This window comes from Tachypleus tridentatus, chromosome 7, assembly GCF_004210375.1.
Source record: "Tachypleus tridentatus isolate NWPU-2018 chromosome 7, ASM421037v1, whole genome shotgun sequence".
Lineage (NCBI taxonomy): Eukaryota > Metazoa > Arthropoda > Merostomata > Xiphosura > Limulidae > Tachypleus > Tachypleus tridentatus.
In genome coordinates, this window is record NC_134831.1 from 173,085,249 (window position 1) to 173,157,337 (window position 72,089).

Genomic DNA, 72,089 nt, shown 5'->3' on the forward strand with positions numbered 1-72,089 from the left:
ATACAAATGTTCTCGTACTAAACTGTCAGATATTAGTCAACAATATAAAAATGTTTCTTTCTGATACAAATGTTCTCGTACTAAACTGTCTGATATTAGTCAACAATATAAAAATGTTTCTTTCTGATACGAATGTTCTGGTATTAAACTGTCAGATATTAAATTTTATTAATCTAGTTGCACGTGTAAATTATTAGTTTTCTTTTATTTCTTACCAATAATTCATTTCAGGACACATGGAAATATATACTGGGCAAACTGAAGAGAAAATCCTCCCACCTATCAGAATTTTTTTGTTTTTGAGATTTCCAAAGCTTGCAAATTAAGTGTTTGATGTACGTTTAGAAAAAAGAAATATTGTTTCTAGCATATTAATTAATTAATTGATATTTTAACTTCCGTTTTATCTATCTGGTCAATCTTCGAGATGCAAGAACAAATATTATGAAAAATATTTTAGATCCTTGTACTTTGGTTAAAATAACAATTTAAAGTGTTTATCTCTATGTTTTTTTTACTCTCTACCAGGCGCCCCAGTGGCATATCTTCGGATATACGTGGTGGACAAAGGACAGATAACCCATTGTGTAGTTTTTTTGTGCTTAATTTCAAACAAGCGATCTATGTACCCTGGTGGTTTGAGGGCTCATAATGCTAAAACTTAGCTTCGTTACCCATGGTAGACAGGTCACAGGTAGCCCATTGTGTAACTTTGAGCTGAATAAGAAACAAACCTTTGGAAAAGCCATTACATAAATGAATGAACCTTAGATATCGTAAGGTTGGGTGTGGCTTAATGGTTAGCGTACCGAAAGTCATTGATTCGTGTTCTATTGTCACACATTTGTTTTCCGCGCTTTCGGACTTTTGGTGAGTTATAAAAGTGAAAGTTAGATTCCACTATTCGATTCGAGTAGCCTATTAGTTAATGATATATGTTCGTCAGCTCGACATTATGGACGGTTAACTCAGATAACCCGTTTGTTGGTTGGTGGAACTATCCAAAAGAAGCAATTTGATTATCATTTGGTTTTAGTTTTATTGAATAAAATACGACTGAAATAAAATGTGTCACGTTCTCAGTAAATATGTCTTTGGTAAAGAACGTAAGTAAACTGATTTCTAACACATATAGCTTAGCTTTCCTCTTCGAAAAATAAGTCTTCTTTGTGGCAATAATCTATATTTTCATGCAAATAGATAGATAGGTCTATATAGAACATACAACTTAGATGCATTTATGACCCGGCATGGCCAGGTCGTGAGGGCCATCAACTCATAATCTTATGGTTCAGGTTCGATTTCCCGTCACACAAACCATGCCGTCCTTTCAGCCGTGGAAGCGTTATTACGTGGATTGATCCCACTCTTCCATGGTAAAAGAGTAGCCCGAGAGTTGGCGATGGGTGATGATGAATAGCTGCCTTCCCTCTAGTCTTATACTGCTAAACAGGCTAGAAAATGAAAAGAAAATTTATAGTAACCAATTCCCTGGTACGCAAGTATGAGTACTGCTAAAGATTTGCGATACGAAACATCACAATTTAGGCTTCAACTGCATCATACATCAAATATAGTTATTTAAATTTTACAAAAATTAATAAACGTGAATCCCATTTTCTACAAAGTCAGAAAATAATTACACTAAGCATATTCATAATGGTCACCTACTTTAAAATTTTGCATATTTTAATGGTTCAGGGGTGGCCAAACTTGCTTAATGTAAGAGCCACATGCGATAAACTTCAGCTGTTTCAGAGCCACAAGACATGAACAAATATTACACACACGTTTTTATTGCTATATAAATAGTAATAAATACATGTACGTAATAATATTTATTAATGTATGTAGTTTTGAAACTGTTAATTTGAATAAGGTTCAATAATCATAAAGTACACATATATATACCAAATGTTTTCAAAATCCTGGCTGGTTATTGTTTTAACTATATTGAGTGTATTTAATATAGTAATAAACTAAGGAAACATGCAAGAAAATTGTGCAAATTTGCATTTCATTAACACTAAATGAGACTGCCAAAAATAAAAATAAAAGGAGTAAAAACAGATATTTTTAATGATATTTGTTTGTTTCAGACATATATGTACTATAGATTATTTGAGTTATAACAAGGTTGGAGAATAGAGCCTCGCCCACACACTTAGGAACAAAGTTTAAGTCAAAACCTCTACTACGCATCAGTAACATTGTTATGTTGAATAACAATACTCTATATTTTATAACAACTATAAAACATCTTACAATATTTCTAAACTTCTATTCAACATTAGTAACAGTGCTAAGTTGAATAATCTATATATTATAACTACAATACGCATATCTTACAATACTTCAACTATTTCATAAACCCCCAGATTTATAGAAATAATATAATTTAATGGTCTCTAAAATATCCTGACTCACAGGTAGAGGTTCTTTCCAGGTTGCTATGACGATGGAAGGACGCACTATGGCAACAGGAAGATCGACGGATTCCTCTTCAAACAGGTTATCAGTCACTGCTTTGGTGAACGTATACGTGTTCGGCCAGCCTTGAAGTAGTTTCGGTGTTAACGTTTCTAGCAGTTGGAATTCTTCTAAGAAACTTAACCAAGATACAAGAAAATAGTTCTATTTCAAATTTATATTTTTGTAGTATTTAAATTGTGTTTAAAAACAAAACAAAAACACGAACCTAATAAAAACAAATTTCTCTCTCTTGTAATTCTTTACTTCTAATGGAGCACGACTAACTTCTCTCACTGATACTTGTACTGTGAAGAAAAATACTTTTTCTCTCAGTAGTAATTTTTCACATGACGAAATTTTTCCTTTATCGTAAAACACTTGAACTTCTAAAAATAAATTATTATTCGGTTTAAAATCATATAACACACATCTTTAACATCAATTAATTAATCAAATCTAATCACGTGCAACACGTGATACAGATAGAGTAATGATTTGTTGAAAAACTCAGTTTATTCCACAAATTTCCAGAGTAATTATATCAGTATTCCAAGCACACCTGCTTCCCCTGAATTTAAAATATTCAACTAGCCAATTCTGAAGACACGTGATTCTCACAATTTTAAAGAAAACCTTTACTTTTATTTAATCTATATAAATAACACGCTTGTGTCTGTCGTTTGTCCAAGGAGTCCAGATTACATATTGGCTTTTTTATTTATAATCGTCTTTTCTGTTTAGTTCAACATTCTTATGCAACATTATGTTACAGGATGAAACAATGCCGTTGGCAACATGTGACGACTAGCTTCGATTTCAACTTTCATTTTTTATTTACAAAGTATTTCACACAAACAATATTTAAACCACGTGTAATCTCCTAAAATATTAACTTTTCAGGAAATAAAACTCCTATGACCTATTTAAATCACATGTTTATCACTTTGTTAACATATGAGCTATGTTAGTATAGCTTTACTTTAGAATAACTTATTCTGCTATAAATATATTGTAGTTACTTTTTACTTTTCTAAGGGTTTTATTATTTGTTTTAACAAGTTTCTTCATTCAACTCGTAAAACCGTGTTACACACAGAACTCTCACAGCCGTTTTATACTCTGTATACTATTATATATACCAGTACTTTACTGTTTACGTGAATTTTCATTAAATAGTTATTTCTAAGTGACTTTGTCTGTCTGATCATGTAAATATTTTTCAGATAGACCAGAATTTAACTGTACATCACATTATGGCGCCGTGAAATTTATAGAGTAAAGATATTTCAAGCGATGGACATGAAATTACCACTGTTGTTTTCTGATCATGACTAGTTTAAAATATTTACTAGCCAATTCAAAAGACATAGTTTACATCAATATTAAAGCAAGTTCTAAGGACACATGATTCCATGAAACTTGTGAGAAAGAATTATCCATATCTAATGATAGATAATTGTTCTTCTGTAAAAGACGTTTAATATTTTTGAAGTAATTTACTGACTCTAATTACTACAAACTCATCTTGTTATATTTATTAGTTTCTGAACATCCAGCGGAGAAGAATATGTTTTTTGTTCGATGACCGTATCTCTGTTGCAATTGCAATATGCCGTAGAGACGTGTACTAAAGCCTGAATGAATTGTAAGTAAAACGGATGTCAGTCCATAAAAACATTTTACTGTTTAGTATGATACTGATTAGAAATGTTTTTAACTGAGTGCTAAAGAGCAAAACGATGAAGATACGTACGTTTGTGATAAAAGATAAAAAGGTTTTCACCGATACACTGAACGCTTCTGATGATTTTACACTAAATAGAATTATAAAAGTGCATCTTCTTACAGTTAAAAAACGACATACCTTCAGATGTTCTAGTCAACCGGAAGAAAAAAGTGATCAGTATGTGGAGATCGTGGTCAACCGGAAGAATAAAAGTGATCAGTCAGTGGAGATCGTGGTCAACCGGAAGAATAAAAGGGAATTGTCAACAGAGATTCTAGTTAAGCAAGATTGACACGCACAAACGGACCAGCTTTTCAAAGAAAGAGTGACCAAAGTCTAAACAACAATATCGTTATTAACAATATATTGGCTTCTACTGTTATCTGTTGTCTGGTTAATTGTCTTCAGCCCCATTTTTAACGACTTCTACATCTAATGTATTGTTACATGTGCGCCCGCAGAAACTGTTATGGGAGGGACGACAGAATAAACATTATAGCAGGAATGGTCTAACTTGCTTAACGTAAGACCCACTTGCGATAAACTTCAGATGTTTGAGGGTCGCGAGACATGAACAAATATTACACACACGTTTTTATTGTTACATAAATTTTATATGAATATTAATAAATACATGTACGTAATAATATCTATTTATGTATGTAGTTTTGAAACTGTTAATTTGTATTAATTTCAGTAATTACAAAGTACGCACATATATATACCAAATGTTTTCAAAATCCTGTCTGATTATTGTTTTAACTATATTGAGTGTATTTAATATAGTAATGAACTACGGAAACATCTAAGAAAAATATGCAAATTTGCATTTCATTAACAATAAATGAGACTGTTCAAAATAAAAATAAAAGAGGTAAAAACAGATATTTTAATGATATTTATTTGTCTGAATAAATATTTGGTCAAAACATGGAGGAACATATGTAAAACAATAAAATTAGAGTTAATTTAATCGGATACTGCCTTACAAAATTATAGTCTTGTCATAATATTTTTCCTGACACAAACAGACAGTGATACAATTATCAGGCTATTTACTGCTAGTAAAGGTCTTGTGAGTTTCCATCTTGGTTGTGAGTCGTTGAAATTCGGCTGACATGTTGTCAAGGCTGTACGAATTAGCTCCGCTAGGTGTTGATTTGTAGGGATTACGCGATGCTCCGACTTCACAAACTTCATTACAGAGTACAGTGATTCAGAGCTGTATGTTGTGCTGAAAATTGAGATGAGTCGCACACTGGTTTCCTTCAGTTCAGGATATTTTATTTCTAGAACTTTTTTCCAGAACTCAGTTGTAGAATAGGATTTATGGATCATCTTTAGACCCAGGTCCTCCTGTGGTTCTATTAGTTCCATTTACATAGCAGATAATTCTTTAATCAGAGGTTCGAGAATTGGACAACCATCACTGATCACATCAACCATGAATGGATTTACAAGAAAGACGAAGCAGGGATTCAGCTTCTGCAAATCCTCAAGCCTGTCTCGGAAATTATCAAGCAGCCCTTGTAATTTATCTTTGTATTCTTCCAGTTTGTGGTCTTTCATTTCAATATTAGGGAATGTATTTATTGTCCTTTTGAGATTGGGAAAGTAACTGAAATTTCTTGACAATATGTCTTTGAAAAATTCTTATTTTATTCTGAAAACTGAAAATTGTCTGAGTAAGATCAGAAACAATCTTATCCTTTCCCTGGAGTGACAAGTTGAGAGTTTGTAGATGATTCATTAAATCAGTAAGGAACATTAGATCTTACATCCGTTCATCATTTCCCAGTTGAGGATATAATCTTTTCTTTTCTTGAAGAAAAGTAATAATAGGCTTTAACCGATCCACAAACCTATTTAAGACATTGCTGGTTGACAGCCACCTCATAATGCAGAAGAAAAAGACATCACTGGGTTTATCTTTAAGCTCCAGTTTTCAATAAAATTTGTGAACTGTCGGTGGGTCTTCCCATTTAAGTGTATAAAACTGACAGTTTGAAAAATAGATTTCATAACATCCTTATACTTGAAGTATCTGGCTGCTAGGTGTTCACGATGAATAATGCAGTGAACAGATAGAAACTCTGGAAAGCTGGGATCACTTTTCATAAGTGCGATTAATCCTACATTTTTCCCCACCATTGCAGGTGCTCCATCTGTTGCAACACTGACGAGTTTATCCAGTGGAATATCGGCATTTGTTAAGGATCTGTAGAGCGCATTTTTAATGTCAACACCACGAGTTGTTTCTTTTAGCGCCACTAAGTCCAACACATCTTCTTTCACAGTTACATCAGAGAAAACATAACGAATAAATACCGCCAGTTGTGGGTTATCTTATATGTCTGTATATTTGTCAAGGGCTAAATTGAAAACAAGTGAATTATTTAAATCATTTTGCATTTTGCCTGCAACATCAGAACCGATCTGGGAAATAAGTTTCTCTGTAATGTGGTGTGAAGCTGGTGTTTGTGTTATTAGTCGCTGAAGTTTTGTGTTATTTGAATCTAACACTATAACAACTTCAGCTATATTCTTCTCAACAAATTCACCATCAGAATATGGGCGTTTACCACGAGCAATATTTTATGATCTAACAAAACTAGCGTCAGTCGTTGTACCAACTTCCTTACTGAACGTTGTCAACAGTGTTTGCTGACTATTTAGTGAGGGTTTTAACACAGTTAACTTGTTTTTCCTTAATTCTGACTTAGGTGGATAATCAGATGAAATATTTCTGTGATTTGTTTCATAGTGGCGTTTCTAGTTACTGACTTTGTAATGACTGAGTAACTCACTGCAGATAAGACACAAAGGTTCACCTCCTCTAACAGTGAATGAAAAATCTTCCTCCCACTCTAGCTTAAATTTTCTGTTTTCATCTTCATACTTTCGCTTCTTATAATTTGATGATGCCATCTTCCTTCACAAAATTTTCACAGACACTTTAGAAAATTAAAGTGAAAAGAAACAATAAGCTCCAACACGCGCAACGCAACCAAACTCTACAGCGCCCAGTATCACACTAACACTCCGTTAATTTCACTGCCCGCGACACAGCCACACACGCCACAATCACGCGATCGCAAGCCACGCCATTGTCAGCACCAGCATCTATGATTACTGATTCTTCAGGACAATTCCTCTGTAATCCTTGCTGATCCAAAATTTCTTTAATTCCCGACTCAAATATAACATTAAAATTAGGATTTAAATTATTAACTATATTTACTCACCATGGATATTAAACTTATGTTTTAATCCAGTGGATTCTCAGTTTATACCCGGCAAACAATTATAAAGCTTAAAATTTTTTATTTATATTTTATATTAATTGTGATGTAAAAAGGAGCTCATCCAACATATTTCAGAGAGCCGCGGTTTGCTTACTCCTGTAATAATGTAATAGTGGTTTCCACAATACTTATTGCGTACGAGACTCCCCCGAGCGTTTCTTTATAATATAACAAATGTACAAATTTAATTCATTTTGAATATAAAAACATGTAAAAGTGTGGCAGTATTAGTAACCACATCTGAAATGTCAAAATAGCTTCAAATTCCCTTATGTTATTTTCTTAGTAAACAGCAATACCGTCATCGATCTAGGCTCTGTTCACCGCATGTCCTCTGGTGACACAACGGCATGTCTGCGTACTATCAACATTATAAACCGAGTTTCAATACCCATAATGAGCAGAGTATAGTTAGCTAATTATGCTGTTTTGTGCTTAACTTCAAACAAACAAACATTGTTTGTTTGTTTGTTTTTTGAATTTCGCACAAACCTACTCGAGGACTATCTGTGCTAGCCGTCCCTAATTTAGCAGTGTAAGACTAGAGGAAAGGCAGCTAGTCATCACCACCCACCGCCAACTCTTGGGCTACTCTTTTACCAACGAATAGTGGGATTGGCCATAACATTATAACGCCCCCACGGCTGAAAGGGCGAGCATGTTTGGCGCGACGGGGATGCGAACCCGCGACCCTCAGATTACGAATCGCATGCCTTAACACGCTTGACCATGCCGGGCCCAAACAAACATTGTGAACGAAAGTTTCTAGACATGAACATGAAGAGGTTTTGGACACGTGTATATTAGCATCACCTCACTCTCTTTGAAGTCAAAACACAACCATTCTTAGCGAGTTAAATTCCTATCCTAAATCTTCCTGACAGTAAACCCATTGTTGAATATAATTGACGAGTTGACTCAATTTATTGAAAAAACTTCCAAGCTTCTGAAAGTAAATTTTATACCAAGATGTTTCCACTTCTTTAACAATGATTACTCTTTTACCAAGTCCAGAAGGTTCGCTCAATACGTGAGAAGTTTCAGTTAGCACGTTAATCACATTCAAGCCCAGTATAGCCTGGCGATTAGGGCACTCAACTCGTCATATGAGGGGCGCGGGTTCGAACCATCATCACCAACCAAAACAAACCAAACATTGAGCTTCGCCACTTTATGACTGGAAACAGTTTTGATCTAAGAGATTATAGTCGAATTGAATTCCAAAAGGTTGATAGCACGTGGATCTATTTTTTCGTTTGCTTAAAAATTATATTTTGTTATTAATATTTCTACTCAGATCAAAATTTAAATTTAACATGATGTTGATAATTAAATATTATTTTCTAACGTTATTATTGATGGAGATTATAATGAATTGTTTGATCAGTTAATGCTACTGATATATTTTCGGTCATAATCCTAATAACATCTCACGATGTTCGGCCAGTTTAGAAGATTTAGGTTAAGGTTAAATACGTATATTAAATCAACAAATCAACACAGTCTTTATAACAAAAGTATAAGGACAAAATATAATCTCATTGTTGAAAGAAGATATTTAAGGTCTAATTTGTTAAAAAATATATTTATGTTCTTCACTAAACAGCCAAACAGTAATCAAACGGAATATAATATCAAAATTATTTTTAAAAACAATATTTTGTGGAGAACAACCTGTAGGCGGAAAGATAATTTTTATAATTACAATGTGTAACAGATTTCATCATATATATTCGAATTAATTCTCAGAATTAGTGTTTCTGCTTCCTTGTTTGTAAAGAATTCGAACACAGGCTAAGTTTTATACAGCACTATTTCTTTTATAGAAAATTCTTCAACCATCTTACTGTTTATCTGTAGTTAAGCAGGAAGAGCCCACTGTGGTATGGCGAAATGTCTGTGAACTAACAAAGCTAAAAACCGGGTTTCGATACTCGTGGTGGGCGGAACACAGATAGTCCATTATGTAGCTTCGTGCTTAGTTGTTAGTTTGAAGCATATAAATCGTATTAACTGTATATGATAAGAACTTAAAACAACCGGATTAAAACTAGTATCAGTCAATGTACTAAAATAATTCGATCTCAGTCTATAGTTCTATGAATTCTCAAATTGTGGTACGTGGGGCTAATGTCATTGTTACACGACGCAATTAACATTTAAAAATTTCTAATAAGTCATATACGAGTTTTTTACGTACAAATACATATTATCTTTCTCACTTATAGACTCACCCTCTACCTCGGCCGCCGTTAGTACAGCAGTAAATCTATGGATTTACAATGCTAAAATCAGGGGTTCGATTCTCCTCGGTGGGCTCAGCAGATAGTCCGATGTAGTTTTGCTATAGGAAAAACATACACGCCTACCCTCTACCTGCACAGACCAGTACTTTTTTCCTTACACACTGACAAAAATGTTTCCACATATTTTTCAATAGTGTCAGAAAATATAAATGCGTTCTTGGCATTAATGGGTAAGCGTTAAAATATGAATTTTTATTACTAGTTTTTTATCCTTTTTAAAATTAGGCCTAGGTTTGTAATTAAAAAACAAAAAGTGTTACGTGAACCTGAAACGTTTGAAATCCACTGTTCGAAACAACATACAAACATTATTTTGGACACGAAGCGCGAGGTTTGAGTATTATATTTTATGACGCCACGTTACTTCTGATATGCTCTTTTATTTATCACAAATTATTTTCCTCACAACAACAAACGACATCTTTCCTGAATTCAGTTGCAATGATGTAACTTGAGAATATCTTATCGTTTTTTTTTCCTTTAATTTTTATTAGCGACATTTACAACCTCAACGATAAAAATCTGTCTGATTTTCAGCCGAAAAATGAGATTGACTCTCAATCTTATAACACACCTATAGTTGAATGTGTTCAGCTTGTTTAACAGCCACATGGCACTAATCTTAGACATACAAACTATAACCCGGCATGTTAGCGACTAGGAATAAAAGCAATAGTTCTGTACCTTCTTGTCAGCAATTCAAAACAAATAAACCCCGAATAATAAAATCATTCTAGCTTGCTTGAGTTTGCATAAAGCTACACTAGGGCTAGCTGCGCTGACGATCTTTAATTTAGCAGTGTAACACTAGAGGGAAGGCAGCTAGTCATCACCATCCACCACCAACTCTTGGGCTACTCTTTTACCAACAAATAGTGGGAATGAATAGCTGGATTGACCATAACATTATAACGCCCTCACGGCTGAAAGAGCAAGTATGTGTGGTGTGACGGGGATTTGAACCTGTGACCCTCAGATTACGAGTCGAGTGCTTTAACCACCATGCAAGTTCAATGTATTGCATTATGGAAGGTTTTATGTCCATGAAATCTGACTGAGAATTGTCGCATCATACGCATGTATCACCATAGAGGACATTTTATGTTTTGTAAAACACTGAATATGATAAAATTTAAACATTGTTTTATCAGTTTATTGTTGTGTTTGTTTGTTATTATTAAGCAACACAATGAGTTAGCTGTGCTCTCTTTATCACATATATCGAAACTCGATTTTTAATGATAAAATTTATGCTTAGAACACAGATTTAGAATCAAGTTGGGTCATTCATAGCCTAATACTAGTAAACTGGACTACAAATCCAAAGGTCAGTGATTAGGGTCTTCTTGCTGCAAAATTCTGCGTCGTACTATGGAGCCTTGGATGTGTTATAGTTGTGACAGTAAAATCTCACTCTTCGATTAGAGTAGCTTAGGAGTCCACGGTGGATGCTGTTAATTAGTTGCCATCTATTTTCTATGAGCTAAAAATCAGAATAAAAACTCAGCGCAGATAGTATTGCTAGGCTTCGTATGAAAACCTGGGAAAAAGAAATAGAGCTAAGTTAATTTATTTCAGTTTTCTTAGAAACACCTGTTTCCACATGTTACATCAATGAATGTTAATGTTTATAATTCATGCAATATCTTTTTTCTTGTTTTGTATTAATGTTGTAAAAAATAGCTTGTTTTTGTAATTAGTAGTCAAATTAGATCATTAAATAAGATTTTTTTAAAATATGGATGTCTGTAACTATGTCCACTGGGACAGCGGTAAGTTTTCGAATTTACAACGCAAAAATCAGAGGTTTGATTCCCTTCGGTAGACACAACAAATAGCCTGGTGTAGCTTTGCAGTAAGAAAAACACACTCATATACGTCTGTAATTACCATTAATAACATTTCTTATATCATTGATGTAAATGAAAAAAAGAGCAAAGGTCCTGATATTGGGGTACCCAACTTGTGATATTAATCCAGTTCGACTAAATTCCATTTATAACAACCCTCTGTTTTTTCCATTCAACCAATCTTTTATCCAGTTTCCTAACTTATTCTCCACACCTTTAAACATATTTTTATAAGTTATTTATGTGGCACCTTGTCAAATGATTTCTGAAAATCCAGTTACACCAAATCTACACTCTTTTCCTCATCTACATAATCAGTAACCATTTCAAATAATGTCAAAAGATTTGTAAGACAAAATGTTCCCTTAGTTAACACATGTTGACTATTCGGTAAAATTATTAGCTTTTTCGAATTACTTTGCAAAGCATCTTTTGTCAGACTTTCGAAAAATTTTCCCACAATTGATGTGAGACTGATGAGTTCATAATTACTGGTACAATTGTTATCTCACTTCGAACTACGCCCCAATATTTCTTTTGAAATTATAGAAATATCATATAAATATAATAACTTTCTCGGAAGAGTTGCTAAAACTCTATAATAAAATATCATTAATAAATAGTCTTAATTATGAGAAAGAGGCAAACTACAATAACATTTTATGACTATCCTGCCTTAGGTCACCAGTTAGATAACCCTCGCTCTTAATGATGTTTTCAACAATTAACCCAAGAAATGTAGTATTATGGATCAAATACTATAAATAATTAAGTTAATTAATTAATTCAGTTAGTACTGTAAGATATTATAAATTACAGAAATACATATAACTTAGCCTTCCAATGATATAGCTATAAGTGTGAAGGCTTAAAACGCTAAAAACCAGTTTTCATCGTGTAATGGGCACAGGACATATAGCTCTTTGTGCAGCTTTGTGCTTAAGTACAATTGCGAAAGCAGTGCATATTACTTAGTTACAATAGTAAGGAATAGATATTCGAACGAACTTCTCATAATAACAAATGTTGACCGGATGACAATGAACTGTTTTTGTTTTGTTTTTATTCAGGAAACATCAGTAACATATACCTTTCGATCTTGCCATTTGTTTATATCTTATAAAAATACTTTTTATTGCATAACATTCTTGAAGTCCACCTGTTAAAACCCTTAAGGTTTCGTTAGAAGTTTAAATATTAATGTAAACTCTTTTATCCCTCATGTTTTTTTATTATAATATATTTGTATACGCGAAAAATGGCAATATGGACCTCTAGTGGGATAAAACTGCTTTAATGTAAGTTGGTATCTGAGTGACATCAATTGAGGTCTTAACACGTTTATTTTATGTTTACGAATTATACTGTTTGATAGTTTATTCGAGATTTAAAATATATGTAAACGTGAGTTATCCAATATTATTCTACGTTTTTGTGGCTTTGGTGTTGTTTCGGAACATGGAATATCGTGGAAGGAAGCAAATGTAGTGTCAAAATTCAGTTACGCTTGAGACAAAAATATTAGAAGTTTGTCGTTTTGCAAAATTTTGCTGAAATTTGAAAGTGAATATCAAAATAGAATTTCTGTTTGATTTTCAGTAAACTTAATACTATTAGGAACGTAATTGAACTAATTATTACAATTATTAAATTAGTAGTAACATTATAATACTCTATTGGCGGTGTTGGTCCACGTTTTGTTTAAGTATAATCTGTTAGTATTATAAATGATGAATATATGGTCGTGGACAAGAAAGAGTATAATGTATAGATCTCTATTAAACAAAGGAAATAATTTTCCAAGAACAGGTTTTAGGTTCATAGAACCTATTTTATATGAAACTAGTGAACGAAAATTTCATTTTTTACAAGTATCAGATAACCATAAAAAACCAAGACAAAATTATAAAAAAATTTTGAGAACCATTGTTAAATTCTTAAATGCGGATGTGAGAGCATCCTATAATTCCTATGTTAGAACTTCAGTTGAAAACCTCTCAGAACCACAGACAAAGAAAAATAAGAAGTTGTTCGAGGGACCAAATTTAGAATATTTTATTGCAAATTCAGCAGCTACTATAAATAACCAACCTGAAAAATTACTGAATTTGAAGAATGAAGTTGAATCACATCCATACATCAGTAGTTTGGAAGTTTCAGGCCATGGAAGAAAAGGTAAGTTTTGGAAAATTATGAAAATAGTCACATAAATAAATCATCAGAGAAATGGCTGACCAACTACTTTTGAAAAATTCACCAAAAACTAGAATTGAAATAATTGCATTTAAATTATAATTATGTATGAACTATGTAATGCAGTTAAGCTATTAATGTACCATTTTTAAAAAATTCTGGAAAAAAAAAATATTTATTTGCCAGTCACTTTTAAGTTTTCATCTAGCAGATTATCTTATAACACTGTATCATGTTTAGTAAAACAAAATGTCCATTATCAGTGTAATATATTCCTACTACTGCTACTAAATACAATGGATCTGGCTCTGGTGCTTAATCTTATATTAAAACTCAAAGCATATTTGCTAACATAATCACACATTATAAAACTTCAACATGTTCATTTTCCCAAACATGAAATTTATTGAAAAATGAGTAGAGTGTGAGAACTGTTTTCACCAGTTGTCAAGTGTTGTTTGTTTATCTATTTTATATATATACAGTTCTTATGGTAAACGTTACATTTGTAAAGACAGATTAAGTAAAAGTACTTGTGTATTGTATGTCATGATTTTATTTGTTCTTGTTAATGTAATATAACCTTTGGATCAACAGGGATCATTTGTTCTGTCAACGTTGTCCTTGTATACCTAACCCATCCTTGAAAAATGTAAAAATTCAAACCCATTACTTATTTTCTGCTGTTAAGCACCTTTAATGTGCTATCTTTATAGCTGGCTGCAAGTCATTCTGTCAGTCAGTCACCCTGTTATGAATATAAAACTTTAACTAAATCCCAGTCTCTTTTCCAAATCTTAACTCTTTATGGTTTCCTGCTACTATCTTTAGAGTATGTGGCAAAGAAATTGGAGGTCTTTGTCATCAATCCCACAAATACTGACATAAACTTCAATAAGATCTTCCATCTTACAATGACTGAAATTCTAACTTCATCTCATGTGCACCACTGGTTGTTCAACCAATGTTTAAATTCCCAGTTCCTCTCATAACAAAGCATATGTAAGCATTTGTAACCATATATTGTGGCAGAAAACATGTGACACTTTTCTTTAAAATGATACATTCTTCTAGAGTCACTTGTAAGATATGTTAAATATATACAATAATATTCTAGTAAAGGTAAAAGAGTTTAATATGTTCATAATCTACAGACCATAGTCATAAGATCTATTATTTTATGTAACAGAGATTATATAAGGACTACTTTCTACCTTAATCAAATAATTTAATTAAACACTGTAGGCAAATATGCTTGTTTTAGTTTTTATAAAACAGTAAAATATATGCTGTTGGTATGGTGATAATTGTACAACTCAACTAGTTATTTACTTGTTTAATGGATAATGGATTTGATTTTTGTTTCAGTATTCTTTGAAACCTATGGCTGTCAGATGAATGTAAATGATACTGAAATAGCATGGTCTATTCTGAACAGTGCTGGTTTCCAAAGGACAGAAGAAATAAAACTGGTAATCATATTGAAATGGGTCTATGCAGTAAGCTGTTGTTGCCCTGCATATATTTAAGTTGATGGTTTGTTTGTTTTTAATTTCATGCAAGCATTCATGAAGGCCATCTGCACTAGCCATCCCTAATTTATCAGTTTAAGACTAGAAGGAAGGCAGCTAGTCATCACCAGCAACACTTGGGTTACTTTTTTTAACAATTAATAGTGGAATTGATCATCACATTATAATACTCCCATGGCTGAAACAGATAGCATGTGTGGTGTGAAGGGGATTCAAACTCAGTACCCTCAGATTGCGAGTCGAGTTCCTCAACTACCTGGTCAAGCTGGGCTTAAGTTGAGGGACATAATATCTTCTTATGTTACATATATTTATTCTTATCATCTGTTGGCTTCTCTATCAGGTTTGGTTTGCTTAAAAGTCTTTAAAAAAAACAAAAGGTATTGGTGATTCTTTACCTAAACAAAAGGACTAAATAATGTTTTCATTCACACACTTATTCCAATTTGGATGACTAGCAGTTGATAACTAAAAAGAAGTAGAAATCATGTAAGACAAATGTATCTGTCAGACATTTAAAAATTTGAGAATGCCTCTTTCATAGTGATAAAAGATAGCATAAAACTAAAAAGATATTGTAATAAATTAAATCCAGCCTTATTGTTTATAATATAAATTACTGTTCAAGTAAAGTGGAACTTTCCTTCTACAACAAGAATAAAAATAATAATACAGTGCTTACTTGTAAATGTATTGCACTACAAATAACATAAAATCAGAGGAAAGAGTCCTCTCAAAAAATAATAAGTAGGAAGTGTTAATATTCCCAAATAATAATGATAAAACAATTACCTTGGATGAAAAATGGTTTGTTCATGATAACATGTCAAAAGTTCACATGTAATGTCCAGGTGTGGCCAGAGAAGGTTTACAATTTTCATTAAATTGACTTATTGACAAATTAATATTAATTTTATTAAATACAATAAATTACTTTAAGATAATCATGTTTTGGAATGTTTTTCCTCTCTAAGAGGGAATGGCTATAAATACATATGGAAGTGAACCTTAGAAGAGCCACTACAATGTTCAGAGTAAGAATCATCATAACAATGATAGGGGATATGCATTATCATTGAGTTTCTTCTTTTAATTTAATCAGTTGTTATTGTTGTAATTTCTCTTAAGTCCATTTTCTCAGTAGGTGATACAATTTGGTGTTATAAGATCTACGTTTTATTTTTTTGGAAGTCGCATCTTTTAGCACTTAAATCTGGGCATACATTTTATACAAACTAATAGGTGAGCTTATGGTTATTCCAGATTTAATGTGCTCTTGTTGATTTACGTGTTAAATTATATGTAGAAGCTTTGCTTTGAACTGCATTACAATGTGAAAGTAATATTATGCTTACTTTGTATCAGTTGTTTATTTTCTAAAATCATTTTATCATTAATTTCCTTACATAAATTATAACTAAACATTTGTCCAATAATTAATGTAGTTAAATTAATATACCAGTTTAACTAGAAGATGGAATACAACAAAAGCTTGTATTACAGTTAGAAATCACTAATCTGTCAGTTGGGTAATCTCATTGTTAGTGATATTCTTGGCCATAATCATAATAATATCTTACGAGGTGCTGTCAACTTAGGAGGTTTAAGTTAGTCCTTAAAGCAAATACTAAATTAACAAGTCAAAATTGTCCTCATGAAAATGAAAAAAAAATACATATACACACACACATTTGAACCAAAACTTAAACTGTAGTAACTAAAAAGTAGAATATATTTTATTCAACATGAAAACTAATTGTTTTTGTCATGAACAGTTTGTAGTTAGGCCAAGATTTTAGCATAATTAGGAATTAGTAACACTTCTCTTTCACAGAATACTCATGTAAGAGAAATAACTTATTATTATTATTATACTAAAAACCATATAGTGGACAAATAATCTTGGTGACAAATTTTTGTTTAACTGACTGGGTTGTTTGTAGAAGTTTAAGAATGGTAGATTCTACACAAGGAATATAATTCTTCACTCTTCATTTCTTCAGGCAGATGTCATCCTGTTGATAACTTGTGCTATCCGTGAAGGAGCCGAACAAAAAATATGGAATAGATTGCAACATTTGAAGTCCTTAAAAAGACGTAGACAGAATGAAAGAAAAGGATCTACATTAAAAATTGGAATTCTGGGTAGCTAGAATATTTGTGGTTCTTCCAGCACTTGTTAAGATGTTGTATTTTAGAGAGTTATATTGTTGTTTTTTTGTGTTTAACATTTCTGATAATAGAAAATATACAAAAGGTTCATGTAAATTGTACATTAGAAACAATTTAATAAGAGAAAGAGCACCAGTTGTTTCATTGTGAATTCTTCATTGTAAGTTGTGGGGAAAAAGAAATAGGACACTGCATGGAAAGATTTAACTTCTATTGAACTGTTATTACTTATAGTTACTAAGGCTGTCGTACTTTCTTGGGACTCTAAGCAACATTTGTCTAGGAAACAGAAAATATTATTGTAGACTTGTCAATGTTTTTTTCTCCCACAAAGAAAAGTAGAAGCAGACAAGCAAATATTAAACTTTGAATTTGTTTTTGCTGTCATGATGCACTGTGGATTACAGAATATTTATTATGATTCTAATGTGAATAAAATAAGAAAGATAAACAATTGGACAAATTACTAACAAAGTTACTTATGTAAGACTCTGTTTTAATTTTAATGTCGAGCAGCAATTACTTAAATAATTTTCATTGTGTCTGTTTTTCTACCCTGTAAGAGAAATTGTATTTGTGGTTTATGTGTGTGGTTTGAACACACAGATAGACAAGATGTTTCTTATATTGTAGGTTGTATGGCTGAAAGGCTGAAGGAAAAACTTATTGAAAAGGAAAGAATGGTCGATATTGTTGCTGGTCCTGATAGCTATCGCGACTTACCTCGTCTTCTCGCGGAGGCAGCCGATGGAAAAACAGCAGGTACTGTTGTAGTTTTTAGTGATATAAAAAACCTTAAGTAAAATGATGTATATTTGAGATTATAGTTTCTTAATAAATGAAACAGTTTGGTGAGATTTAGAAACAAACAAATGAGATTAAAAAAGTAAATTCACCTCTACTTGATTGCAAAATTATGTATCTTTAAACAAAACCCAAGAAATGAGTGTCAGGCATTATGATTTATTTTGGATTCAACATTGTGATATCTATTATAATTATCTTTGTTTAAAAATATAAACTGTATATGTTCAAAAACATGATTGTTTTGATACAAGTTATCTTGAAAATCTCAAACCTTTGAAGGTTGATTTTTACTAAACTTTTTAAGCATTGATTACTCAGTCATTTATCTAACTTACTTGAAGTTTCAATCAGAGAATGATAGATTAAAACCAATTTTTCTTTTCATCTTTAGTTAATGTATTGCTGTCTTTAGAGGAAACATATGGAGACGTTGTACCAGTTAGGTTTAATCCTAGCTCATCTTCAGCATATGTGTAAGTTTTTCAGTTATATATTTTTCTCGTTCATTAAATTGCATCTTCTCATATTTTTCCTTAATATCAATGTTCTTTGGATGTTCCTAGTTAACTTTTTTGATTTAGAATAAAATCAATGACAATATCTGTAAGTCTGAGATGATGGATTGACTCATTGGATATACAACTGGCTAGATGAAAGAAAGCAGAAGGTTTTATAAATGAAATTCAGTCAAACTGGGTTAATGTCACAAGTGGGGCATGTTAGGGCTCAGTTTTAAAACCATTGCTGTTTTTGATTTAGATGAATGACATAGATGAAGGAATGGTCAATAAATGTATCAATAGTTACTGATACTATAGTTACCTTAATACCTAAGGTATTTGGGTGTTGCTAGCTGTATAGAGGATGCAGATGATTTACAAAAGTATTTAGATCATTTAATGAGTTGGGTAAATAAATGGCTGATGGGGTTTAATTATAATAAATGCAAGGTAATTCATGTGGTATATAAAATTTGAAATATAAGTATAATTTTGATAAAAATAGCCTTAATAGTGCTATATTCTGGTTGATCAGTTTCTTAAACCATCCCAGTAGATTGATGTTACTAGGTAGGCAAGTGGAGTTATAGATTTTGTTTACAAAAATATCCATAAGTGGAATTTTCTCTCTTTTGACCTGTTTTTTGTTTGTGGTCACATCCTTAAAGCTACAAACTCTAAACTCAAGGTGCAGATACAACTTTGTGTGGGAAGAAACATGAGCTTTGTGGGTTTGGTCTCAGAACTCATAAGTTGAGGCTAAAGTGACTAATAAAAGTTTTTTTTCCTGCTAAGCATTCCACTTGTTCCGAAATTTCTTATTCAATACCATTCTGTGTAATTTCATTACATGACCATCAACAAAACACAAGGTCAAACCCTCAAGGTGGTAGGACTTGATCTAGTATCATCCTGTTTTTTCCATGTTGACTGCTCTGAATCTGAAAAAATATCTCTTTGTCTTTACTCATGACAGCAACACAAAACACATTGTATGCAAAGAGTACTTACAGTAGATAAATAAATTAGGGTGTTAATAAAGAACTAAATCAGTTAAAAGCATTTTTATCCAAGCAACACCGAGTACTCTGCTAGCTGGATATAAGTTTCAAGAATGTTCAATACAAGTCCTGAGATTTTTTTGTACAAGTCACTGATTAGGTCACATTTGAAGTGTTCAATTCACTCTTAAGAACATTGAATTGTTGGAAAGAGTTCAGTGGAGGGTTTCTGATAATAATTAGGACCTGAAGGTTTTCATCCAAGGGCAATTAAAGTATGAAGTTGTTTCTTTTGAAAAAATAAATAAAATAAATTGCTGATTGTAGGACTGGGACACCAAATATAAGTGTTGGCAAGAGAAGTTATCTTCACCTGAGATAAACATGGTCTTTGGATTAGTTTACCTTCAGATGTGGTGGATGCAGTAAATTTAAGGGAAGGATTGAAAAATCTTCTAAGGGTTAATCAAACAAGTTTTAAAGTACTGTAAAACATCTTTATAACTTAGTATCCATAATTGAAAAACTTATGAATGTTAATCGAACAAGTTTTAAATTGCAATAAAACACATTTATGGACATAGTTTCCTTAATTGAAAATCTTATAAGGGTTAATTAAACAAGTTTTAAATCACAATGAAACACTTTTATAACTTTGTATCCATAATTGAAAAACTTTTAAGGGTTAATCAAACAAGTTTTAAATTATTGTAAAACACCTTCATAGCTTAGTTTCCTGGTGAATTATATTAATTTCTCATCACAAATATGAAAAGTACTTCCTGGAGATCTTGTACATTGAAATTTATCACTAATTAGTTATGTGATGTTAACTTTCACTGTAAAATAATCATTTAAATTTTCATTCATATTTAAAAATTAATCAAATGTTACTGTACTACACTTTGAAGCTAGTTGTTGTTTTTAATAATGTTTTTGTTATCTTATTTTTTATGTTTTGTGCATGTAGTTCAATAATGAGGGGGTGCAACAACATGTGTAGCTACTGTATAGTTCCCTTTACCCGAGGCAGGGAACGCAGCAGGTCAGTTAGTACCATACTGGAAGAAATAAAGATACTTTCAGACCAGGTGAGCCACTTGTTTCCAGATTAGTTTGTTTAATTTTAATTTTATTATAGTTTTTTTTTTCCATATGAAACTTTGCATGCATAGGCTATTTAATTTTTATGAAAAAGCATTATGTATATTTTTGTACCCACCCTTTTACTGAATTTTCCCACAGGGCCTAATATGACATGGAAGTTGTTTGTGTGTGTTGTGCTGTAGAATCAATGATACATAATAACTCTCATACTTTATACACTTACAGAGATGTATCCCAGGGAAATTCTTTATTATATATATTGTGTTGATCATATGACAAAGTTGTGTGACTACTTCACATCTTCAGCTACATAATTTGTGTTCATAGGATCATAATGTAGGTATACGAAGATGAATGAATCACATACAGTCATGAGAAAAAATTAGGACACCCTATGAAAATCTGTGTATTTTTGTAACATTTTTGGATATATAGATATTTAATCTCAATTTCAACAATACTGAGAGATTATAGGAATATAACTAAACAATTAAAACTGAAGAAAAGACTTTTCAAGATCTTCTGTAAATGTAATTCTACAAAACTGCATATTCTAACTGAGGAAAAAGTTAGGACACCCTACCCCCTAATAGCTAGTGTTACCCCCTTTGGCTGAAATAACTGCAGTGAGATGCTTCTTGTAGCTATCTACCAGTCTCTCACATCAGTTTAAAGAAAGTTTGCCCCACTCCTCAATGCAGAATTCTGTCAGCTGTGAGAAGTTTGAGGGGTTTTTTGTATGTACAGCCCGTTTCAAGTCACCCCACAGCATCTCAATGAGATTAAGATCTGGGCTTTGACTCGGCCATTCCAGGACTCTCCATTTCTTAGTTTTCAGCCAGTCCTTGGTGAATTTACTGGTATGTTTTGGGTCATTATCATGTTGCAGGGTCCAGTTCTGTTTCAGCTTTAATTTTCATACAGATGTTCTCACATGATCCTCAAGCACCCGCTGATACACAGTACAATTCATGGTGGATTCTATGATTGTGAGCTGTCCAGGTCCTGCTGCAGCAAAGGAGCCCCAAACCATGACACTTCTACCTCATGCTTCACAGTTGGTATGAGGTTCTTTTCCTTGAATGCTGTATTTGGTTTACGCCAAACATATCCTCTGTTCTGGTGTCCAAATAATTTAATTTTGGACTCATCTGTCCAAAGCACATTATTCCAGAAGTCCTGGTCTTTGTCTACATTCTTTCTGACAAACTTCATTCTGGCCTTGATGTTTCTCTTAGAGAGCAAAGGTTTCCTCCTTGCACACCTCCCATGCAAGTTAAACCTATGCAGTCTTTTTCTGATTGTAGAGGTATGCACTTTGACATCAACAGTAACCAGAGCCTGCTGTATGTCCCATGATGACATGTTAGGATTTTTCGAGACCTCTTTTAGCATCTTGTGGTCTGCTCTCGGGGTGAACTTGCTTGGACGACCAGACCTGGGCATGTTGACAGTTGTTTTGAAAGCCCTCCACTTGTTGACTATTTTCCAGACTGTGGAATGGCTGATTTCAAATTCTTTTGGGATCTTTTTAAATCCCTTTCCAGACTCATAAACTGCTACAATCTTCTTTCTGAAGGCCTCAGACAGCTCTTTTGCTCTCACCATGGTGCTCACTCTCACTTCAACAGTCAGGAGCACACCAAACTAAATGCCTGAGGTTTAAATAGGGCAGGCCTCATTCAAAATGCTAAGTAACGATCTTTTAATCATGTGCACCTGGTGTGATACACTTGTATGTGAGTTGAGCCATTTTCAGTGGGAATAAATGTAGGGGTGTCCTAACTTTTTCCTCAGGTAGAATATGCATTTTTGAAAAGTCTTTTCTTCAGTTTTAATTGTTTAGTTATATTACTATAATCTCTCAGTTTTGTTAAAATTGAGATTAAATATCCATTTTTCCAACATTGTTACAAAATTACACAGGCTTTCATAGGGTGTCATAATTTTGTCACATGACTGTAACTGTTAGCAGTTCAATTATAAATGTTGTACAAGCAACTTTTGGGTACTGTTAAAGGATTAATTAATATAAAATCACAAAACAAAGGATTCTAACATGAAATCACACCACCTCCAGTTCAGTAAGCCTGAACTAAAAAACAGGCAATAAATGATAACAGAAAGCAAATTGACCTGTTTAAATGGAATCATTTTCTAGTTTATTTTGTGTGTAATCTTTGTTAAACCAATAGCAGTGGAGGTTAAATTTGAAAAATTGTGTTATATAAGACACACGACATGTATTTATATTTCATTCACTTAAGTTCACATATGTTCCCAACGTTTAATTTTGTTTCTTGTTGCAATCTTTCAGCTCTTGTATTGGACCCTCACTTGACAACAGTAGGTTACTGTAAGATGACCAAAAACTTGCAACAAAATGTAACGCAGTTTATTTTCATATTTTCATGTCAGTTATTTAATTAAATCAGAGTGTTAAGAAATCTATCTTAGATGGGACTTGAACCTGGCACCTGTGGCCCAGATTTGTGCTCCATGTTCAACTAAGGTACAACTAGCAAGAAGTACACCAATAACTATTCTAACTGTTATAATTAATTATTTAATTACAGTAAAATCAATTAACCTGAGTTATTTTTCAGTTATTACTGTTTTTTTTATTTATCCAAGTATTTGAAATATTGTCATAACTTCTCATCGTTATTTTCAGTTAATTCAAGTTTTTTAACTTAATCAGTTGTTTTCCCATTATTAGTATTTTAGATCATTCCAATTATTCAAGTCTCATATGAGAATAATCAATTAGTTGAGTGTAATTCATTAATGAGCCCGATGATTAATCTATGAACAAATTTCACTAATTGCTCTAGTATATAGTTCGTCTTGATGATGTACATAAATTTATTTTGAAGCAACTTGGTGCTGAGAGCAAAAAAATATTTCTGTAAATTATGGTAGAATAAGAATTTTACTGCAGGGTGATCCACAATTATTTATCCTATTTTAAAATTTAATAATTAAGTAACCAAAGAAATACAACCATGCAGTATTCAACATCTTGTAGCCCAACTCAAACAGTTTTTATTGAATTAAACTTTTCACGTGCATCATTAGTAGCCTTCAGTACATCCAACTAGTATTCCATTCAGTCTGCATTTGCTGCAACATACCCACAGTTACAGTGTCGATGACATCTTTATCCCGGTCCTAGATCTGTAATGTTTGCTATAGGTGCTCAATTTATGATATCCTTAACATTCCCCAAAAGAAATTTAGTAGAGTGACTTGTGGCAAACAAGAAAGCAATGGAATTGGCCCATCCTGCAAGTCAAATGACTCATTGAAGCTTTTCTCATATGGTTGCCATTTTATGGGGTAACACTACTCACTGGAATGACAAAAACAAAACATGACAACAAGAACTGTTTGAGTTTGGCTACCAGATTTTCAAAACCATATGGTTATATTTCTTTACTTATTTAATTATTAAATTTTAAAATAGGATGGATGATTGTGGATCACCCTGTACTAAGAAATGACTTTACAATTATCATTTAACATTTTTTATTTAGAAAATTGAAATCATATGTCAAATTTTATTTTTTTCTTGATAGCCTACAATAATAGATAAAAGGGGGTTGTTTTCTCTTAATAATTTCTAGGGCATCAAGGAAGTGACTCTTCTTGGCCAGAATGTTAACAGTTACAGAGACACTTCTGAAATAAAATATTCCATAATAGCTCCATCTTCTAGATCAGGCATGTCAGAAATGAGTCGAGGTTTTCAAACTGTGTATAAACCCAAAGTTGGAGGCATCAGGTTTGCTGATCTTTTACATAAAGTTTCTTGTGTAGACCCTGAAATGAGAATTCGCTTCACGTCTCCACACCCAAAAGATTTCCCAGATGAAGTAGGTGTGATAGCTAATTTTTTGTTGTTCTTTCAAACAAATTGCAAAATATTTTTGGAGATACAGTTTTGTATGTAAAAAAAGCTAATTTATTTTACACTGAGATATATACCAAGTTTTATTCTCTTTTAAGGGTATTTTAGTTTGTGTATATATAAAGATGATGGGAAACCCACTCTGAGATGATAGTTTAAAGACAGCTTGAATGGGTAATGAAGAATATATGTTATATGTTTAACACAGTATCAAATTTACAGTGCCTCCTGATGATGAGAAAACTTTGTAGAAATGTTGTATGTTTATTATCATGTTGATTACCCCTTCAAGCCATCTTTAATTTTTTAGTATTGGATTTAATAGACTACATATGTCTGTTCCCAGAGTAGGGCAATGTTTCAATTTTTAGAAGGCTTCAATGAAGAAGATGAAAAGACATCCACCTCTAGTAACAGGCAGGGACAGTTCATTGAAACCAAATCTCTACAACAAAATTCAGTGACACATTACAGTGTTTTACGTGTAGTTTTTGCTTCTTTCATTGTTTTACTTTGTTTAATTTTTTTCCATATCATTACTGTTTTTATTGATTTTAGTTCTCTGTTCTTTTATCTTGTTTTTGTATTTTTACAATAGTTGTTGCACGTTATAAAAGAACAGTCAAACATATGTAAAGTCCTTCATCTTCCAGCACAGAGTGGAAGCTCTGAAGTGTTGCAACGGATGAGACGAGGATACGCTCGGGAGGCCTATCTGGACCTGGTGTCACGCATTAGGTCCATTATTCCTGGTAAGACAAAACGGTCTGGCAAATATCCAAATACTCAGGGAAGAAGAAATTAATGTTTTGTATTGATTTACAGTATTGAGTCACGTACTTAATATCAGCTTTATCTTATGCTTATTGCTTTCACATTAGAATTTAGTCTTAGAATGATGTGGTGTAATATTAAAACATAAGTTTCTTAATATTTTTATGCTTTCTTAATTAACACTGTGTTGTTGAAAATGCATATCATTGTGATGAAATAGTTTGAAATTATGAACAGAATTTTAAAAGAATGAAAATTATAGTTTACATTTCTAGCATTGTAGACTGATAAACTTTAAATCTGTGGATCCAAAAGCTGTCACTGGCATGGTGTTATCTCACACCAATTTCAATATGGTTTGTAAGAATTGTTGTACACAGAATGGTGATTGACAACTCCTAAATGTGTTGCTGGTATCATTTAAAGTACACAAGAAAAACATTTCAAAGGGCTTATGTATAAGCTTTGTGTTTATTTACTAGTTGTTATTGCTTTCTATGTTATACATTGGGACCCCTCTAAAACATGGTCTACTACAGGAAGAAACTCTGACTTGGACCCTAAAATTTTCATTTAAATATATATATTTTTATGAGAACATCTATTTATTTGAGTTCTGCTTGTTGCTTGTGAAGGGACTTCGTTACAGTTGAGTCTCAGTGTATTTTTTTTTTTAACTTGCTTGTAATTCACTCATTGTTAGCAGCTCAAACTTTGGAATTTGTCTCTTCACAAGCAAGGCCTGTCCTTTGACCATATTTTCACGGCCATGGGATAAACACTAGTAGGGCAGCAGCTTCTGGTATTGTAGTTTGTTTTTTAATATAATACCACATATCAAAGTTTAGCTCAAGGTTTTTCAAATGACAGGTGAATACTCTACAAGCCAAGTTAAAGATTAGTGCTTGCTAGTGAGTCACTTATTTGTAATATAATCAACTTATACTACTGTAGTATCCTCAGTGAATAACAACTTGTTTTTTGAAATCGTTTTTATCACAAGATGGGAATTTTGGATTAGTTACAGATGTTGGACGTGCGTCAACTAGTGCTATGTACCTCTTGGTTTTAAAAGTTTGAGTGTTATGTTCAGTCTTGGGCTCACTGCCTTAAGAAAGGCATTGGATCAAAATTGGAATTGAGAGCTGGTCATAAGAGGATGGTTTAAGATCACTGAAATTATCTTGAAGAATGAACAGTTAGAGTTTGATTGAGGTGTTAAGAGAATTAAAAATGGGTGCATCATAATATTTTTTATACTTAACAAATGTAGGAAGAATAGATGCACAAAAATAGATTTTGGCAGATAAGATACTGCTGTTTTTTTTAGAGGATACTTGACAGTTGGAATAGGTGGCCTTCAGACATGGTGGTGAAGCATTATTTAAGCTTTACTGTAACAAAAATTTACAGTAAAATTTCTCATAAGTTATGAGAACCCTTAATACGTATTTGTGTGACAGGGTTTGGATTTGAGTTTGTTTTTGTTTTCTATATTTTAGATTAGTGGACGGGACAGCCCAGATGAATCAGTAGATCCCTTATTGCTTTAAAGTGCTATGTTAAGTCTACATAATATTGAACTTAAATTTTATGAATTCCGTCTCATCAGAAAGAAAGTTCTCACATCCTAGTTGTAATCACATTAATTAAATTTATCAGTATAGAAATCCCAAAGAAACCGCTATAAGATTTGAGAATCCTGATTCTGTCACGAAGGTTGTCTTGAAGAAAAACGTACATAGGTAAATATTTGTAGGTAAAATTACTCTTTAAAGGATTTCTAAAATGAAATAGAAATGCTACAGTGTAGAATCTTTGCTATTGTTTCACAGTATTAAATCTTTGCTATTGTTCCACAGAATAAAACCTTTGCATTGTTTCACAGAGCCAATTCTTTTCCACTGTTCCACAGTCTTAAATCTATGCCATTGTTTCCTGTCACATAATGCTCCCACATCTGAAATGGTGAGTATGTTTGGTGAAATGAAGAAATGAACATGCAAGAATCAGATTGAGAGTTGAGTGTCCTACCTTCAAAGTGTACACAGAAATCATACATAGCTGAGAGTTACATGTACTGTTTGCCACATGTGGTTTTCAGTGAATTACTTCTGACACCTCTGTAATTTTATCTCTGGTTAACTTAGCAATAGTCATTGTCTCCTAGTGGCTCAAAGTCCACAGACTTATTAATTATCTCACAAGGAGATCATGTTTTAGTGGGGGTAAAATATTACTTCTGACACCTCTGTAATTTTATCTCTGGTTAACTTAGCAATAGTCATTGTCTCCTAGTGGCTCAAAGTCCACAGACTTATTAATTATCTCACAAGGAAATCATGTTTTAGTGGGGGTAAGATATTACTTGTGACACCTCTATAATTTTATCTCTGGTTAACTTAGCAATAGTCAGTGTCTCCTAGTGGCTCAAAGTCCACAGACTTATTAATTATCTCACAAGGAGATCATGTTTTAGTGGGGGTAAGATATTACTTCTGACACCTCTGTAATTTTATCTCTGGTTAACTTAGCAATAGTCAGCTGCTGAATTTATTGGAGTAATAAAAACAACAGTAATACTTTAACATTTTTAGTTTTTGTATTTTTGGAAAAGTTAAATTACTTTCTATGTGATTAAATAAAATGCTTAAGAAGAGTTACAGTGTAAGTTTGAAAATAAACCATAATTATAACTTGCTTTAACAGGTGTTGCTTTGACAAGTGACTTTATATGTGGCTTCTGTGGTGAAACTGAAACCGATCACAGGGAGACATTGTCACTTCTAGATCTGGTCAAGTACAACTTTGTGTATGTCTTCCCTTATAGTATGAGACAGGTATTACTCTTAACTATATCTCCAAGAATCTTGCTAGGTTTTCATGGAAATTTACAGAAAAAGTGGATAACTTGTTTGTTAAAACTGTAATTTGAGTTCAATAACTGTACAGGGAAGTTTAAAATGATTTTATGTTGTAATCTTCAAATTTTAAAACCTCTCTTTAGTAATGATCTTTGTGAAAAAAGAACTGATTTACCCTGTGTTTCTTCTTTTTGTCTGTCTATCAGTTTCCAGATTGTTTCTAGCTGTTTATAAAATATCACATGGGAAAAGTAAGAAGAATATGAACTGATAGAAATTAAATAAAAACACAAATCCATTTAATAAATGCTCATACTGATATTTACGTTGTTATCAAGTAAATATCAAGAGTTATCAGCAATAACAATAAAATAGTAAGCTTTATATCGAAGGTATTACTGGGTCAACAGAAGCTGTCCACTCCAAAAATCAGGAGGGAGCCCAAAAAAGCATTTTTTGTGAAACATTTTCCGTGAGACTAGATTCAAAAACACATATACATAAATTATAGTGCATGGGGCTGAAATGTTCCAGTGAAAATATTACTATACATTCAATCAGCTTTATTAAGAACAGTCTTGTTTGATATCACCTTTATTATGAACAGTCTTGTTTGATATCAGCTTTATTATGAACAGTTTTGTTTGGTATTAGCTTTAGTAAAAACAGTTTTGTTTGGTATCAGATTTATTAAAAACAGTTTTTTTTGTATCAGCATCATTAAGAATACAGATGTTGTTGTATCTGAAGTAAAACATTTGGACTATTTCATTCAGATTCCTTTAGTTTAAAGCCAGTGTTTCTGAGACTGTTAGTCATATAATCATAAACATTTCAAATGTTATTATTTAGAACAATGGGTTTGTTGTGTCTTTGTGCAGAACCGATCAGAGAAACAACTTTTTTAAAATACATGTTACCAAACAAATTGACAGTGTCAAGTAATTATTTCCATTTTGGTCTGCCATTTAGAAAACCCTGTCTTTCCATCGTTTCAAAGATGATGTTGCAACAGACGTGAAAGCAAGACGGGTTAATGAGGTTGTTGACCTTTTTCGTAACATTCTGTTGGACTTGAATAAAAGCCAGATTGGACAACAACAGTTGGTATTAGTTGAGGGTGTAAGTATAGAACTTACATGAACTTACACAACATAAGATATGCCATCTTATCATCATACTTATTAAAGTATCTTTCTTCAGCACATATTTCTTGAATTTTTGACATTTTTTGTGTATGTAAAGTTTTAATTTTTACATTTTAGGCCTTTTTTTAACTTAAGAATCTAAAATTTAGACATACTTGATGCTTTGGTGTCTGTTAAAAATGTGAAATGAAGAAGAAAGAGTTCTTTTTTTTTCTCCAGAAAAGTAAGAGATCCAATCATTACTTGGCTGGACGAAACGATAGAAACACAAAGGTTATCTTTCCATCAGTACCTATCCTAAGTGGCTCAAAGTCCACAGACTTATTACCTATCTCACCAGGAGATTATGTTGTAGTGGAGGTAAGATATTTTTCTTCATTGGTTGACAACTACTTCACCAGGAGGCTTTGTTGTAGTGGAGGTAAGGTATTATTTCTCTACAGTAGTTGACAATTGTCTCACCAGGAGGCTTTGTTTGCTGAAGGTACGTCATTATCTTCTTACATTACATAAAGTGTAAATTACATATTTCAGTATTTTTCTTGAAATTTTTGGTTGGCCACATTTTCTAAGTGTTTGAAAGTATAATTTAAAAATATAAATTTGTTTACAATATATGCACTTAAGAAGTGTATCTAAGATTCTTTTTGTATATAGAAAACTACAAGCTGTAATATTTTACTTTGCCTAAACTGGTAAAGTTAAACCGTTGATGCATAAGAATTGAGATTAATTGTTAAGTTAATATCAGTTGATTATCTTTAGTACTGAAGACAGTTTTACTGGACACGTAGCAGGAATTGAAAAAAGCAGATGTGAACTTCTTCTGATATGAGTTAACATGGAATGTTTTTAAGAGTTTCAAAAAAACATTTGCAGTCTGACGCACTGTTTAATCACTTTCCTCAAGCATTATGGAAATTTAGTCAACTTAGTGCATGGCTTTAGGGCTAACCTCAGAATCCTCAGCAGATTGGAGTATTATGGGGATTGTCTCCCAAAGTATCACTAACAACAAAGGTATCCACCTAATAAAGCCATGAGTGCCTACTTTAAACTTTTTTCAGAAGTAGTTGGGAACAAAAATCAAGTTTATAATGGCATTTGTGCTTGATGTGTTAGGTGCCTGTGTACAAAACAATGCATTGTAGTAATCTTAAGTATGAATGTGAAGATACTTAATTAGCTGTTTTTATTAGTTGTGTAGATAGCCACAGAAGACGTTATTGTGTTTTAATTTTTTTCATAATCTAAACATTCTTTTTAAACTGAAACATAAATTTCTAATAAAAGAAAAAGGTAAAAAATATTTTTTTTGTAGAACAAATTAAAGTTATTTTAAAATAAAGAGGATATATTAACTATCTGTACTCTGTTTTTGTTCCAGATTCAAGAATGTAGTTCTCAAGTTTTAAAGGGAAACCCTCTGTACCATACAAAACTACAGAAGTTTGCATTTTTAGAGGATAGTGACAAGGTTGAATCGTATCATGATTTTAATTAAAAGCTTATGAAGTAGTGGTTAGAGAAGTCTTAAATTTGTCAGATGTAAAGAGTTATTTACAGTATTTGTTATAATAAAAAAAATAGATGTTTTATTTATTGTGATTAAAGAGTATAAAAGTAAATATCAGCATATCTTTGGAAATCAATGTGTATCTTCAGTGTGAACTACCTTTGAAGAAGATATGAAACTAAATCATCTGTTTCAGCCTCTCAATAGACAAACGTTAGAAGTAAAACAAATTTTATGGTTTTCATTGTATTTTTTAAATAAAATAACACAGTCAAAATGAGGGTATTTTTGAAAACAGAACAATTTCGACAAATCCAAGTGTAATGTTTCACTGCTACTTTTTTAAGACAGTTACAAAAGTAGTAATATCTCACCAATAATTTTCTGTAGGAAAAAAAAATGTTGCCAAAACTAACACACCTTTATATGTAATATGGCTGACATGGCTAGGTAGATAGGGTGCTTAACTTGCAATCTGAGGGTTGCAGGTTTGAATCCATGTCCACCAAACATGCTTGCTATTTCAGCATTGTAATTTGATGGTCATTCCCACTATTCATTGGTAAAAGAGTAGTGCAAGAGTTGGCAGTAGTCTTACCCTGTTACGTTAAGGATGGCTAGTATTGAGAGCCCTCTTGTAGCTGTGTGCAAGGCTCAAAACAAACAGTTTTTATTCCTAGTTTCTTTTTATTTCTATTTTTAAAGACATCTTTAAAATAGTTTTCATTTAGATAGACATCTTCAGGTACAACAATTTATAATTGAGATGCATGTTCATTTTAAACTGTTATATATAAAAATGCACCTTCAGCATAGAAAAGTAGGTAATACCACATAAAGACTTTTTGTGGATCTATCTTAACTTTTCACCAGACCCTTAAAAGGAAATAGACGAATTCTTTGTACAACTGGTAGAGATTCTTGTCACTCTGTGTTAAGTAATATAAACTTGAATCAAAACAAATTAAAATCAAAAAGACTTTATGGTGTTTAATTTTTGTCAAGAAATCTTGGGATGGTCCTAAATGACCTCTTTGTAGAGATAAGAAAGGTTCATAAGGTGGTAAATGATATTGGAACTGCATTAATATCAAACAATCTTTACTTAAAGGTATATCTGAATTTGCTTTTTCTAGTTCCATAATTGGTATTAAAAACTTAAGAATAATTTATTTTTTTAAGTATAAACTTTTAAGTGTTCGTACATACTGATATTAGAACACATTTATAATGATTAACACATTTACAAGTACAGTTTGGAAGAAAAACCTATAGATGCTGAAATATCAGTAAACCAAGCAACCTAAGTTTACTGTATTAGGCAGTGTTTAAACAGCATGTTCAAACAACCTAAAGTTTACTGTATTAGGAAGTGTTTAAACAGCATGTTCAAACAACCTAAAGTTTACTGTATTAGGCAGTGTTTAAACAGCATGTTCAAACAACCTAAAGTTTACTGTATTAGGCAGTGTTTAAACAGCATGTGATTATAGACAAATTTATTTTCTTCCTTCAGTGCTTCCTATCTAGCTAGAGTTACTGATAACTAAACAAAGTTCTAATAAAACATTAATAACTTGTTATTGAAGTTTTATTAGTTTATTACATGTAGTTTCTGACACTTAAGTGAGAAAGTGATTCAGTAATTAACATTTGATTTGGGTGAATAAAAGTTAATAAATATCAACTTACCAACTTTTGTTTTTTATTTTAAAGCAGTCTTACTCTTTGCAACACTAGTAATATTTGTAGTTAATATTAAGTAAGCAGTATATTAAGTTAAAGGTTAAAGCTACACTTGTTTGGTCCACAAACAAAAGACAGCTGTAGTTAGGTTATATAATTAGCAATGCTAGGTCACACCCTAGTTCTGTATAGGCTCATGTGTACCAGCTCACACCTTCATACCAACTAAATTATTAATAGTTGTTGCGATCAATCCCATAATTCATTCCTACAAAGAGTAGTCGAAGAGTTGAATTTAACATGCACCTCACCTTAAGAGAGGTAGCAGGATTGATAGTAAAAAGGAATCAAACCCTCAAATCTCAAGGTAACCATCCTGATCACTGGACCATGTCAGCCGAAAACTGAACAGTCTTGAATAAATGAAAAATTATAATACATTGAACACACTAATAGCATGAAATGAACGTGACAGAAGAGCAACCTTTGAACTTTTATGAAGTGGAAGCTGGGTATTGAACTTGCAGTAAATTATTAAATATACTTTGATCATCAACCCTAGATTGTTTCAAAGCCATGGGTTAATACATATGTTACATGCAATGTAAACTAGATTTCAGATTAGTATATTTCAAATAAGACAGAAATATACAATAAAATGAAATAACTGCTTGCAATATGCAGATATGTTTTAACGTGTTTAGACAATCTTCAAGTATAAACCAGAGTTTTAGGGGTGAGACGGTGGTCTATGTGGTGATTGCCATTCAAAACAAAAACAAGAAATTGAAAGTCCTTTTAACTTTAAAATGATTTTGTGCTATTATTACGTGTGTTTTTGTCATCACAGAAGATAAAAGAAATACAATAATATTTTTAGCCAGAAATATTGTATCATATACACTTAAAAGATAAAAAAAAACCAAAAAAAACTGAAAAACTTAGAACTTTGTTAGTGGATATCTCTGTCAACAGCTTTAGAAGATGTATTTGCATGTTAAAACGTTATCCATAAATATTTCTGTCTTCTTTGTTGTGAAGCACAAAGCTACTCAATGGGCTATTGTCTATAATGTGACCATTACGGGTATCAAAACCCAGATTTTAATGTTCTAATTAACGGACCGTACCGCTAAGCCTCATAAAGGCAACTTAAAATGTGTTCGAACTACTCATTTTTGGTCAAAGCCCGAGGGTTTATGCTAAAAATCAGTATTCGATACCCACTGTGAATAAAGTACCTGTAGCCAATTATGTAGCTTTGTGATTAACGGTAACACATTTTCCTTGATTGCCAGACCACACATGAATTATTGTTAATAATGACTTTGCATTTACGTTAGACTCATCGTATTAGATGGCCCAAGAGTTATGAAAACACTGAAGTAATGAAGAATGGAGAAAATACAATAATTCAACGTTTAAACTTTTAAGAGGAATAGTACTCGTACATCATCAATTTGACTCATCAGTTAAGACTTATCGTTAAGAGGTTATCTTTGTTTAAGACGTGTTGTTGAAAGGTTCCCATTGGCTGAGGCTTATCGTTAAGAGATTTTCATTAGCTGATACTTATTTTTAAAAGGATTTCATTGGCTAAGACTTATTGTTAATAGCTTCTCATTGGTTAAAACTTATCGTGATATCCAACTAGTAGAAGAATCTGCACATTTTCGAATACCAATTTACTTCTTATTTATTACATCTTTGAAATGTAAAATTGGAAATATTGTGAACGCATATTAGGAAACGGTGCTGTAAACGTTTGAATTTTGTTTGTATCTGGAATCGCAAAAGAGAGTGCAGGAAATAAAACCTCAGGTTCTCGAAGAGTTGTAGGAAAGCAAGCGTTGGGATTAGTTGGATAGTAAGAAGTGGTATGATTTCTGGTCGACTTTGAGGTTAATGTTGAAAGAAATCTCTACTGAACAGGTACCTCTTTGAGAAATGAGGGACAGTATGTCGTCTTTTGAAATAATTTTTATTATACTTTCCTGGTGGGATTAGTACCAAGTGATGGAACCCTGTCGTCTAAAGTAGAATAAACTTTTCCAATTTCCTTTGGTGATGACGTTAAATAGTTTTATCGAACTTCTATACAATTCTTGTCTTTGCACTCTCGAAGCCACGACTCTGGGGTGATTATTTTTTCAGCAGCATTGCTGTTTATCTTGTGCAATGTTTCCTGGAAATGAGGGTGCATCGGAAGATGCTTTGGGTTTCTTTACAAAAACGTTCATTTTGTATTGGTTGAGACATTTGTTGCCACAGAAACGTAAAGCGGTTTCACCGTTTTCTAGGGTGACGTAATTCATCACGTGCCTGATATGCTTATACCAATCACACGTCTTCTTTTTCTTGAACGATGCTCTGCGACATTGAATAAAGCACACTTCGCTACTTTCCGTACTGCTTCTAAGCGTTAACACTCCTACGAAAAGTGGGGCCTAATTTAAATGAAATTGCCAAAATACAAAATTATTAGCCTAATATTAATAACCTTTCAAGTTGCTCTGGGGCCTATTAGGCCCCACTTTTCGTAGGAGTGTTAATAGCTTTGTTACACCAATCACAGGAGGCGTAGCTCGAAGACGACGTTGACCGATCTAAAACCAAAACATAAATATCTTATTTGTCTGTTTTGTTTCCAACCTAAACTTTCTAGCCATCTATTGATCACAATGGTATTTATAGCTTCAATATTGTTCTTCAGGATTAATAATTATTTCAGAAGAAGCTAAATATTTATTTGGCGTTCACTCAATTAAGCCAAAATAAATCATAATAATTAAATAGAAAATTATGCAAAATAATTTAAAAACTTATTTTTTTCATAAATTTTTTGATGTAATTAAAATCTTAAGGTGGTTTCGGTAGGAAATTAATGTCATTGGAACGTTAAAACGGTTTTGGAAGATGTTTTATCGTTTTTTTTAAAATTAAAACGGGTTTAATAGGATATTTATGGTTTTGAATTAATTTTAAAATATTTTAGTAGGAGGTTTATGGTTGGTTGAATATTAAAGCAGTTTTAGAAGAAATTTTATGAGTTTGGGTGTTTTAATGCGGTTTCAATAGGAGAGTTATGGCTATTACGATGTTAAAACGTTATTGGAAAGAGTTTTATGGTTTAGGATGATACGTAATTTAATACAAACCTTTATTTAGTTAGATAATTACTGAGAATCATGAAATAATTTAATAAATAACTGGCATAGAAATAAATTGAGAATAAGTTTTATTAACATATCTTAATGAAATATTTTAATACGATATATATACATATATGTGTGTGCACGTGTGCATGTTTTAAGGTTAATATATATAATAAATGATTCGACAGAAAGTTCCTAAAGTGGCGAAATTATAGAAGACCGCAGCATCTACAGGGTGTTCGAAAAGTCACTGTGCAGTTTTGTAATCATATGTTATTATATTTCAGATTTTGATCCCAATATGGTTTTAACATCTGAAGAACGTGTATGGCTCGTCGAACACGTATTTCGAGAAGGTGGTAGATACACAGATGTGGTGCGACAGCGATTTGCTGAAAAATTCTCAGATACACCTGTTCCATATCACAATAAATATATTAGTGCACAGTGACTTTCCGAACACCCTGTATTATAAACTGTGCAAGAAACGTGGATGTGCGTTGGGGAAACCTAATTATCCATTTTGGGGAGAATATTGTTAAACGGAATGTCTTAAAAAGAACTTACATGATACCAGGTTCAAGACTTTGGGCATGGCCAGGTGGTTAAGGCACTCGACTTGTAATATGAGGGTCGCGGGTTCGAATTCCCGTCACACCGAACGTGCTCACCCTTTCAGCCATATGGGTGTTATAATGTGAAGGCTATTTCCACTATTCGTTAGTAAAAGAGTAGCCCAAAAGTTGATGGTGGGTGATGATGGCTAGCTGCCTTTCCTCCAGTCTTACACCCCTAAATTATGGATGGTTAGCACAGATAGCCCTCGTGTAGCTTTATGCAAAACTCAAAAACAAACAAACAAACAAACAGCCGTCACGTGGCATTGCCATTTTAATTATGAAATATACATTTCTGTTTATATGTTTAAAATATTCCTTACGAGCCTAAACAACTTTCCACTATTGACTCACTATGTAATATTTATGACACTGGGCAGTAGGTTTATTTGCACGAAATAAGACCTTCATGGCGAGCGGTATCTTTATATGTTTTTAAAGCTGCTCAACGAGCTGTATATATATTATGCTAATTACAGGAATCGTGTCCTCAATGTTATTTATGTAAGTGTGTGATGGTTGCAGCAGTTGGAAGAATACAAGTAGAATGAAGGTAAATAGATGACAAACTTAACAGTGGCTGGGAGGAAATAAATAGAAACTGGAATTACAATGAACATGCAGGGAAAAAGACGGACAAAGTAACAATTTTCAAAAGCAAGTTTCAAAAGTGACAAAGTTTCAAAGAGACACAAGAAAAATAAAAGCTGCAAATAGAAGGTAAAGGCTTGTTCGTTTGTTTGCACAGTGAGCTCTCTGCGCTGTTTTCACAACGAGCGTCGAATCCAGATTTTTAGCGTTGTAAGAAAAGAAAAAAGAGCATTAGGAACATTACTTTTAATGAAGTTATAAATATTGTATAATTATGATTATTCTATTTTATGTTTACAATGTTTGTGTTGCTGTTCTTATGAAGCTTACAGTAAAGTATATCAGCTCTAATCAAGCACTTTATTACTATAAATAACGTCTCAGACGATGCTGTATTGGTCGCTTCTACAATAAGCTTGAAAAGTCCTGGTAATGGAAGAAAGGCCTCTAGAACACAGGACATTCATTTTCGCTTGGATCGTATTCGTAATAATGAAGTTAATATGATGTTTGGTAGAAAGCGAAATAACAAATTACTTCCTGTTTGCAGCTAATACACAACACGTGTTCTCGGATAAAATTCAAACTACTGTCCTTATACAGTGGTGTTGTCATCACTGGGCGAAATATGCAGTTACTTATTCATTATGAAGCTAAACTATGTTTTAGAAGTACGTTGCGGAGAAGACCCTGTTTTTGTTCTTGGGTACTGTCTTCAGGAGCTAATTATTTTAATTAATGGAGGACTCTATCTGATCACAATTTAAGTTGTGAAATTAAACTTCATCGAAGTTGTTTTAGTTTTAATAACGGATTGTCCATAATTCAGCTACGCAAGTTTCAAAAATAATATTCATTTTGTATATCATGTAAGAATTTTTTTTATAAATTTGAAGGAAAAACAACTGTTACTTAAATCAAATTATTATTTCATTTAGTACAAAGAACATTTTTTATTAATATGTTTGGTAACAAATATACAAACAAACTGAAGAAAATGGAAGAACACTGATGTCTAACTGATATGTATCCTTATTCATCCTGATATTTGTTTGTAAAATCTATGTATTTTAGTCTCAAAACTACGTGTTGCGGTCTTTCTTTTAAGTTTAGTGTCTGGAGTATCTCGTTTCAATGACCATCAGTAATTAGTCATCATGATGATGTTCTAACTTCCCTGATACAGCCCTTCGATTTCCCTGATGTCTTGATGAAAACTTTCCCCTTTGTTCTTCTCACCAAGATTTTCAGGGAAATATACAATGTGTGAACGTAAGAAACGAACTTTCAAGTTCATATTTCAACTCGTTGAATTTACCGAGCATGTTATTGATAATATTTTTATAATTTAAATCCTTATTGTTACCTAAAAATTTAATAACATCTTTAAAAGCAATCCACGCTTCTTGTTCAACTTAACTCATTGACTGTTTGTTTGCTCCATTATTAAGCACGAAGCTATACAAACAGTTATCTGTGCTTTGCCCACCACGGGTATTGAAACCCGGTTTCTAGCAATATACTTCCACAGACACATAACTGTGCCACTGGGGAACTCCTCACTGTCCTTTCTAACTGTTCATCCGAAGTCACTTTCCAAACTTGAGACCTAACAAAAACCCTTTCTTTGAAAATAATAATTCTGATGGAAGAATAAGCTGCCTTCATTTGAGTTACCTCAATCTTACTATAACGGATGTAGCTAGTATGTATATTATCCATGTATGACCTAAAGCATAAATACACTGTGCCGCCATCTATTAAATAACACCACAAACACAAATCCATGAAAGATTTTACAGTTTGAGTATTCTAAATTCGAACACTTAGAAAAATAACTGTGGTATGTGAAACAAGCATTTCTTTATAACAAAAAGGTACTCTCCTTAAAACAACAACGCAACCGCCACTAAAACTGTACTTTATAAAAAAATTGTATATAATTTACTAAATAAATGGAGTTTTTTAAAAAAACAACTGTTTTTCAACAAAGAGTACCACTTTTAATACATATAAACACCGCAATTTATTACAGCACAATCTGTATACTTTTATAATGCAGTACTTCCCAGAAAAAAAATGACCATTTTAGAAAATGTTCTTTTTTTCTAATTTTTTTATACGATGTAAGAATATTACAATTTATAACAACTAGCATAAACAGCCACCTGTAACTACAATTTGTAACTACTAGCATAAACAGCTACCTGTAACTACAATTTGTAACTACTAGCATAAACAGCTACCTGTAACTACAATTTGTAACTACTAGCATAAACAGCTACCTGTAAGGTGATATTTCTGTTATTAATACAATATTAACACAAATTTTTTTTTTCTGTATGGCTTATATGTCTTGTACTTTTATAACTTATGTTTCTGACTATTACAACATGGCCAAGCGCGTAAGGCGTGCTACTCGTAATCTGAGGGTCGCGGGTTCGCGCCCGCGTCGCGCTAAACATGCTCGCCCTCCCAGCCGTGGGGGGTGTATAATGTTACGGTCAATCCCACTATTCGCTGGTAAAAGAGTAGCCCAAGAGTTGGCGGTGTGTGGTGATGACTAGCTGCCTTCCCTCTAGTCTTACACTGCTAAATTAGGGACGGCTAGCACAGATAGCCCTCGAGTAGCTTTGTGCGAAATTCCAAAATTCAAATCAGACTATTACAAAACCTAGAATATATAATTTTCACTTGTTTTTGACCCATACAAACATAAAATGTGTAATTCAAATTTATTTTTAATTAGTTCAAACATAAAATAAGGCAGCATGGTCTAATGGTTGGTGCTTTGGATTAGTAGCTGAAAAGCTACTGATTCAAGACTAAGTCATGACGCAATGGCTTATCATCCTAAATAAATGTGTCAACAGTCTCATCCATTTGTGTCGCATTAAACTGGAGTTAGCCACTAAATGGCTTTCAAGCGAAAAGGATGAACGTACGACCCTCAAATACTTAATTTTTATAACTTATATTTTAATTATTATAAACCTAAATCGTGTAAGTCTATAACTTACACCGTAACTATTAAGTATTCAACACAGTGTTTTTGCGGAATATAGACGGTATTGGAATTGAAATTTTCAATTTGAATGTCACCCATACCTAATGTGCACGTGGGCAAAACGGCTGCATCAGACACTCCTAGATTCAGGTATGGCCATTCTTAATTATTAACTACTGATAGAAGAAGAGAAATCAGCCAGTAGCGTCCTCGTCGCAAGGGTTTTGTCTGGTTCTTTGAAGAGAATAAGGGATTGGTTGTCACTTTTATAACTCGCATACATCTTGACTAGAGAAGCATGTTACACAGTTTAGGGTAACACCGAATCTTTTGATTTACAGTCCGATTAACTAACCATAAGCCACGCTTAGCCTGTGCTCTGTTCCTAATTAAAAATTCGCCTCCCAGTAACTCAGCGGTATGTCTGCGGACTTACAATGCTAAAAACCGGGTTTCGATACCCGTGGCGGGCAGAGCACAGATAGCCTATTGTGTAGCTTTGTGTTTAATTAAAAAAACAAACAACATCATTAAAAATTCCTGTAGATGATTGTAACAGAATATAATAACCACTATTCCCTGGCGTAGGGAATCTATTAACCACTCTCTCTCTCTCTCTAGGTGCTTGGGTATATATATTTGTATACCAGGAGAGTCAGGTACACTAGACCTCTTCCTCCTTCCATTACTTAGTTGGAATGAACTGATTAATACATTTAGAGTAAATACAAAATGGCTGAAGTAATATCATAACTTTAAATCTGGTCCTTTTCAGGACAATGTCCATTTATATTGTTCTTTCATTTTTTAAATAAGTCTAGAACGTAGGTGGCCTGTTTTATTTTAGCACTATTTTATTATTATTATTTTAAATTTGATTTTATCTTAAAGATCTGATGTACAAGTTTAACGGGGAGAGGTGTTTTGGTCTCTCTTCATCATATATGCAATATCTGTCTAGTTCACATAACAACTCATTTTTTTGCCAATTTTTATCAAAATATTTTATTGTACTATGTAGAATTCTATCTGGTATTGTTTTCGTATTTGAGTAATTGTGCATGAATTTTGAGGAAGTGGTTTTTAGGTACTCTGTATGCTGATGTAATTAGTGTATTTTGTAATCTTTGGAGTTTGGTTTGTAATTGTTTTTCACTTACGTTAATCCATGCAGGAGCTGCATAGTCTATTACAGGTCTAATGTATGTCTTGTATATTTTAAGGATGTTTTCAGGTGTTGTTCCACAATTTTTACCAGCTAGACTCCTAACATAGTTTATTCTTCGCCAAATTTTAGTTTTTATGTTATTTACATGTTTTATCCAGGTAAGTTTAGAATCATTTGTTAGCTCTAAAAATTTTGCAGATGTAACAGTCTGGAGAAGCTCTCCGTTCATGTAGATCTTGGGGGTTGTACTTTTTGATGTTTCACTGATTCTGAAAATATCACTAATTGTGTCTTTGCTGTGTTTATTTTAATTCTATATTTTTGGCAGTATTCACACAATCTGTTTAGTTGTGGTTGTAAGTTAGTGGCTGCTACTCCTGGTGTTGGGGCACTTTTCCAAATTGCTACATTATCAGCAAACTGTGACGAGTATCCATGATTTGGGTCTTTAAGTGGCATATTAATTAGATACATGATCAAGATAATAGGACTAACCACCCCTCTATTAACCACCAGATCGCTCAATTCGCTATTTGTAAGTCGCGGGATATCGAAACACGTTCTGGAACACTCTCTCCCCTTTGAGGCATTGGGCGTTGTAATTTATGGCCAGTTCCACTTTCCATTGGTAGAGAGCAGCTTAACAGTTGACGGTAGTTAATGTAGACTAGCTATCCTCCCTCTAGTTTTCACTGCTAAACCAGGAATGACTAGCACAGGTAGCCGTCACTTTATGCAACAATCGAGAAACAAGCAAATTCTTGGGGCTGTATATGTCAACTTGAAAATATTTATCATTCTATTTAATCCAACACGCATTTCGATTTAGACTTTCAGGCAAGACTTTTTATAAATTTGAAATTGTTTTTATTCTTTCTATGCCTAAAGGTAGTCTTCAGATGAACAAACAGGCACCAACTTGGATCAAGAAACAAGAAATAATTCCACACATGGAATGCAATTACAGCATAGTAAGCAAACCTAGATAAAACAAGGCTTAAAGATCTGGAGATATTCTGGTCATCTTCAGAATATTGTATTTCTTTTTAGTTGCCTTACACCACCATCGCGGTTTGCTATTTGCTAAAGACTCCTTTGTAATAACGGGAGTCTAAAATTGTCAACTGTGCACGGATGAGTGTGTTCGAAAGGAAATACAAAAATTTGAATATTCAACAAGACCAGATCTCATGAGGAGGTAACTAATGCTTCCGGGTCAGGCCAGTTTTGGCTACTTGAACACCTGCTTGTATGAACACCCATATTTTGATTTTCGCGTAGAAACATTTATTATTGAACAATTTACGGTCCAGAAAAAAATAACAAAAAAATAAGAGTTTATGTTTTTGTTCCATCTTAGAACTGCAAGATAGTTTGTTTGTTTTGAATTTCGCACAAAGGTACTCGAGGGCTATCTGTGCTAACCGTCTCTAATTTAGCAGTGTAAGACTAGAGGGAAGGCAGCTAGTCATCACCGCCCACCGCCAACTCTTGGGCTACTCTTTTACCAACGAATAGTGGGATTGACCGTCCCATTATAACGCCCCCACTGCTGAAAGTGAAAGCGATAATAATGTCATTGTGCATCAGGTGTAGATACACGTAACACAGAAGAGTTAACTTAAAAAGCCTTAGAACGAAACTCACGGTCAGAGCAGGCGATAGTAATGTTATCTTCACATTGACAATACTATCGCTTGCTTTGGCTGTCAGTGTCGTTCTAAGACTTTTTAACGATTTTATGGTATAGCAGAAAAATCAAAACTTATGTTTACATATGTTTTCAATGTGACGCTTTTGCCTGCTTCCGAGAGCAAATCAAATTGAAGCGAGGCTCTAACATAGACAAGCTCGCATTTCATCATCGACTTCGCAAAACCACGAAGATGCAAATGAAAGCAGAAATTCAACTGCTTTTGAACTGATTGCAGGATATGAATTTTTAATGGAGATCCAAAACTCATCCAAGCTCTTTTCGTGAAACAATGACTGATAAAATTTGTCATTTTGTAAATCAATGATCTGTTCTTCCTCCTCAGTTGTAAGATTTGTTGTCTCATTGATTCCGAATGGATAGGTCACCCAGTTATATTCGTCGACAGTAAGTGACGGGAAGTAATGTTTTAGTGCGGACTGTAGGTCGCTTAATGTGTTCAAAATTTGAGACAATTTTCTTCTTTGACGGACATTCGTTAACAGAAGGAAAACAATCAAGGACTCCTTTCGAGATGTTATTCCTCCACAGTGTCACCTTTTTATCGAAGACCTTCAGTTTGGATGTTACAGTCATAATGTTTTCAGATGGTCCTTGGACACTTAAGTTCAGAGAATTCAATTTGTCAAACAAGTCGGAGAGAAATTGAACCTTCAGCCACCAGATCTCATCATGAAAAGAAAATTCAAAACCTGCTTCCTCAACCTCCAAGAAAGAAATTACTTCAGTTTTCAGTTGGAAAAGACGCTTTAACACCTGTCCTTTCGAAAGCCATCGAACTTCAGTGTGATACAGTAGCTTTTTGTAGTCTGAATCCATCGCCTCACAGATAAGAGAGGAAAGTCGAGATTGAAGTGGCCGAGACTTGATGAAATTCACCACTTGAATAACTTGATTCATAACAGACTGCTAATCTTTCGACAAAGATTTGAAGGCGAGCGCCTCTCTGTGAACCATGCAGTGAACAATCATCCTAATGTTTGAATTTTATTGGCGTACCAGAGTGACGAATCCCTTCTTTTTTCCTTATATTTAAGGACAGCCACCGGTGCAAACGCTGACACAGTTATTTCAATGTAATTTGAAGAGCAAAATGTTTTCATTCACCAACTCGAAAATGACTTGGCTTTTCGCTGTACTTTTAAAATCTTTGCAAAATAAGTATTCGTTTACGATTTTTCCATCTTTTATGAATCGAACAAAAGCCAGAACTTGAGCTTTTCCACTAACGTCAGTAGATTCATCAACTTGAAGAGACCACAACAGAGACAATTCATCTTCAGGCGCTTCGAAGTGTTCGCAAACTTGATCCTTCAAATCCGACAAGTTTACAAGTGTCTCTTTAGTTTGTTAGGAACAAGCGCCTCGTTCGATAAAGCTGCATTGCAGAGTAGGCAGAATGGTAATTGAGAATGTTCCGATTCCAAAGCAATAAAACCGTATTCGAAGTATTTGTTTTTGTACATTCATTTGATTCCTTGCTTTTGATTCAACACATTTTCCTTTGCAGCACCAGACTTACTTAAACGTTTTTCCATGGATAAATGATAAAGCTAATTCATACAAGATGAGCACGAAGTTCTGCAGTTGGTATAAAATTCCTATCTGCAGCGTAGTAGCTGTAGCTTACTGCAGAATGAGAACGTGTTCCAAAAACAGTTTGATTGTTTGATGTATCATTTATGATGTACGAAGCGCTTGCTGCGCCACAAAATTTAACTAACAGTCGAGTATGAAATTTAAATATCAACTTCTCAGTGCTCGAGTTCAATGAAAACCATCGAATTTTTTGGAAGGTTTCAGAGTGTCTCTATAGTAGCTTTTATTAACTGATGTGTTCGACTTGCTTGTAAAATCCCAAGAAAATTTAATGTGTTTCAAAAACACCGCGGCACTCAGGTTGAAAATCACTGGACTAGAGGGAAGACAGTCAATCAGCAGCATTAGTCGCTACAAGGATTTTTTTTTTAATTTCGCCCAAAGCTACACGAGAGCTATCTGCTCTAGCCGTCCCTAATTTAGCAGTATAAGACTAGAGGGAAGGCAGCTAGTCATCACCACCCACCGCCAACGCTTGGTCTACTCTTTTACCAACAAATAGTTGGATTGACCGTCGAATTATAACGCCACCACGGCTGAAAGGGCGAGCATGTTTGGTGCGACGAAGATTCGAACTTGTGATCCTCGGATTAAATGGAACGCCTTAACCCATCTGGCCAGGCCGGGCCTCCATTAAGAGAACTGGAAGAAAATCAAAACGTTGATATGGCCGTTTAGAAATATTTCCAATTGTAATTTGGATGAGATAAGTGGTTGATTTATGTAACGAAGTAACGAATCCTAAAAATGGTCAATTTATCATTCAAGAATATTAGATTTAATCCACTTTCTTCAAAAGGTAAATTATTTCTATTAACCCAGTGAACTTTCCTTCGAACAATTATCAATTAATTATCCAATTTTCAGGTGGTTCTAATACCTGAAATCTGCGCCACATAATACTACTAATAATTTGATTAAGAAGTAATATTTTTCCTTTTAATGATAAAAAAGGTTGAAAACGCTTCTAAGTTGTAATAGATTTATAGCATTTACCTTTCAGTTCGTCCCGGTTTCTCTAAATCCACACCAAGAAATCTTCTCTGGGTTTCCACTAGAAAAATAACTCTCTTAGCCACTGTGACATCTGTTTAGCCACAATTTTAGGCTGCCCAAAACTGTGTGGTGCATAACCTTTGATATGCATCTGTTCCATGCAGTAAAAAATAGTTGTAATTATGTGAAAATCTACAAGACATTAAGTTTTGTACTATTTTTTTATTCCCCAGTTATCTTCCCCGCCAAAAAAAACAACAAAATAAACATGATAAAGAGGAAAATAAAGAGAAACATTTCTCAAAATAACACAGAAACAAAAAAATGACTTCAAACTAGAATACGGTAGCATGACTAGTAAGTAGATAAATCCAATGACAGCTCTTCAGCCAAATCATTCTCAACAGAAGATGTGGTAGAAGTTGACACTTGAGGTTCAGAAACACAATTCTTCAACAGGGAATGGTACCCACGTCCGTTTTTGTGAGTGATCCAGTATCTGAATGCAAACTCGAAGTTAAAATGATCTAAAGGTTTGGACTTCATGGATAAGTTCAGTAACATTTCTGTCTTGGCCACAGATAGACTGCTCCTGGCATCTGTTTTGATGCTGTTGGACCTGCTAATTCTCCGCTCACAGTAACTAGATGTAACTGGAATTATTAATCCAATTGCTGCAAGCTGAGACAGATTTGGAAAAGGTTGACGGGTTTGGTGGATGTATTCCTTGTAGAAATTTTTCATGTTTCTGTTTTCGTGAGCATCCTGTTCCATTATGTTCCTTAGTAGCAGCCATTCAGTTAGTCCCTCATCCTCATTGACGAAAGATGAGTAGTGCTGGATGAGTTTTTTCAGATCATTCTCATCAGATTCTGCTCTGCTGTGAAATGGGCTAAATATTGAAAAAAAATGGTATGATGCTAATGTCTGGGAATGCTACTTGTAGTCTTGTGACCACCACTTCAACAAATGACTCAGCAGTTGATCTGTACTTTCACGTTATTTATCAATATCGTTGATGTCATGGCCTCTGTAAGAAGTGTAACTACTGGCATCAGGAGCTTGTGGGAGTTCCTTCAGTGCAGTCTGTGTGTAAGGACCAGGGATGTGTACCAGCAACTGAAATGACCCATCAATAATTGCTTTAGCCTGATCATAAGATAAATCAACTCTCTGTAGAGATCTTCACAAAAGTCCAAGAATGTCAACAGCGTCAGCCAAAACGTGTGTCATCATGACAAAGTTGTAACATGACATTTGCTGGACTAGACCATGTAGCAAGGCTCGGCCTGGAGTACCACGTTCCATTGCTATGATCTGCAGGCAGCTTATCACAGATACAATACAGTTGACTAGTGCTTGGACAGAATCATTAAAAGAGAGCCATCGTGTGAAGAACACTTGCTTGATTTTGTTGCTTTTCTCTCCATGCAATGCTTTGCTCTCTTCCAGAACCCGACACAACTTGAGAGAATATTTCAGGCTTTTTGCAAACTGGTTCAAAACTGAAATGTACTTCACAAGGTATGGCACCTGGTTTGCTGCCTTTTCAGCTACCAACTGTAATCTGTGTGCCAAACAATAACTTGTTATCATCCAGGGCATTCCTCCTTAAAATTTGTAGCAACACCTGTTTTAATTCCCACCATGACATTTGCACCATCGGTTGCAAGTCCAGCCAAGTCAACATCAAACAATCCTCGATCTGCCATGACTGAGCGCATTGTGTTGTAGATAGAATCAGCCCCAGTGTTGGTCAGCTCACACACAGCAAGGAATCGACTTGTAACCTCACCTAATGATGAAAGATACCTGATATAAATTATCAGTATATAGGTGTTTCCTGCATCAGTTGCTTCATCTGCTTTAAGAGCAAAAAATGGGAAAGGCGATGCCCCAAAGTCTGTCTGCATTTCATCCTGAACTACATGATTTAGGGCACTATATATATCATCCAGAGACTGGCTGTGGGTGTATATGAAGCTCTCTGTTCCACTTTGTGACTGAGTCTGTAGTTTCTTTAGAGAGGTCACTCCCTGTTAAAACATATATAAGAACGTGAGTTTTGAAATAAGACCACCAATTTACGTAATAAACAAAGATATTTGGAAGAGTTGGCTAGCTACTTAATTTTTGGTAGATATTTTCAAAATGTTTCACTTTTATAAAATTGTCAAATTGCCTTTTATTTTAAGAAAATACTGTAGAAAACAAAGTATATTATTAATACTAGAATGAAGTATATTCTTACATTGAATACTTGTAGTGAGAGGAGGGAATGAAACTTCACAGTTGGGATGGCGTCCTTTGCTTGTACAAGTAATGTGGCCATCTGTGTCTGAATGCCACCTTTACACCCCACATACACATTCACAGCAGCAGTTGACATGTCCTTCTTCAAAACTTGTGATGCTACTGCACTGTGATGATCTTCTGACCATGTATGCTTCACCAAGTCGTCTTTTTTAGGCTTAGTAGCAGTTTTCCCAGTAATAGCATAAATATTTTTCTTCTTGTTGTCCCTGCATAATTTGCAATAAAATGTATTTTGTTGGGAAACATGTTCCAGTCAAGGAAACTGTGAAAACCACGTTTCTTTAACAACTCTGTGAAAATCACGAGTATATTCTTTTTCACACCGACAGTCTGATCAGTGCTGCAAGCTTCAGTTTCTTCAGAGCTGTCTTTTCTTTTGGAAGTGGATTTCCCACCATCAGTTGATGTTGTTGCTTCGACCTTCTTTTGAAAAACAACTTGATATATCTAACTGTTTAGACATCTTTTTATCTGATCTAGAGTTATCATGATCTCAATTCAAACACATGCCAAACGAAACTTGGGGTTTCCCCTTTGATACAGACCATATGTTGGTTTGACGAAAGTCAGGTTTTCTCTGATTACTGTTTGTGTACCATGGGCAGAATCAAACATGTAGCATAAGAAATGAAAATAAATCATTAGCACAGCTGAATAATATATTTTTTTAAAATTTAATTTGTTAGTTGTCATATCCCTGAAATCATAAAAATACATATATAAAGAAAATGTAGATTACAGTCAGTGGTGGTTTTTAAAGACGTTTCTTGTTTCTTCAACTCGTTGTGGGGCGCCTCTGGTCATTTGTCATCATTAATGGTGTGGATGGCGATAAAAACCATGAAAGCTGTTAAGACCGAAACTTGAGCAGAATAAATAAAGGAAAACCATCCAAGACCGAAAAATTATTATCTTTCGCCACTGTGGCGAAACCAACACTAGATTTTTTAGCCACAGACTGTTTCTTTTCGCCAATGGTGATGTGGCTAATGGCTAGCGCAAGCCTAGCTTCTAAATATATTTTAAACACTTTCATTCCTTTATTCAACCATTAGTAACCTATTTTATTTTCTGTTCGTGTTTCCAAGCGTCAGACCAAGGGATTTTTGCTTCATTGAACTTTGATCCCAAATATACTTCAAATTCCTTTATTGTCTCCTGTCTAATATAAATATTTATATTGTCAGCATAAGACGATGTAATAAGTCTTTAATGATAACTGTAATTTAACAATCATCTTAAGCAACTATTTTTCATTAACTTATAAAAAAGGATATATTGTTGGATCTCCTTGTCTTATACCTCTCTTAAAAGAAATAGCTGAAGTTAAAACCAACCCATAAACTACATAAAAATATGGTAATTTTATACCTTGTGTATACCACTTCTCTAATACTCCCGTCAAAACGAAAAATATAGATAATTGAACAGAAAGCTAGACAAACAGGTTAAAGGATACTTAACTAGCTAGTAGACAGATGTATGGACGGAAGGACAAATAGATAAATGAATTAATAGGTGTAGACATGGATGGATGGATGAACAAATATATGAATGGATGGATGAATAGGTATACTGACAGAAGAAGGTTGAAGTCGGGATCTGGAGATTTCACTTCATCTGGATGTAGCTGGTAATAAGTAAAATAGCAATTATAACAAAGATTTGTTCAGAGAATAAGTGTTCACAAGTCGAAATAGGCTTATCTTAAGTGTTCATTCTGTGAAATGAACAACTTACTACTTTAGATAACTGAAGTAAATAAAAGATATTTGACGATTCTAGGATCAAATGATAAAATATTTCACACTTTAAATAAGTCACTGATCACGTGCCACGAGGTTATAAAACAGGTTGACTAAACAGGGGTGTAAAATCTAATAGTTAGTACAATGCGTATTCAGGTCTGTGGTCAGGTTTTTCTTGAAATATGAGAAGGTACTGTTGGGGGTTGGAGACTTCATCTATCTCAGACCCTCAGGTAGTTACACTTTTGGTAAACGGAGAAATGTTAAATGGTAAAGGGCTGCCTATAATACTTTCCCTAGGGAGTACTTTATAAACTATTATTAGATGGCTATAGCAAAAATGTAATTTCTGTAAACATAACAGCCGATATGCAATTCAAGACTTCGTGGTGTTGATATACTTCCTTGGCACGTGCAGCTGTCAACGTTACAAGCCCATCTCGTCAGTCAAATATCGTGGACGCAACTTCCTTTTGTATGTCCACATAGGTTATTTATCTATGGTGACAAGAAAGCTAATGGGAAACTGTGACCTCCACGCCTGAGATGTTTCATCTTTGGAAGATTGAGTTTGTAACTCTGATAAGATCTCAATTTCGCTGCGTCCTGTTGGCGTACAAGAATATATAACAGTTGTGGTCAATTTTACTGTATAACATACATTACAGAATGAATACTATTCTTTGAAATAGTCAGATTCAACGGAAAGATTTAGCCTAGACAAGAAAAAAAAACAGTATATTCTGTCCAAACTCTGGGCAGTATCAGGTACACGATCAAGGTCAATAGCCAGTACTCTTCAGCGAGTTAAGTGTTTCTAACAATAACCGTAAATACAGTAAAACAACAGCACTGATTCGTTTTCAAAACTGCAACTCACATGAGTTTTTTTTTATTTTTTTAAAGGCCCGGCACCGCCAGGTGGTTAGAGCACTCGATTCGTAACCTGCCAGTCGCGAGTTAGGGACAAGTAGAGCAGATAGCCCTCGTTTAGTTTTGCGTGAAATTCAAGAAACAAGCAAACAAACTCTTCTCTTTTTGTTTAGAACTTCTTCAAGCGGGCTCAAGTCGTCCTCGTTTTGTAAATGCGTCAAGTGTCATTCAGTCGTTTTTTTTTAACAATTTGCTTAATTTTTGGAGCCTTCATCCTCCGTCCTCCCCCATAAAAAAGCATTCCTCTGTCCCCTGAAATATGGCCAACAGGTAGCGTCACTTTGTGTTTTATTCCGAGGTATTAATAAAAGAGAGTAATAGTTAGAATATGACGTGTAGATCCAGTTATTTTGTTTTTAAGAATAGCAATGACCCAGATGGTAACAGTGAAGTTGCCATGACTTATGAGTCACCATTGTATATTAGGATACCTAACAGTTAGAAAAGGCGCTAAACCTTCGTATCATACGTTGCTCAGGAAATTGGTCCTGTAGATTTCTGCGAAGGTAGGTTAACTGAAAAGTTTGTTGTTGTTTTTTTAAGTTTCATACTATTTCATAGTTCTTTCTTTTCGGAAAATAGTGAATTAAGAAGAGGATTTGACCTCTTCTATTTTTCAATGTATTCCAGTTCATCAAAATTAGGAAAATCACTTTCAGGAAAAGCAATAGAGTGCATAAGATTTAATCCAGAAACTAAACGTGATCCCTGAACCACGGCCATAATCGATTGACATTAAAATTACACATCGTTTTCGAACACTTTTATACCATTATTGTTATTATTTTAGCGCAAAGTTACACAGTGGGCTGTCTACTCTGTGTCCACAACGGGAAACCGAACCTCGAATTTTAACGTTTTCATCCCGTAAACTTCTCGTTGACCCAGCAGGGAACAATTTAAACAAACTATTGTTGACGTTGTAATCAATTGCACAGAAAATGGACGATTTCACCCAGCTAGTTTTGACTAGTTTTTAAAAACTGATCATTGTGATAGTCAGACAAAGAGAATTACTGAATGCGATACAAAACGTGGACACCACTCCTCTAGTGGACAAAAAAAAAAAAAGTCAGAATTTCAGTGTTAGAGGAAAAATTAAAACATTTATAACAGTTATACTCATCTGGTATCTAAGATGGCTGACTAATATAGATACACCACCATGTTGGACTATCCACAAGAAGATCAAGGTTCAAGATTCACATTACTCCTGAATGTGTTTTGATTGTTTAAAACATGTGTGTCTGCAGAATTATATTGCTAGAAATCGAGTTTCGATATCTGTGATGAGCAGAGCATAGATAGCCTATAGTGCAGCTTTGTGCTTAGCTACAAGTAAAGCGGAAAGCTGTTTCTTCTCCCCCTTACCCCTTAATTTGTATAATTAGGGGGCCTCTTTGGCGATTTTCTTAGTCAAAAGCTACCCCCTCCCCGGTTCCACTATCACTTTAATCACAGGTTGTACATAAATATTGGGGTCTATTTGTAAAGTTACTAAAGGGCTATTTATAATAACCGTGATAAACTAGGGGATAGCATCTAATCAACGATACCCACCATCAACTCTTGGGCTACTCTAATGGGATTGATTTTACTTTATAACGTTCCCATGGTTGAAATATCGAGTATATTCGGTAATTAAATTTGAACTCTTGACCCACTGATTACGACTCGAACGTCTTAATCAGCAAACAATGGTCAGGCCTTTGACTTGGTTTGTTTATTTGTTTCTTCAATTTCGCGCAAAGCTACACGAGAGCTATCTGCAATAGTCGTCTTTAATTTAACAGTGTAAAACTAGAGCGAAGGCAGCTAGTCATCACCATCCACCGCCAACTTTTGAAGTACTTTTTACCAACGAGTAATGAGATTGACTGTCACGTTATAACGTCCTCACGGCTGAAAAGGCGATCATGAAAACTTTGGAGTTTTAGCTCGTACATTGTAAAAAAAAAAAAAATTCTGGTTTGGAAACGTGAAACAATTTCACGTAATTAAAAGGAAATGATAAAGACAGTTTACTTTCATTGAAATACAGAGTGTCGAAGGGAATGTTTGAAAAGTGTTAGTCCTCTCAGTTAAATATCGATACACAAAAAACATTAAGTCAGTGAATAGAATAATAATATAAAAAGGTCAAAATACACTGTAAGTTTTTTAATTTTAAAATAAACAAATTATAAGAAGCATTAACTTCGCATTTGTTAAAAGTTTCCGGAACAGAAGCAATCTTATAGAAAACAAGGACCGGAAATTGAAAATTGTATTCTAAGTAAATTGAGAGGGGGTGGAAAGTAAAATGTCTATACACAGAAACAGCCGCTAGCTGGCGATGACACTTGAGGAAACGGTGTAGGCCTAATGCTAAAAATGAGGATTGAGATATCCGAGCCTTCAGCAACAACATGTTCATCTCAATACGTTTCACCCCTGATCATGTTACTTTAGAATCTTCTAGTTCCTTCGTTCAACTGGCGCCTTCTTTAGGTAAGCCGGGCCAAATAAATCATGTTTCTTCAGTACTCTTGTGTGCGTTGTATTTAAACCTCTGCTGCTATGTGATTAAATTACAGTTTTTATTGTTTCAAGCGCGATATCTTAGTATACAACCTGAGATTCCGCGTTGAAACAATTGTGTCTTCATTTGTTTATATTCTACACTAAATAAATGAGAAATAAAACTATTCAGCCTCATTATTCTCACAAGTCATTCATTAGTTTTGTTAAAACAAATCCTAGATTAGTATCATAGCAACTCCAAAACATTTCTCTCTATGTCTAACCTATTTACAAACTCGACTTTATATTACAAATCTAATATTCTGTTTGTATCTCAAACGGCTGGTATGGGTGTTAACACTTTTACTGATAAGGAGAGAACAAAGTTTCGACCTTTCTTGGTCATCTTCAGGTTACAACCCATAGCAACCATTCTGAGATATATTTTTATTTCAAGTGGGTTTCTCGTCATCAAGAAATATATATATATATATACTTAACCATAAAGCTACAAAATGGGTTATTTATGTTCTGCTCATTTCAGGTATCAAAATCCGATTTCTAATGTTGTAAGTCTATTGGACTTGTGGGGGCCTTGCACCAGAAAGTTAATAACGAGCTTGTGTTTATTCAGTAATATACAACAGAGTTTATGGCACATACAAATAGCTCTACCATAGCAATTCCTTCCTTACTGGGTTTCTAGGGTTTCATCATCCTTTTAAGAATTAGTAAATTCATTAGACAAGATTTAAGCGGTTAATGTTCATATCAAAAGGACTAATATAAATAAGATTTAAACACTTAATATTCACACCAAAAATACTAATATGAACACGATTTAGACAATTAATGTTCACATCAAAAGGACTAATATAAACACGTAATGTCACATTAAAAACACTAATATAAACACGATTTAAACATTTAATACTACTTCAAAAGGACTAATATACACATGATTTAAACAATTAATGTTCATATCAAAAAGACTGATATAAACACGATTTAAACAATTAATGTTCACATGAAAAGAACTAATATAAACACGTTTTAAACATTTATTGTTCACATCAAAGGACTAAAATAAACACGATTTAAACAGTCAATGTTCTCTTCAAAAGGACTATTATAAACACGATTTAAACATTTAATGTTCTCTTCAAAAGGACTATTATAAACACGATTTAAACATTTAATGTTCACATCAAAAGGACTAATATAAACACGATTTAAACATTTAATGTTCACATCAAAAGGACTAATATAAACATGATTTAAACATTTAATGTTCACATCAAAAGGACTAATATAAACATGATTTAAACATTTAATGTTCACATCAAAATGACTAATATAAACATGATTTAAACATTTAATGTTCATATCAAAAGGGCTAATATAAACATTATTTAAACATTTAATGTTCACATCAAAAGGATTAATATAAACATGATTTAAACAGTTAATGTTCACATCCAAAAGAAGGACTGCGTTAAAAGCAGTACACCAAACCTATGAGGAAACAGAACATAGTTGGAATACTAAAAGAGCCTATATAAGATATAGCACAGAATATAAAAAGATAACTGAATTTACCAATACAGAGGGTATAATTCAAGAAATATAAAATGGCGGGCGGAGATTACGACTGATGGGTGGTTTATCATACCCATGGGCAAATTTTATACTTTCTATATTACAGCCTGTGCCCTGATGAATTGATTTATTTTGTTTACGCTGTGTTATGTTTCTATCAGAGCTTATTTCTAATTATAAATTAAGGTTAATATATATAAACTTCAAAGGTTATTTTGTATCGAGAGCTGAATGAATATAAAGGTTAGTTGTTAAGCACGGAGCTACACAATGAGTTATTTGTGCTCTGCATACCACGGGTACTGAAATCCAATTTTAGCGTCCTAAGCCTAAAGACCTGCCACTGTGCCACTAGAGGGCAATTAACTTATACAGCAGTAATATAGGCCTGGCATGGCCAAGCGCGTAAGGCGTGCGACTCGTAATCCGAGGGTCGCGGGTTCGCGCCCGCGTCGCGCTAAACATGCTCGCCCTCCCAGCCGTGGGGGCGTATAATGTGACGGTCAATCCCACTATTCGTGGGTAAAAGAGTAGCCCAAGAGTTGGCGGTGGGTGGTGATGACTAGCTGCCTTCCCTCTAGTCTTACACTGCTAAATTAGGGACGGCTAGCACAGATAGCCATCGAGTAGCTTTGTGCGAAATTCCAAAAACAAACAAACAAATAAACAAGCTTTGTGCGAAATTCTAAAAACAAACAAACAAAGCAGTAATATAACTTTGGTAAGGCCACATTGCTGTTCACGCGGGGATTTGTAGTTACGTATAATACTACATTTTTTTTCTTCAGACCTTTGTTTTTATATATTATCAACTGCGTTTCCGTGAATTCGCTAATAATAAGGAACAACACGACTGTAACTTCTACTCGGTAAAATAAACCTTAAACTTCAGGGGCCGACTTTCGTAATAATCATTTTACTTGAACATCATCTAACTAGCATTTGCAAGCAAAACTTTTTTTTTTGCTCCAGTGTTTGTAATATGCAGTGAAAATGAGTAAGAAAATAAAGAAATAGTAGAACATACTCAGGTTAAAGGGATACTTGAGTAAGCCTCGTTTTTCATTTTATCAAATGTTAATCAAAGTCAAAGAATTATGATACTGTTCGTTAACCCAATCGTATTATTTATACTAAAGAACATACGTAGTTATTTATTCATAATGAACAGTATATAATAATAAAACAGTTTAACTAAAAGTTTTTTTTCACATACCTTTATGTCGTCGTATTCTCCACGCTTCTCTTTAACCCTAACGCTCGTTGTATTATTGTAACTTTTTCTAAATGTAGGTGAAGGGTAAACGGGATGCATCTCTGGCAACCTGCTCTCTGTTGTTGAGTGAATAAATTCAGATCTTCTAACCTGAGTAGTCAAGCGCAGCTCTTGTGCGCATCTCTTTTTTAAGCCTAATACGTGGGTTCTACTTTAGGCATAACGTGTTTGTGTTTTTCTTATAGCAAAGCCACATCGGGCTATCTGCTCAGCCCACCGAGGGGAATCGAACCCCTGATTTTAGCGTTGTAAATTCGGAGACATACCGCTGTACTAGCGGGGTGGCTTAGGTGTAACACGTGTTCGAGTATATTTTGGAACGACAACATATCATGATATTTTTCAATGTTTTCGTATTTCGAGTGCTTTCTCTCTTTTATTCATGATTAAGTTTAAATAATTGAGGAACTATGCTTTAATTATACACACACAAACAAAACAGTCTTCAATAGCAGAAAAATTTGAACTTCGAATGGATATTATACCACAACCCCACTTCACTCACAGGGTTCTAAAAAATGATAATTTTCAGGTATTATTGCCAGAGTATCTTTAGTGTACTTATAAGAAAATAACAATTGTTCCATCCTTCCCCCGATCCTAAACAACACGAAAACTTATGGAATCTATTGTTATCAAACTTTGCATTTAAGAAGACGACACTAACACTTTTCACTGTTCTTCCAGTGGCAAAACGGTAAGACTGAAGGCTTCTAACGCAAGAAATCGAGTTTCAATACTGTGGTGAGCTCATTGTGTAGCTTTATGATGAACTTCAAACAGACAGACTTTCCACTATATAAATCCTTGTAATGCTACCCACTAAACAACCGATCTGAACGAGAAGAAAAGAAGTAATACGTTTATTCAAACTTTGAATTAACAGAAGTTATAAATCTTCAAAATGACCCACGGATCATAGTTTACCTACTTGTTCTTTAAGTTCGAACCAGTACAATACACACACACACACACACACACATAGTTATGATGCTAAATTTTGGGATTTGAGCTCTGAGATCAGCACAGCGCACAAAGTCTATTCTGTAGCATTATGCTGAAACAAACATTAAAAAAATGAACTTAAAACGAAGAATAAAAAATAAATGTAACAATATAGATCCAAGGATTTTAGAAGTAACAAACACTTTTAAATTTATTAGAAATGAAGCTGAAAACATACCTGAAATAATTCATAGAGAAAAGATAAGGATGATGAAAAGTTGTTTACACATATAAACTAAATTTCAGTTTTCTTAATTTTTTTATTTAAAAATTCCGATATAATTCTTAGTATACGACATACAGCCTAACTGAGCTAAACTGTTTTGTCTACACGATATAAAACTTAAGTTATCTAAGATACGTGACATGAAGCTTATCATTCTTCATGACGAACAACCCATTTGCAATAAAAGTGTATTTCAGAACGGTTGGTATGGGTATTAACACTTTTATTAATAAGGAGAGAACAACGTTTCGACCTTCCTGGGTCATCTTCAGGTTAACAAAGAGAGTAATTCTTAATGACGAGAAACCCACTCTGTTAACCTAAAGATGAACTTGGAAGGTCGAAATGTTGTTCCATGTTTTACTGGAAAAGTATTAATACCTATACCAGCCGTTCTGAAGCTTAACATTTATTATTTCCTATTTTATTAAAATCTAATTTCGAAAAAAAAAGAACCATACTTTTCATTCTACAATATTACTTGTAATTTTAAAGTATTAAGTTAGCAAAGCCTAAAGACTTACAGAAAATTAAGTTTCAGCCCTGTAATAAGACTGTCATCTTCAAACAACACCCTCCTCTCTGCAATTTACCATAAACCATCTAGTGTACTCGAATGAGAGTTTCCCAGAGTGATTGCACAGAAATCCATAATTGGCAGATATGGCGACTAAACCGGTATGTCGTCATATAAAGTAACATTAATACTAATTTCAGTCTTCAGCTATACGATGGGTTAATGTATATATCACAGAAAATGTTGTGTACACAAGACTTCTGTCGCTTTTCTGAACAGAAATGCTTATTAATCATGTTGCGTACTACTGTCTGAGACACGTGGCTGTTTCTTGTTCAAGACGCCAAACTGTAATCACCATAGCTAAGGTACGACTTATTGTTGGTCTCTTTCTGGATAGTCTTATTTCCTCGAATGGATATCCTCGGCCTGAAAATTCTAAATCCCTGTTTTGAACACATCTTTACATACCCTTCCCAAAGGTGACCAAGTTTTTGGTGGCATCTAGTAAACACCAAGCAATGTTATAATGCGACTGTAGGTGATTTACATATTTAAATAATTTTAATATAGTACAATTAAGCCTCTGCTTCCAGATTTTAACTGAATTTTACTTACTCTATGCTGTAGGTAATTTTATTCAAATAAAGCGAATTTTGTGTTATACTCAGGTTACTTAAGTCATTCAAACATGATCCCAATTCATCCTAACGTAAGGATTCCGATTTTTACAAACTGATTAATAAAGCTTATGTAACCTGCTCGTAACCAGACTAAGAAAACCGATTATGTGAGAAGACTTGTGAGTTATTAATACTGATTACAGGTGCTTTGCGAAACATACTCACTGAAGTACAAGAATGGACGAAACACTGTTATAGTAAATTATCACAAAAATTAAAAAAAAATATCCAACAAAAACTAATTAAATAATAATTCTGGACCAACACTCTCCAGGTGTAGCAGTCGAGTCAATATATTTGGCAGAAATAACAAATCAATTTCAACACTTCTTGTTCAAAGCAAGCCATTTTACAGCAGAAACGTTGTCAATATTTCTACTGTCTAAATTTGGTACATTTAATGCATTTGGAGCCCTGCATGGTTAGGTGGTTAAGGCACTCAACTCATAATTTGGAGATCGCGGGTTCGAATTCCGGTTGCACTAAACATGCTCGCCTTTTCAGCCGTGGGGGCGTTATAATGTGACAGTTAATCCCACTATTCGTTGGTAAAAGAGTAGCTCAAGAGTTGGAAGTGGATAGTGATGACTAGCTGCCTTCCCTCTAGTCTTACACTGCTAAATTAGGGATGGCTAGCGCAGATAGCCCTAGTGTAGCTTTGTACGAAATTCTAAACAAACTAATGCATGTGTTTTAACAATAATCTTAAATTTTGCTTCTGCAGAAAACTATGTTTTACATCAATAACTAAGAAATATCCTAATTATATTTCAATTTAGAACTCACTAATTCAGGCTTAAGTACTTATACTAACCCTTGTATATATCGAAAGTTAAATGGTGTGAATCAAAAAAGAGCGGAAAACTTGAACGGAAACATTATTTCTACCCACATTGTAGCTGGATATTTTAATACTGAATATTTAAGCTATTATGGAAAACAAACCTAAATGCTAAACCTTTAGAATCTCCGACTTGTATAACTTTGTAAGTAGTGCGAATTTTGTTCAAACTCAACTATTTACAATAGCTATAGCAGTAAAATGTAGAGACTATTCTACTAAACATTTTTAATTTTAACTACATGAAAAATTTTATATGAATTTAGTTTAATTTTTTACTACTACGTTTGGTCTGAATCGGTCAACTTCTTTTAAGAGGAGCTGTCTCCACAGACAGACAAAGCCTTCTTCAATATTGAATAGTCATCGCACCAGTATGGCTTAATATGTATAATGTATACATGAAGAATATTTGCACCAGAATACAGTACTCCCTGATGAGGCAACATCAATGATGGATAAATAACAAAAAACGAGCTCTCTATCGATATTAATAGTTCTTGCCTGTGGAGGATTTTATACAAAGCAAACTGAGGGGCACCTGAGCAAGCCATCCCTAATTTAGCAGTGGTAAACAACAGAGAAGGCACCTAGTTAACACCACCTACTGCCAACTCTTGGAATATTCTTTTACTATCAATTATAACATCCCCAAGTCTAAAACAGTGAGTATGTGTGACCACGGCGATTTGAACCAGTGAATTGCAGATAGAGAATTGAGCACCCTCACCACTAGGTCCTTTTTACACCTTGGAAGAAATAATCTTCCATTTGTTTCTATGCACTAGTATTTTGTATTTGTTTAAACAGAGATGCACATCTTATCTCCATCTACTCATAAATTGATCAATTTATTTATGATTGTAAAATATTGTTCCAAATGTTCTTTATTAATCCCTACAATTCAGTCAGATTGATTGACTTCTATTTTATTTTCTCAGCTTCAATATCCACATATTACACCTTAATAACACTCACACCGGGGTTTTGTACAGACACGCCATGGTTGCAAGTTTTTCATTAGCTTCTTTTTCATCCTCAGACTTTTTTCACCTCATTTTTGCTTAAAGATGTTTTCTTACTGAGAGATTAGGCCCTGTATAATGGGTCTTGTTTCTTGAGGTAACGATATATGGACAATAAATTGCTTGTACCTTTCGGTAGTCAGGGTGCCATCAATTTCATGTACATTTACATCATCACTAAATGAGATGCAGCTCAATATGCATAACTGTAGATGTTTTAAATTGACCATGATATTTTATTCTCTTAAAAACATACAAAATAAAAAACAATAATCATTGGCTGTTGCCAAACAATTTGAATTTACATTTAAAGATCACGTTTCTTCAGCTTTGTTCATATTTTCGTTTGAAGTCTGACGTTCATTTCTGCCTTTGGGTTTAGTTATCCCTTCTAAGGAAACACGACTTTTAAGCAGCTACACATCTGTTGAGACCATTTCATATTAAAGAGTATCTTACTGTTGAGAAATGACTTTCATACTTGTATTTACATCTAGATTACTAGCAATATTTATGTTGGAGTGTTATTTATCACATAAATAGCAGACCCCAAGTTAACGAACACCACTTTGGAAGAGGTTTAAATTTTCTACCTTGATATGCTCTATTGAACTTTCTTCAATTTCCATACAGATCCTACTCAGACATGAAATTTTGCCTCAGTCTGTTGCAAGAGTAGAATATGCCATTTCTGTCATGAGAGTTATGAATTCATTTAAAACACTACTGCTGGAACTAGTATGACTGTCTGTACATTTATAGGCATTATGCAGATGTGGCACTGTCTGATTGATTGGATGACAGCCAATCAGACAAAGCTATCAATTCGTGACTATACTCTGGTGCAATTCACTTTCATACAATATGGGAGTGGAGTTACATTTACTATCCAATTTTATTTTCACTGTTACTTTAATTATTTCCAATACTGTTTACCTGCATATATATCTAATTTGTTATTTTAACTCAAAAACAAGCCAAAACAAAAACAAAGTAAACAAAAACGCTGCATTAACTAAAAAGAATCCAGGGTACAAGCTAAAATGTGGGATTATAAAATGTACTTTAGGTTTTGGAGATGATTGAGAAGGTGAGACCCACATGGCAGTGGGGATACACTGTCTATCAGTCTTAATTTTCACTTGTCAGTCTCACATAAAAAATAAAGAACAGCATCAGAAATATAAATTATGAGAGCAAAATGTGGGTCCTCAAGCCCACAATATCCCACATCTATATCACCCTTCACTGCCTGCAAACAGTTGTGGGAAAGTGACTGCTCTCAAAAGTAAAGCATTCATTGAAATAAAAAAATAAGTACCACCATTTGGGGGTAAGTAAGATAAAAACTTACCTCTTGATGTTAGCATTCCAGCCCCCAATATGGTAAAAAGGCACTAATTGACAGCACAGCAAACAAACTATACTAACAATAATGCCTTTTTACCATATTTAGGGATGGAATGCTAACATCAAGGGGTAAGTTTTTATCTTTCTCACCTCCAAATGATAGTACCTTATTTCTTAATTTTTTTTATTTGAATTAATTATTACTTCTGCAGTCAACTCCAAAAACCTGGAGTATATTTTATAATCCCACATTATAGTTTGTATCCTGGGATCTTTTCAGTTGATACAGCATTTTTTGTTTAATCTGTTTTTGTTTCAGCTTGTTTTTAAGTTAAAATAACAATTTTTATAGTTAGAGGTTTGGATTTGCTGTTTTTAATGCAGTCCTTCTAATGATTTCACTATCTAACTTCATTAAAATGTAATTATTTTCACTGTATACATGTCAAAACAGCTGGTGTGGGTAGAGAAAGCTCTATGTAGAGGAGCAAACAATGTTTTGATCTTCTTCAGTCATTGTCAGGTTCACAAAGAAAGAGGTAACTGACCAATAGCTGACCACATGTTTAAAGGCGGTTGTGTAACTGAGTGTAGAAATGTAGAGGGCGTGCTTAGATGTTGGATTATATTCATTAATATAGGTATAAAGGTGTTCCTTTGTATTGGTTTGTTTTGGGCTTGAGTTGTTGTATAAGTAAGGCCTCTTTAATTTTGCATTTGTTTATGTTTGTTTCTTTATTTAGTATTTGGATGCTACTAAAAATGAAAAAAGCCAACACAATTTAAAAAACACTTTATTCCTACCTATGCAAGATCAACTTGTGCACACCACAAATATACAGCATCCCCAAACCTCATAAACCAGATTGTCCACTACGACCAATAATGTCCACATATGAATCGTTTAATTACAAATATGTAACATCAGCCAGCTCATTCACCAAAGACTCTTTTAATTTCAAATCTAACCTTAGTCAATTTAATCATAAAGCCTTAATGGCTAGTTTCGATGTCATATCCCTCTTTACAAAAGTCTCAACTGCTGAAGCCTGAAAGATAGCCTTAGAACTCGACCTGTGATCCTAACCCACCAATACATTCCCAGAAACCAATTAGAAACCCTCATAGAATACACCACAATGAAGACAAACTTCATGTTCAACAACCACAACTATACACAAACAAATGGCCTAAGCATGGGCAATCCAGTATCACCAGTTCTAGTCAATATTTTTATGACTCAAGTTGAAACACAAGCAATTAACACAGCATTACATCCACCACTATACTAGTACAGATATGTAGACAACATGATTACGGGATTCACATCTGCAGAACACACACACTTAATTTTTTCAATCACATTAACTCTATACATCCCAACATTTAACTTCACGTGTGAACAGGAAGAAAGCAATCAAATATCATTTTTTAACCTCACAATTACAAGAACCAATACACAGTTTAAAACAAAAATCCACTGAAAAATCACCCATACTGGACTATACATTCCTTGGGACTTAACACATGAAACAAACCAAAAACTCAACATACTAAAAAAAAAAACAGCCATAAAACTATGTTCACCAGATAAAATCAACAAAAAATTAAATATAAAAATTAAAAATAAATCAATACTTCATCAACATCAATAAGTTTCCTCCACAAACCATAAAAAACATTATACGCACACACCTTGACAAAATCAAGTAACAAAAGTAAACATATCTCATGATTTAAAAAATCATGAAACCATATATGGCTGCATACGATATATTCCCTACATCAGCAGAAAAATATCCAACATTTGGCAAAAATCAACAACAATATATGACATTTCAGTTAATACCAAATTTATTCGAAAACCAGGCACAAAACTAAGGTCTATACTATGTAAAAACTACACTGACAAACACAACACCAACATTATTCATAAAATACAATGCAATAACTGACACGAATTCTATATTGAGAAACAAGTAGAAAAATGAAAACCAGATTCACAGAACACAAAATCACCTTCACATGTTTTTGAACATTGCAAATCAAATAAATACAACATAACCATAGAAAACACCCAAATACTAAATAAAGAAACAAACATAAACAAATGCAAAATTAAAGAAGCCTTACTTATACAACTCAAGCCCAAAATAAACCAATACAAAGGAACACCTTTATACCTATATTAACAAATATAATCAAACACCTAAGCACGCCCTCTACATTCCTACATTCAATTACACAACCACCAAATATGTGGTCAGCTATCGGTCAGTTACCTCTTTCTTTCTTTGTGAAACTGACAATGACCAAAGAAGGTTGAAACGTTGTTTGCTTCTCTATATAAAGCTTTCTCTATCCATACCAGCTGTTTTGACATATATATATTTTTTCTACAAGTGGGTTTTCTTGTCATCACCGATTATTATTTTCACTGTATATATATATTTACCTAGGGAGAGAAACATGCATGCTATTTTTAACTTAGCATACATTGTAAGAAACAGTGTAACTGCATGCACTGGTAAAAAATCATAAAATTAATATTATGGCCAAAATTATCAATAACAGCACTCAAATTTTGATTTAGTTTTTGTTTTATGACATTACATACTTTCAGTTAGACCAGCATATTAAAAATAACTGGGTTAATTTTTAGTTCTGCTCTATGTAGTAATATGTATAGCTTTTAATGACCAGAACTTCTTGAAAAATATAAAAATATGATTTGACTTTGTAAAGAAACAAAAGCCCTAATAACCAAGTGGATAGAATTCCATATTTGGCAGTTCAAATCATGGTAATTCCAAAAAAAGGTTTCTTGTTTGTAATGCATACAAAACGTATAAAATCTGACATTATAGGAAAGATTCACTGATTGAAACCTTGTGAAAATTATAATAGTCATAACCTCTGAAACTGTTTTTATGAATTAAAGGATACTTTAAGAGCTAACTGTATACACAGAATAAATATAAAACTCTTCTGTGGCTTCAAAATCCTTCAGTAAATTAAAACAATTTATTATAAGATATGAAATATTCACACAAAAATTTTGAACCTTGATTTTTTGGAAAAGAAATGCAAGAAAATCAAACCATAGAACAAAATTTTAATACACAGTTTGCTTATTATGCATAATAGAACCAGGATACTGTGTTTTTTCAACTGATTTTCAGTTTGGTGCATTGTTGTTTTTGGTCTTTCTTCTGAACTAGGCCTACCACTATATTAAATGCTTGACAGTTTTACAGATACAAGAAGCAGTTATGATACAACAAACATTTTGTCAGCATTGGTTGCCAAAGTACATAAGTATTAACATTAAAAACTGGAAGTTATTCTGGTCTCAAGATAGTGCTCTCGCCATAAGTCTTCCTACTGACCCTGAAGTTGCCAACCACGGAGGCAAACCGACACCCCCTGAAAAAAAGAAAAAAATTCTAGGAATTAACCTTACAATTGAACGTGGGGACCACATGGATCCATCAGCTTTTTAAAAGTATTTTTTTCTAAACTATTTATGCACCAATTTGTTTGCAAGTTCAGAATTTTGTTGGTTCCAGGGTCTCTAAACCCATAATTTTTTGCATATCCAACCATTACTTTCATGAGCTCTTAATAATTACAATATCTTAAAATATCCAGTATATTTATAGAAAACATGGATCACATTTTTTGAGTTAGTTGTCAGCCAAGGAAACGTGTGTGCATTACTGAATGCTGTCATCATCTGACAGATAAATCGGGAATTTTGGCCAGATGCTGGTAATACTTTGTGGATCGAAGAAGTTAATAACACACAAATGACACAAAAATGTAAGTAAAACACCACAAATACTGTGATACACCTCTAATTACTACTATAGTTCCTTGTATATATGCATAGGTAATGAGTGATTTCATCAAGATGCATTTTATTAATTGTTTTACACTGGTTGTTATAAAAAGCTGGTAATTTGAATAGTAAAAGACTGACTGAATAAGTCTGACTTGTAGTTTCTACAAAGTTACACAAGGACAGGATTATCTGCATTAACTGTTTATAATTTAGTAGCAATAGACTAGAAGAAAAGTAGCTACTCAACATCATTCACTGCCAACTTTTGGACTACTCTTAACAATGAACAGTGGGATAGACTGCCATGTTATAATGCCTCTGTGGCTGAAAGGGTGAGCATGTTTGGTGGGATGGGGATTCAAACCTACAACCCCCAGACTGTAAGTTCGGCATCCTAACCACCAGTCCATGCCAGCCCTTGTATGAAGAAAAACAATGTATATATCTAATGTAAATAAACACACTAGCTGCAGAATAACGGTAAACTGTACCTGAAACACCTGATGGAAGAGACAGTATAGAGCCCAGTGGATACAACCATTCTTCAGGTAAAATGATGACTGGTACATGTCGGTAATTCAGAAGCAGGTACACTATTGTAGCGCTCTAAATGAAGAGTATTCCAAGATGTTGTAGAATTTCAAAAATTCACAAACACACAAATTTTCTGATTCTATATATTAAATAATAAATCACATATATCTTTACTTATTCAGAATGTTAAATAATATATATAACTGTACACACATCTCAACAGAAATCTGTGAAATGTAACGTACGCCTGACTGCCTAACTAAAGGATTTTTCAAATCTTCCATACAAATATTAGTACTATTAAGCAATTTTATAACATTTAACATGGCACATACACAAATAGATTAGAGGAAGAGGGTAGATACATCACCATGTGAAAGAAACAAGCAGAGGTTAATTCTAAACTTTAAAAGTATACAGATACTGCACAGTCAGAATGTTATGTGTGTGGATTTAACCTCTCATATATACAAACTGTTTTCTACTCAAATAGTAGTGTACAAACAAGGAAAATGTTTTTTTCACTTCAAGCAACACAAATACTTTATTTCTTGGTCATGGTTGTAGGCTGTCCCAAAACATTGCATTTGGATGTTTACTGGCAATAATTTAAAATCTAATGAGATGGTTGCCCTTTAAACCAATGATTCTTTGCAATATCTTATAAATGAAATTGGGTTCAGTGGTAATTCAGAACAGTTGTATCCAAACATGTTTGAGTAATATTTCATCATATTTATTATTTTATCTTTGAGCATTTGTTATTTTTATTGTTAACTAAAGACATTTTATTAATTCAGTATAAAATACTTATGTATCTCAAGTGCAATGTTTCAAAGTTTGATTTTATAAGAAACATTCAAAAACCAGGCAACAATACCCCTCTCTTAATCAAGGTGCAAAGACGCATTAGATATGGTAAACTGAAAACCCTAATTATTATGCTACATTTATAAACCAATGATATGGGAATATAGCCCATAGTCATGGACACATTTTATCCAGAAGCAATGCAACTATTGACTGGATAGCCAAAATATTATGAGAGTATTTTAAAAACATTTGTCAATTTGTTAATTTCATGTTTTGGACATTAGTGTACATTTAGTACTGCATCAAGAACACGAATAAACAGATGATAAATAGTGGGAAAAAAGTGGTTTTTTTTTAGTGACAATTTGAAAGAAAACAAACATACAAAACTGTTAAACAATGGTAATAATGAAGAACTACAAACTGGACAAAGCACTTTCTTGTTTTGCTGCTTCTGCCAGTAAACTGAACACCAAACCAAAAACTAAGGTGCACAAGAATCAGGCGGATTATTCCTGGGGTTATTAATAAGAAGAAACAACCAGACATCCCAAACATGTGGGTTCTTCAAGTAACAAGTGAAAAGACTGAAAGGGCAGTGTACAGCTTGCTTTAAAAAGTAGGTCATTGTTCCATCAAAAACTTTAATTCTTTCACTCGATAATAATATTTCACAGGTTTCTAAAATGTTGTTAATTCTATTTCAAAAAATTAAAATCTCATTTTGACCACTCTTACCACTTTTACATTTTGAAATGTCCATAAAGTTTCCATACCTGGCATTAAAAGTTTTAAAACACTAATAGAAAATTTGATTTTCTTCATAAAAATGTGCAAAATTTGTGAAGAATGGTTACCCAATATATTACTATAAAATGGCAGACATTTCAAGACCAGGGGAGGTCTGTCAACTGTTCCACTAGTGAGAAAATATTTTCGTCACTGTGGCGAAAAGTACATTTTGGCAGTGAAATAGTTAAAAAACCCATATTATAAGAGTCAGTAGTTCTTTCTGCTGCTATAAAACACATGAAACCTTGCACAGAGAGATGTACATTGAGGTCCTCAAGTTTATCCTTTTATTATGTGATACTATAGGAAAATATAATCTTTGCTGACATAATTCAATTGGTAACACATCCAGAACAGCCCAAAACTCTTCCAGCAAAATTCAAATCAAAACCTCTTGAGAATTTCTGGATTCTGGTTTGCAAAGAACACTGACCCATCAAGAAAAGTGATGGTCCTGCTTTTGTCTTTCATATCAACACAGCTGTGCAAGTCAACATTTACTGCTCTGGCAAAAACCAAAGAAAAACAGCAGTCTCACCTACAGATAGAGAATTGCCATGTTGCTGTGTCAACAATTCAGCCATAAATAGAACTCATCCCAAGTTCAATCCCATCCTTTATGCCAAAGTGATGAGTAAACCAGAACTGTTTGTCTCATGCTGTGTACAACTTGAAGACTTCATTTTTTACACAGGGTATGAAAACCCATAAGGGTGACTAAGTACAATTTTCTGTTTAAAATTACACTTTTTCTTTATCTCTGAAACTTTATTATTTTACTGTAAAACGAAAGGTTTTGTAAGGTATACCAAGATACATGTTCTTATCTACAATCACTGAATCATAATTATATTCCCTCAAATCAAAGATATTAAAATGTTTTAAACTTTTATATGTGTCATTCATTGTTCAACCAGCTGTTTAAGCTTATCGTCCCAATGCTTACGTATAAGGTTGTATCAAATGTTTTTATAATTTTTACTTTATTTACATGTTCAAAATAATTATTTTCCAGAAGCTGAACCTTCTTACAATCCAAATAATTAATTTTTTTTAATATAAATATTTTGTTATTTTGTGGAGAAATATATATTTCAAGAACTTACCAAGATCACATAAAAAACAACGGTGGCCAAAATACCCACATTCATGGTAGATGTTGATCTCAACTGTGCTGTAGAATGAAGAAAAATAACATACTGACAGTGTTGAAGTAACTTCAAGACTGTACATGACATTTTAGCCTACATAAATACATCAGTCATATCAACCACACTTCTGCCATCTCATTCCTATACATTTGGTAAATATTCTTTGCAATTTCTCATTAAGCCTATGGAAGCTATAATCACATTTATCCAACTTGATATTTATGGCTGTTTGATGCAACAAACAGGCTTATCCCACAGTGTCACAAAAACATTCTTTCATATTGTGACACCAGGGACACTCAAACATCCTTAAGGTTCCCAGCTTAGTACTGTGCACCTTAGTAAAAGCACAACCAGTGAAATTTTATATTAAAAAAAAATAATACTAAATAAATAATACTACAGTGTTCAAGAGCCCACCAAAAGTTTAATTATGCACTCAAATGGTTATGTAACAGATATTTATGCTAGAAACTCACAAAGTTAATAGTGGCCATATTAACTGAAGCATTTCTATAAACTTTTTCTTATTCAATAAATTCAATTAACTATATATTCTCTTTAATAATCTTTACTGTTTCTTCTAGAGTAAAAAAAACAACAAAAAACATACAAGTACTTGATAATTATTTGGAAGCATGCCACATGTTATAACTACCGTATATTTGATCTCAAAGAAAATAACTTTTGAATGATTGTGTACTAGGAGTGAAGGTATTCAATAAAATAAATTATTTTGGTAACTGCAGGATTGTTAACAGTTAAAAGGTTTTGACTGTGAAGTTATCAACTGTACCTTGTTATTTAGAAAATTTATTAAGTGAAAACACTGCTGAGAATGTGAGCTTTTCAAAGAAAAAAACCCAAACAATACAATGTCAAACTTTTACAACAAAATTATGATAGATCAAAAACAGAATGTTACAGAAATCTTGAACCACCAGTATTGATAAGTTGTACACTAAAACTTTCACTATAAAGTTTAACTAGTTATTAAGCACAAACCTACAAAATAGGCTACCCCTACTGTGTCCAACACAAGGATTAAACTCTAAATCTTAGTATCTTTATAAGCTTTATTATTATCACTGAGCCAAAAGGTGTGTGTTAGAACTTGTTTATAATTATTGCTTGAACACTAAGTTTGTTCTAGAACAAGGTTAAACACATTATATTATTGCTAAAACAATATTTTTTTCAGGCTTATCTTTTGTAAGGTATTGACAAATATGAAAGGAATGTTTCCTGAGCTGTATCTTCCTAACCACTTGCTTTGTATATGACATAAAGGGATGTTTCCTGAGCTGTGTCTTCCTAACCACTTGCTTTGTATACAAGATATAACGTGGATGGAAATTTATTTTATATTCTCTCATTCACTTAAAAATAAAATTTAAATAAGTGAACACCACATTCTTGTTATATGATGATGTCCCCTTTGTTGGTGCTATCAGTTTTCCTGTAGAGATAATAATTTTGACACACAGGTTCTGGATTGAAAAGTTCCAACACTGTGACACTTTGTGTTAAATTAAAAACCTTCATAAAAGAAGTTGCTTTACTTATTAATATGCATATGAACACAATTACAAAATATACATGGAAGACACCTTTATAGATTTTTAAAAATATAGCCAAAAGTTAGGAATTTTAACAGTATTTAAACAGTTGGCATGTTGATATTAAATTTACAGTCAAAAAGCACAAATATCTACTTTATTATATATATCATAAGGAAAATAATCAACTGTTTGAAATTAAGTCCTTCCCTAAGCCAACACTTACTGGTTTATATTTTCATTTGATAATTCTCTATCTCTTATAGTTTAAAACAATTTAATACATGTCGCAATATACAAAGTTTATTAAATCATCACCTCTGTCTTTTCCTTGGTCCTAATTAGCATGTCATAAATACAAAGAAATTCTTAAAAAATATATTTCCTCTGTATCCAATCGATAATACTATTAAGAAGTTTTATATAATTATGAAATTTGTCCTGAACATTAAAGGAAAAGATTAAACAATTTTCAATTGTAAGATTTATCCCCTAATTCACCTTACAATTGTTATCAAACTAATATTGCATCACAGCAATTGCATCAGTTCAAGAATTGTTCCTAAGGATGCACAGCTCTTACACCATCTGTAAATTTACATGTCCAAAAGTGTTACCATGTTTGTGCAAATTCAACAATTTAAAGGATGTGCACAACATACTCCATAAAATCAGTCAGCTATTTTTCAATAAGGCTTATAAACTTGTGATACCTTACATCCAATGTTTCTTTATCCTGGGGAGTGAAAGAGTTCTGAGAACAAAGGATATTACAGTTGAATAATGATGGTACATTTTGTAGATATTAAAATAATGTTTGTTTTTTTTGTTACATGAAGTAAGGTGTGTGTGTGTGTGTGTGTATGCATCTCAGTTCCTAATTACTAGCAGAGACTGGAAAGTTGGAAATCTATAACCTGATGATGTGGATGACATGATTCTTGATGTTTAATACAAACAAAACATGCAATTTATTATAAATTAAAGAAAAAGAACTTGAAACGTGACATTTAAAACTATTAAGTTTGATATTAGCATACTGTACTTTTTTTATATGGAAACATTTCTTCACAACTAGGGTACATCTCCAAATTATACCTTTATTAGTCCAATATTTTGATATTACAGCTTCATCAGGAGCTATTTACATCATACAAGTTTACCTTAACAGAAATGTCTCATAATAAACTCTAATTTCTGTTAAACAGAGTTAAGTAAAACAATTTCTTCAATACTACTTTACTGACTTGAATTTAAGGCAACACTACATTTTACAGACAAAAAATTAATTAATTTTAATGACAAAAAAATGTCCATTAATCACCATAAATGAGTTTCAATGATTTAATTTTATGATCCACTAAAGCTCTAAGAGTTTGTTATAATCCAAAAGTTTACGTGTATGACATGACATGATGATACCCCCCAAAACATTTTACATTTTAGTAACCACCACCAATTCTTCATTACAGACTCAATACCCTTATATGTAGAGTTAAACTGGATATGTACTTGTACTATTTTGAAACAGTTCTGACTTAACATGTCAACTTGATTATAACAAGAATACAGGGTGAGTTACATTTTGTAAATATTACTTGAAAAAAACTAGTTAAATTTGGTCCAATGGGATAGTTTGTTAAACTGTATGTGAATCTA

The 72,089-nt window shown here is 33.3% G+C and overlaps 3 protein-coding genes and 1 long non-coding RNA gene across 5 annotated transcripts in view; 1 reads left to right on the forward strand and 3 right to left on the reverse strand.

Annotated features, from left to right (window-relative positions):
- Positions 1 to 12,948: 12,948 nt before the first annotated feature.
- On the forward strand, positions 12,949 to 32,871 carry LOC143257259 (mitochondrial tRNA methylthiotransferase CDK5RAP1). Its single transcript, XM_076515695.1, has 12 exons — positions 12,949 to 13,834; positions 15,221 to 15,324; positions 17,388 to 17,529; positions 18,190 to 18,318; positions 18,755 to 18,836; positions 20,835 to 20,955; positions 24,598 to 24,846; positions 25,480 to 25,633; positions 28,365 to 28,495; positions 29,492 to 29,641; positions 29,887 to 30,027; positions 31,055 to 32,871. Exons 1-12 carry the CDS (start codon positions 13,387 to 13,389, stop codon positions 31,169 to 31,171), a joined length of 1,968 nt encoding a protein of 655 aa, XP_076371810.1. The 5' UTR covers positions 12,949 to 13,386; the 3' UTR covers positions 31,172 to 32,871.
- A 1,728-nt stretch (positions 32,872 to 34,599) lies between these two features.
- LOC143257262 (uncharacterized) lies at positions 34,600 to 57,052 on the reverse strand. Of its 2 annotated transcripts, none has more exons than XR_013031753.1 (2): positions 56,031 to 57,052; positions 34,600 to 35,475 (listed from the first exon to the last, which is right to left on the reverse strand). It is a non-coding gene; the product is annotated as an uncharacterized LOC143257262 (long non-coding RNA). The 2 variants fall into 2 exon arrangements; XR_013031754.1 differs by lacking the exon at positions 34,600 to 35,475 and adding an exon at positions 52,696 to 53,376.
- On the reverse strand, positions 45,924 to 49,198 carry LOC143257260 (uncharacterized). Its single transcript, XM_076515696.1, has 2 exons — positions 47,968 to 49,198; positions 45,924 to 47,752 (listed from the first exon to the last, which is right to left on the reverse strand). The coding sequence occupies exons 1-2, from the start codon at positions 48,103 to 48,105 to the stop codon at positions 47,309 to 47,311; spliced, it is 582 nt and encodes a 193-aa protein (XP_076371811.1). The 5' UTR covers positions 48,106 to 49,198; the 3' UTR covers positions 45,924 to 47,308.
- Positions 57,053 to 64,832: 7,780 nt separating the features above from the next.
- The window catches only part of LOC143257261 (guided entry of tail-anchored proteins factor 1), a 9,406-nt gene continuing 2,149 nt past the window's right edge, over positions 64,833 to 72,089 (reverse strand). Inside the window, exons 3-5 of the mRNA XM_076515697.1 lie at positions 68,827 to 68,894; positions 66,073 to 66,187; positions 64,833 to 65,163 (exon numbers count right to left, since the gene is read on the reverse strand). Coding sequence (XP_076371812.1) covers positions 65,090 to 65,163; positions 66,073 to 66,187; positions 68,827 to 68,894 — 257 coding nt within the window. The 3' untranslated portion in view covers positions 64,833 to 65,089. The remainder of the gene's footprint in view (positions 65,164 to 66,072; positions 66,188 to 68,826; positions 68,895 to 72,089) is intronic.

What these genes read in the sequence shown, in the direction of transcription:
- LOC143257259 (XM_076515695.1), top strand. Translation starts at nt 13,387, where the DNA reads ATGATGAATATATGGTCGTGGACAAGAAAGAGTATAATGTATAGATCT. An exon ending in AGCCGATGGAAAAACAGCAG is followed by an intron (nt 18,319 to 18,754) that starts GTACTGTTGTAG and finishes TTTCATCTTTAG; the next exon opens with TTAATGTATTGCTGTCTTTA. An exon ending in AGTTGGTATTAGTTGAGGGT is followed by an intron (nt 29,642 to 29,886) that starts GTAAGTATAGAA and finishes TTTTTTCTCCAG; the next exon opens with AAAAGTAAGAGATCCAATCA.
- LOC143257260 (XM_076515696.1), bottom strand. Translation starts at nt 48,105, where the DNA reads ATGTCAACTGCTGCTGTGAATGTGTATGTGGGGTGTAAAGGTGGCATT. An exon ending in TCTCACTACAAGTATTCAAT is followed by an intron (nt 47,753 to 47,967) that starts GTAAGAATATAC and finishes ATGTTTTAACAG; the next exon opens with GGAGTGACCTCTCTAAAGAA.